Source organism: Pristis pectinata, chromosome 11 (genome assembly GCF_009764475.1).
Source record: "Pristis pectinata isolate sPriPec2 chromosome 11, sPriPec2.1.pri, whole genome shotgun sequence".
NCBI lineage: Eukaryota > Metazoa > Chordata > Chondrichthyes > Rhinopristiformes > Pristidae > Pristis > Pristis pectinata.
Window position 1 is genome coordinate 49,701,176 of NC_067415.1, and position 61,300 is coordinate 49,762,475.

At 41.7% G+C, this 61,300-nt stretch overlaps 1 protein-coding gene across 1 annotated transcript; it reads right to left on the reverse strand.

Annotated features, from left to right (window-relative positions):
* Nucleotides 1-894: 894 nt before the first annotated feature.
* ccdc82 (coiled-coil domain containing 82) lies at nt 895-59,424 on the reverse strand. The gene is made up of 8 exons (XM_052026752.1): nt 58,133-59,424; nt 54,050-54,720; nt 51,478-51,655; nt 48,316-48,408; nt 44,865-44,989; nt 38,049-38,219; nt 24,838-25,023; nt 895-4,234 (listed from the first exon to the last, which is right to left on the reverse strand). Exons 2-8 carry the CDS (start codon nt 54,713-54,715, stop codon nt 4,166-4,168), a joined length of 1,488 nt encoding a protein of 495 aa, XP_051882712.1. The 5' UTR covers nt 54,716-54,720; nt 58,133-59,424; the 3' UTR covers nt 895-4,165.
* Nucleotides 59,425-61,300: the final 1,876 nt, after the last annotated feature.

Consider the following 61,300-nt stretch of genomic DNA (forward strand, 5'->3'; position numbering starts at 1 on the left):
TGGGACGTGGGAATAAACCTACCAGCACTTTTTTTTTGTCGGACAGGGATAACGAGTGAAATGGCCTTTCCCTCTGCCATGAGATTCTACTCGTCACTGTTTCTTCCCCAGTTTAATAAACGTTAGTACGAGTAGAGACATTTGGATAGCCCCAGTCTGCAATAGAAACTTAGTAACAGCCATTGCAGAAACCTAGTACTGTGCAAACTGGGCCCACTTCAGAATCTTCCTCCAAAGACATTGATGTGTTCCTTTTAAGGCACGAAATTAGCACAAATAGTGAGTAAATTTGTGGCTGTAATATCTAAGAATGTACTTTCACTGCATGTAACACACAGCCTTTATTTGGGTAATGTTCTTAAAATCCTTGGACTGAAACAACTATTTTCTTCATGCTCTTCTGGTGGTTTCCACCTGTTGCATAAACAGTAAAAGTTGGCTAGCCTGATTTGGACGGACTGGTGCCAATGTCATGCTGTCAAACACTTTTCACTGATGTTTTTGACAACTTTATCACTCAGCAAGTCTTGTCACCTTAAAGGTATGAAACAAATCATGGAGTGAAAAACAAAAAAATAGACTTCATTTAAAAAAAACAAAGCCTACGCCAGATGTCAATAATTCAATTTTGCAACTTTGTTCATTTTCAGGCTTTGCTTTCAGACTGTTGTTATCAGAAATGTTAAGCTACAATCAGAAAAGTCACTGCCAGTTATCTTGCATTCCATGCAAGTCATACATTACATAACTTCAGTGGCTTTTCATTTATTTCTGATGGAGAAATTTCTTCTTTCAAATTACTAATTTCTGGGAGAATGAAATCAATGCTACAGGTAATAATTATAAATCTGATTCACTTCTTTATTTACTTAGGAATGCAGAGATGCCCTCAGATTTAGAATGTAGAAGTATTATTCCATCTTCTCTTGCACAAAAAGGCCATTTGCTTAACGGAATTGAGGTGTTGAGGCCAAAGACCTGATAAGCCACAGTCTTAGTGAATGCAGGAGCAGGCTTATGGGACCAAGTGGCTAGTTCCTGTTCCTATTTATTGTATACTTATTTTCTTATCTTCTAATTGTAGGTATAGTATCTGAATACATCTTTTAATAATATTAATAAGACGTTATAACAAAAATCCCCTACAATTTCTCAGAACTTATTCTTAAAATGGAGCCAATAATTAAATCATACAGAAAATGACTGGAAAACCAAAGCTAATTAAAATTATGAATGTTTTTAAGATCAATGTGTACAAACATAACATTCCTTACTCATCATAAAAAGCTTGATTTGGGACTCAGACAGTCAGAAATAAATATATCATGCATTATTGGTCATTAGTAAGTTCCTTTGTTCAACAAAAGACTGAACATTCTAGAAGGATAAACCGTACAGTTATGCACATCATTCAGTTTGTTTAATTAAATAGGACAGGAATGTTTTTTGAGATAGAGGTAAATGAGCAGGTGCTAGGCAGACATCAGAAAATGCACTTTGTTTAGGGAGAAGATTTACCTTGTTCTGTGAGATTTATATATACTTACTCCTCTGCAATAATCCTTACCCTGCCAGTGTAAAACACTGCTTCCACATAGTGGAGATGGCACGGTAGCATAGAGGTTAGCACAATGCTTTACAGCGCCAGCGACCCGGGTTCAAATCTGGCCACTGTCTGTAAGGAGTTTGTATGTTCTCCCCGTGTCTGTGTGGGTTTCCTCCGGGTGCTCAGGTTTCCTCCCACATTCCAAAGACGTACAGATTGGCAAGTTGTGGGAATGCTATGTTGGCGCCGGAAGCGTGGCGACACTTGCGGGCTGCCCCCCAAAATCACCACGCAAAAGATGTATTTCACTGTGTGTTTCGATGTGCATGTGACTAATAAAGATCTTATCTTACAAGTACATGGTTTATCCCAAGCAGTGAGGAAGAGGTTATGGAAGTCAAATTCTATGGCTAGGGAATCCAGTAAGAGAGATAAGTGTGTTGCTTTGTTATACATGTTGTTTGAGATCAGAGAAGGTAAGCGTTAAGCCAACTAGCTCAGAAATGATCACTTGTGTGTAAAGTAAACTAAACGAGAGCAGAGAATCCAAGTGGAACAGGTGCATGGAGGGCTTGCCACCTCAATGTTCCAGAAGCTCATAAAGACAAAATTGTACAAGTTTTGGAAACAAATAGCAAATGTACTTTAATCTATCCAATGGACTGGCTATCAAATGTTGCTAACGTGTCAGTGAACTGGGAAGTTCATGTTGGATTAATCTCACTAATTTATATCAAGGTGAGGCATCTAAATTGTAATGTGAAATAAATTTAATTAATGATATTTTTCAGTGCCCAGAGCTATTAAAATTCAAGGTAGTAGAGGTAAGAAAGAGTTGTTAGTTTAGAAAGAAGTCAATAAATGGAGTAATGTACCCTTAATAGGTATAATGTGACACATACTTCAAAATGCACATTTAGATATTGTAAATTATTTCAGCAAGATAAAAATTTACAAAATACAATAAGAATTTAAAATATTATTTTGATATTTTAACACAAAATGAACAATTTCTTATAATAGAGTTCCATATACTAAATCATTCCTTGAACAGTTTTTTTTATATAGTATAAGCATTCAAACAGTTCAACTCAATAACGAGTTTCTCCACCTCTACACAAATAGTCCTGACTACAGATTTCAGGAGGATACAGCCAGACTGCTGAAATGTACAGACACATAGCAAATGAAATTAATGCAGAGATACTTGAAGGGATGCATTTTGCATTGTAATGCCTGTTAGGTCAGGCTTGGGTCCATTTAACAATGATTTAACATATATATATATATATATCCATTCATAATTTCCCCTGTAGCAAAGCTGGCCACACCAGCCAAAGCATGATCTCGAAAACATTTGTGACTAATAATTGTCAAGCAGTGACTAGCTTGAATAAGAGAATGTCCCATAATGTCACTTGATTAAAGTTTTACCATCGTCAAATCTCCATGCCGACTGCAATCTTGGCGAGTATGAAAGACTACATACTACACACTGATCTAGGTACTACTGCAACAACACTTAGAAAGCTTGATATCATTCAGGGCAGAGCAGACCAACTGTTTGGCATCTCAACCACTGACATTAATATTCACTTCCTCCATCAACGGTGTATTATGGATCACTGCATGCACTGCAGCAACACACAAGGATTACCTCAACAAAGCCTACCCCCCCCAGCAACCTCAACCATTGGAAGCACAATCCTCCGCTCGCCTTTGCGTCACACACACCAGCTTGAATTGGACATGCAGTCATCATTCTTTCACTGCCACAAAATCCTTGAGTTCCTCACCTTAAGTGCATTATGGGAGGACCATCACCACAAGGACCACAGCTGCTCAAAGAGAGATCACCATTTTCTCAGTGCAACTAGTTATAGACAACAAATATAATCGTCAGGCCATCCATATTCTGTGTACAGATAAAAAAAATACTGATAATTGTCATTTACCTCATCCCTTTTCAGAATATTTGCACCATTTTCTAAGAAGACAAAAAATAACATTTCCAAGTGCCTGTACAAGCTCTAGAAATTATGGGGAAGAAGATGATCCTCAGCATGTTTCCCTTTGTAGTGGGGAATTACCCAACATTGACCCTGCAGCTCTTTCCATTAACACAGCTACTGGTTATGATCCACACACCTAACAGAAGATCTGTGCTTAATGCAAACAATTTTTGATTGTTCACTAGAAAGGTCTTTATTTTAACCTTTGATGTATACCTCAATAACTTCAAACTATTGACACAAACTATATTCTATAATTGAAGCGTATACCACACACTATTTATTTCAACCATATCTTTTGAATACTCTGATTAAACTAGTTAAAGGTCCATATTTTCACATTAGAAAGTAGACATAAATCTGCATTACATTACATTACATTACAAAAATAGGCAGGTTAGAAACAGTGTTGAGAGGATTCCTGCTTCATAACAAAGCAGTGGTGAAGTTGTGTCCCACAGATGACCTTTAAATTGGCCAATTGCTTTTAGCGCAGTGATGAAGCAGCATGTGGCATGGATTGTTCCAAAATCCAAGACAGAGAGGGAAGGTGTGTGCTAGAAAGTATAAAACAAAATAACATCCTTCTTGTTTTCTTCCTTCTGTCTTATTCAAGAAGCTTCTCTTCACAGAAATAATCAGCATCATCAAGAATCATTTCAAGATCGCGATATCGCTGTAGAGCAAGAAAAAAAACAAAGCTATGTTAAAACAGACTTTACATTCAAAGTAGGGGAAAAACATGACTAATAAGGCAAATCACTGCACACTTGCCCTAGATAGCTTCAAACAACTAAGCAAATAATTCGGCTGAGAACCAACTGTGCAATCACCGTATTAGGTTACCACCTGCGAGCACAGCCACAGTTGCTAGTCAAAAAAGACATGTTAGTAACTTATACAAATGGAACCAATTACATAGCCTTGGATAAAAATGTCTGTGTCTATTTAATATTATCATAGGGGTTGGGTGTAGGCCAGAACATTTCAATCATTGCCCAAGTTCAGCAAAATAATTAATTGGCAAGGTCACAAAAGTGACTGCTTACTGCAAAGTTCCTCAACACTACAAAAGCCAGGAGAACTCAAATAGCACAGAATGGGATAGGGAGTGGACAAAGCAGGTTGAAAGCAGTACAAATGAATTACAATATTGCAGAACAACATATTACTCTGTCAACACCAAATTAACCAGCTGAGAAAGGTTTTTGAAGGACAAGCTTCTATACTTTCATCCAGCTGAGTGGCCAAGCAAGCAACAAGTTGAAAATCTCCCATTCTTATAAAGTTATTGAGGAAATATTCAAAGTGGCCTTGGGTGATTGGTCACGGATTTCCCCTCCTTCCCTGATATCTGGTCCCAACCTGACATAGTTCCTGATGGCAACATTGAAATTAGAAACTCACCACATGATCAACGATAAGTCAAACTCTTGTCTAATCAGTAAGTAGCATAAGGTAGGTAGAATATTAAAATAATAAATACTTTCCTGGCATTAAAGCTCACTGTAAAGATCAAGTGTCGGTGTGAATTAGCACATTCTTTTAAATTTTAAATTTTAAAATTTTTATTTACAGCGTGGTAACAGGCCCTTCCGGCCCAACGAGTCCGTGCTGCCCACTTTAAACCCAAATTAACCTCCACTTACGTCTTTTTGCAATGTGGGAGGAAACCGGAGCACCCAGAGAAAACCCACGCAGACATGGGAGAACGTACAAACTCCTTACAGACAGCGACGGGAATTGAACACTGATCGCTGGCGCTGTAATAGCGTCGCGTTAACCGCTATGCTACCGTGCCGCCCTGTTTGACTAAGAGCTCTTAGCTCTAAAGTTTACCTGATAACCTAGTGGCTAAAGCCCAAACTATACTGTGCAGAAGGTGTCATATTTGAATTCCAATAGACAGTTCTACAATTTCCTTCAGCACTTGAGGTAGTAAGAGGGAAAAAATTCATCTCAGGTTCCAGCTCCTCATTATTGACGTGCATGTTGGCATTGAATGAGAACTGAATTCTGCTCAGTTGGAATACTTATACAGATACATTAATCTCACACACTCAATGTCTCAGAATTGGTACTTGGGCAGGTTATCAGAGGTGGTTGGTATCCAGTACTCCAGATCTAGTGTCCACTGGGAGACAAAATATTGATGCTGGCTTTCCAGTTTTCTAAAGAAATTAGATAAGGCAGCCCTAGTACTACTAGATGCTTCTCATAAAAATACACAGAATTCAGCACAACTTGAAACCAAATGGCTCTGTGAGGTCGATAAGGCAAAAGGAAAACTTGCACTGGGACGGGGGTACAACTGTTGATTCCAGACTAACTGGAAACCGCAGGATCCTGGGAAACTATGTTACCAGTTGCTGCCAAATCTGCATTCCCAACCCACAGCATGGTTTTCCGGGTCATTCAACTCAGGCCACCTGGGAGTCATGGTATAAGTGATTCAGTGACCCATGCAATGAGGCTGATTGCACAGAACATAACAAAAGGAAATGTCTATTTATTTACAAAGGAAATTTATCAGTCACAAGGCAGAATCAAATAATGGTTCATTAAATCAGTTTATAATAAATAGACCCATTCCTGCTCCTAATTAAGTAATGAACTGTCTGATTTCATCTAACCTAAAAGCAAAACACTGGGTATACTGGATGGCACCATCTGTGAAGAGAGGAGTGGCATTAATGTTTCATCAGAGCTTAGAAAAGTGAGAGACAAATATATTTTAAGATGCAGAAGAAGAGGTTGGGGTGGTCGGTGACTTTGTGGAAGATAGCAGTGGTTAAATGATACAAGAGGTGAAAATGCAAGTTGGCCAACGAGTGGAGGGGGTGTAAATGCAGACTGCATGAACCAAAACAACAAGGAACAAATGCTGGAAATCTGAATTACAAATCTGAAATGCTGATTATCTGTAATTGTTAACCTTCACATTGAATCTGGAAGGCTCTGATGTACCTTGTTGGAAAATGTTGATACACGAATTGATTGACCTTCATTGGAACAGTACAGGAGGTCAAGGACTGTGAGATCAAAGTGAGATTGAAATATAGTGTTAAAGTACAGGCAACTGGGATCTCAGGATCATGCCTGCAGACTGAACAGAGGTATTCTGCTAAAAGGTCATATAATTTACATTTGGTCTTCCCAATGTAGGGACCACCATACTGTGAGTAGTGAATAGAATGTGCTAAATTGAAAGATGTACAAGAGAATTGCTATTTCACATGAAGTTCTGTAGCTCTGAAAATGGGAAGAGAAGTTAAAAAAGACAGATGCTACATCACCTGCAGTTACGTGGGAAGATGCCATGAAAAGAGGAGTGTGTGTTTAATGCAGATGGAAGAGTGAACCAGAGTATTCCAGAGGAAACAAATCCCTTCAGAAAGCTGAAAGGGTGGGAAACTGTAAGACATTTTTGGTGCTGGTATCTTGTTGGAGGCGCTGGAGAGTGTTAAGTATTATCCTTTAAATATGAAGACTGGTGGTGTGGAAGGTGAGGATAAGATGAATCCTATCTTGGTTTTGGGAATGGAAAGAAGGGGAGAGAACCCTGTAAGCTAAAGTAGAGGGTAATGAGGAAAAAGGGAGTTATTTTGAAAGTGATGGTAAGAACATAAGAAATAGAAGCACAAGCAAGCTATTTGGCCCTTGTGCCTGCTCCTCTGTTCAATGTTACATTGATTGCTTGCAGCAACCTCTTTTCCTTTGCTCCTCTTTTGCCTTGAATATACTCTGCCACTAAGCCTCCACAGCCCTCTTGGGTATAGAATTACAAAAATTCACAACCCTCTGAGGAAAGAAATTGCTTCTCAATTCTTCTCTGAATGGCTGACCCCTTATCTTGAGACTGTGACCCCTGATTGTAGACATCTCAGCCAATATTCCAATATTTACCCTGCCATGCCCAATACAAAAAGCTTGGTATGGTATAGAAAGTGGCATTGTCAGCAGCAATGTGACAGAAACAGTGAAACTGCAGGAATGAAAGCAGAGTGAGTATGAGTATTAAAGACTGCTTTGAGAGTTAGTGGGCTTATGGTGAATATTGACTGCTACCCCCTGTCCTGCAACAGAGCTACAAAAACTGAGGCAGGGAAGAGTGGAGCTAAGAACAGAAGAAATGGGAGTAGGAATAGGCTTATCTGGTCCTTCGAGCCTGCTCTGCTACTCATTAAGATCATGGCTGACCTGCAGCCTTAGGGAGACAAAAGAGACTGCAGATGCTAGAATCCAGAGCAACACACAAGGCGCTGAAGGAGCTCAGAGGTTCAGGCAGCATCTACGGAGGGAATTGGACAGTCGATGTTCCAGGGCCAGATAAAGGATCTCAACCCAAAATGTCGATTGTCCAATTCCCTCCATAGGTGTTGCCTGACCCACTGAATTCCTCCAGCACTTCATGTGTTGCTGCAGCCTTAGCTCCATTTTCCTGCACCATCCCCATATCTCAATTCTCTTAATATCCAGAAACCTATTGATTTTTGTTTTGAAAAATGACTAAGCCTGAAAACCTTCCATGGGACAGAGTTCTAAAAATGTATCACCTTCTGAATGAATATATTTCTCCTCAGCTCAGTCATTATACCTTTTAAGATAGTTTCCCAATCAACCAGTTGTCCCTAATAACTTTGTAGTTTCCTTTGCTTGGATTTAAGACTTCAGTTTTGAATTGAACTACATCACTTTCAAACTCAATGCAAAATTCTATGATATTATGGTCACTCTTCCCTAAAGGCTCATTTAACACAGGATCATTAATAAAATCTTTTTCATTGCGAAATACTATATCTAAAACAGATATGGTATTTTCCCTCTTTGGTTTCTCAAGATATTGACTAGAAAACCAACTTCAAACATTCCATGAATTCATCCATCTTATTACCACTAATTTGATTTTTTTAGTGTAAATGTAGACTAAAGTCCTTCATACCATGACATTGTATTACTATTGTTACAGGCACTGCTAATTTCCTGATTTATCCCGTGACCAATAATGACACCCTACAAATTGGTAGGCTATAAATAACTCCCACCACTTCTGCCCTTTTCTGTTTCTTAACGTGGCCCAGACTGATTCTAATTCTAGATCATGATCTATTAAGCCAAGATCGTTTCTCATTATTATACTGATGCCACCCCTTATTAACAGCGCTACGCCACTTCCGGATGGTGTCCGACAAGTTCGTCTGGCATGGCCTGCGTAAACAGGTTTCCGAATGGGCCCGGTCCTGCACACACTGCCAGACCTCAAAAGTACAGCAGCATGTCAAGGCCCCCCTGCAGGATTTTTAACCTACCCGCCGGAGGTTCGACCATATCCATGTTGACCTATTCGGCCCCCTCCCAGTCTCCCGAGGAGCACGGTACCTCCTCACGATTGTTGACCGTTTTACCCGCTGGCCTGAAGCCATTCCCCTCGTAGACACCTACACCCAGTCCTGCACACGGGCCCTTTTGTCAACTTGGGTGGCCCGTTTCGGTGTCCCGGCACATATCACCGCAGACAGGGGAGCTCAATTCACCTCCGGCCTGTGGTCTGCCGTCGCCGACTTGTGGGGTTCCCGGATCCACCTCACCGCTGCCTATCACCCACAATCCAATGGGCTGGTGGAGAGGTTCCAACAACACCTGAAGTTGGCACTCATGACCCGCCTTCAGGGGCCCAACTGGGTAGGCGAAATCCCCTGGGTCCTGCTGGGGATATGCACTGCGCCAAAAGAGGACCTGCATGCCTCGACCGTGGAGATGGTCTATGGAATGCCCATAGTCGTCCCGGGCAAGTTCCTACCAGCCCCTCGGGGGCCAGAGGATGAACCTGCCGTGGCGCTTGACCGGCTGCGTGAACGGCTTGGGAACCTGGCCCTGATACCCACCTCACGACACAGACAGGCCCCGACCCATATGCCGACTTCTCTCCAAGACTAAGTTTGTCTTTGTCAGGAGGGGCGTGCACCAAACACTGCTGCAGTGGCCGTACGAAGGGCCATTCCGGGTCGTCAGGAACAATGGGTCTACACTTGTGCTAGACATTGGGGAGCACGAGGAGGTTTTTACAATTGACTGGCTGAAGCCGGCTCATTTAGACTTGGACCAACCCGTGGTGGTCCAGTGAGCGCGACGCAGGGGCAGGCCACCCAAGTCATAGTTTATTTAATTCTGGTTTTTGCAACGGTATTGCCGGTTCTGGGGGGGTTATGTAGTGACTCACCGCACCGGCATCGAACCGGCTCCCGACATCGCGAATGTTGTCGGAGGCCCCGATCCAAGATTGCTCGGGGCCCTCCTTCTTCCCCATCATCGGTCTAGGAAAGCCTGCGCGCAGGAAGGTCAGGTGACCCGCGCGTGACGTCAGCGTGGGAACTGTAGCACAGGAAGTTTTCGGATATTAAAGGCGCACTGCGCCCCTGTCGTTCATTTGACTTCTGATTTCGAACTAGCGACTGTCTTCATTTCGTAGTGTGTAGCTGGCCGCTACAATACAATTTAAAGATATACTACTCCAAATATATTAGATGCTGATTGTTATATGCAAACAGATTGTGAATGTAATGTCAAATATTTGTAGATTATTGATTATCATATTTAGTTTCAACCAAAAAAAAGAACATTTGGGTTTTAGCAGACAGGCATATTTAAAATACCTTACACCATGATCTGAAGAATTTTGAACCTTCACCAAACTTCTGATTCCCCCATCGTGAATCCCCCTGCCCATCCCCCAAGTGCAGTTCACCCACCAACCCTATTGATGCAAACCTAAAGTTGCTTGCTCCTGATCCAGCAAGACCTCCATATTAAAAGGCTCAAATTCCTCCACTACCTCACTTCTCTACCTCAGTAACCACCTTTTCCCTGTTAATCCTCAGCAATCTCTTGCTCTTCCAGTTCTGAACTCCTGTGCATTGGTTTAATCATCCACTGCTGATGTGCTTTCAACAAACTAGGCCCTGAGCCTCTCAGTTCTCCCACCTCCCCAAAAGACTCTCCATTCCTCTACCTCTTTCTTTCTTCTTCAAGTTACTTTTCTTTGACCAAGACTTAGGTCACCTCTCCCAAGGTCCCTTCACGTGGCTCAGTGTCAAATTTTGTTTGATAACGCTTTGGAATATTGTTGTTATATAAATGCAACAAAGGTTATTAATACTGTTATTTTAAATTCACCTGAATGCCTCTGATCAGTCGTGGCCTGGAGAACTGACCTCCAGCTTTTCGTTTACATTCTATGACCTCCATGTATTTTTGTGGATACTTTATATTCTTGCAAATGTTCACTGCTGAGCATAACATTCCAGAATTGTCAACACTTCTTTATTACAACAGAGACACATAAATTGGCTTTCAACCAATTGACATGTCTGCCAATCTGTCAACAAAACGGACTAATAAAAACTGTTAATTTATTGATTTCCTGATCAGGAATTATTGAACAGTATCCTAACTTGGCATTAAACATAGATAAGGACCTTAATTCAAAAAGCTAATGTTAATCATTAACATTTGTACTGTTCTATCAGAACTGGTGCATTTTAAATCCCTGGGAATGCTCCATATCCAATTCTGATTAAATATTTATTAATCACTACTTCTTTCATTGCAATCATGTTCTCCATATGCGCATAACTTCCTTCATTTTACCAACCAACATTAAGAATTACCTTCACGTTGATTAGACTGCTACAGGAATTTCTATTTTATAACCTCATTTTATAACAATCCATCAGGCAGCCACTGCTATAAGGCATATTATGTCTTCATTTGTTCTTGGTGAAGCATTGATATTTTGACCTGCTGCAATATTTCTTGTGACCAGAGCCTTTTTCTACACAAACTTCCGTATCAAGAATTGATTCAATCCTATTGTTTACTGCAGGGAATTTCAACACATTCTTTCCCTCTATGACAGGCAGTCAGTTTTTCTTTTGTCCACTTAGTCATACTTTGCTTCTACTGAATGATTCCACTTTAACTGATTTGTATTGCTATGTAACCTTGTAGTTCAGCTGCAGTAGTGGCATGACTCTTTTGTTAAACTGAATTGTGCACTGCGTCCCAGTTTAAAGTTAATTTTAATATTGACTGATCATATTATCTTCAGTTCAATGGCTGTGGGTATGGGAATGTGGGACTAAATTGGAGATCCATGAAAATAAGCAGGGGGATTGCAATGCTTGATTAATCTGTGCAGTTGGTTGCAATGCAGGCAGCATGGCAACTTCATGCTGCCTGCTCATTATAAAGAGTTCACTGTCTGCAAGTGCTAACCACTATTGATTGTCTAAATACATTACCGGGGTGGGGGGGGGGCGGGGTTCAATGTTGTTAAAGGGGCAGTTATAATCATCTCCAGAACTTACAGTCAACTGCAGCTCTTAGAGTGGCTATTCTACAAGTGAAACTGACCTGGGAAAAAATGACAAGAATGGCACTGTCCAGGCAAGAGCCAGTCCCAGGTTTTCCTAACATGGAACTGGAAGCTTGAAGAAGGGCAGGTGAAAAGTAGGAGAAACATCCTCTATCCTCAGAGGGCCACAAGGTCTTCAGAACAGTCCTCAGAAGGTGGTGGGAGAAGTTATCCGCAGAACTTGCGGAGTCAACACCCAGGATGTGCTTGCAATGGTGCAAGAAGTTTAATGGCCTCATACCATGAGATTGGTAGGGACATCTTCAAGTGTCATGTCTTACTGACAGCACCAGTAGCCTTGACACTGCTCAGTTCACACCAGCTGATCTTCAAAAATCTCCAGCTATCAGGACTTGTATGTTTTAAGGCACTCTCACAGCTTGACAATTAGGTGAGTCTCACACCCACAGTTCACACTTATAGACAGTGCCAGCTATTCAAACTTGACAAGCACATCACCCAAAATGATTGAACAACACTGCCACACTTCTTTACTTCTTGAAATACAAGGTGGTGCTCAACTAGAAGCAGTGGGAGCTAACCAGAGGCAAAGAGACACAACGACATGTCCTAAGCCCCCTGGAGAAGTTGGTGCTGGCTATTTTTGTGAATGTTCTGGCCAGTGATGGGGCAGGAACCATCGGAGAAGAATATCCTCATAACAAATCCTTCTCTTCACATCCCACCCTCCTCTCAACCAATCCTCTCTTCTGATTTACTGTATATGCTCCAAAATGTGTGATTATGTACCTCTTACTCCCCCACTACCTCAGCACAAACATACTCTTGTGAAATTTTTCATGTCTGACACCCAGGGACTGTAATCTAGTCAGGCAGTTGAGGAACACAAGAAGAGTGTGATGAGTAAATAGCACTCTTATTTGATACCACTCCCAGTCACTGGTTCTGATAGTGAGGCCGTGCTTAATCTAAGGAAGAGCATGGAGGTGGTGAGACCCTACAGCCTGGGCACTGGACAAAGAATGTGCAACTCGCAACTTATCAGAAGGTGAGCTCACACATGTTCTGCTGCAGAGGGTTTGGATGAGTGTTCAATGAGCAGGCAATGGAAGGCACTTCCATCTTCTCCTCCTCGTGCACTTGGTCCTCAGTTGCTCACCCCACAGCTGGTGAATGTCTCCCGCTGATGGCAAGGTTGTACTCCATGCAGCTCCGTTGAATAGTGATCCAAACTATGGATACAATTTTCAGCACGCCAATGGTATGTGTTGTGGCAGTGTGGCCTTCACTGTATGCACGCTGTGCACATGTACATGCATCATGCACCAGAACCAAGAGCTATATCATCAATGGACAGCCCTTGTTGCTCAGCAGCTACTCTGCACAAATGTGAATGGCACTGTGCAGTACCATGGAATGAAGACACTACAGCTACAGCTAGGATACTGGGAATTGACCTGCATGATTCAATACCAACCATTGCACACCAGTGGGATGCACAAGGAATGAAGTTCCTATTGCTTCTGGTATAGGGCAGAGTTGACATACTACACATAAAGCAATAAATTTGCAGCCAATGGCAACTTGCACCATTGGGAAGATGGCAATCCCAGTGAAATCTGTGTGCCCACATTCCCTGCTGGTCATTGGAAAGAGAATACAAAATCTTGCCAGCTCTCTTTCAACAGACGACTTCCTGTCTTATTGTACTTGTTATTGTCTTATGTACAAACTTGTTACCCTGTCTTATTCTACCCTTATACAAACACTGGATAGTGTATAATGAGACATTGCAAACATAGCTAGCTCCAGCCTGAAGGAAGCAGACACTTTGACAGTCATTACCATTTCAGACCTTGAACAGGTCTAAGGTTACAGATGCGGCAGATTTCAGTGGGATGCATCCCATGGAATTCAGGGATGAGAATTGTACTCACACAGAGTTATTCTTGCATCAGGTAATCCAAGGAGCTTCACAGACAACAAATTAGTTTGTAGCTTTACTGACCAGAACCGTAGCCAATTTCCACAAAGGTTATTGCTTTGATGTTATTGGTTGCAATATGAATCTTAGTCATTCTGCTGTAAATTTGCAATGGAAAGATATTCAAAACAAGCACTTGAAGTGATCTCAATTGACAATACAGAACTAGAATTGTTGGGGGGTGGGATCCGAACTGGAGAGACTAGGGAAGAGGTGTTTGGCTCTCAAATAGAGAAAGCTTGTAGACAGTACGAGAGCGAGGATAGGCAGGTGATGGAGAAGGGACCTGCTTAGACCAATGGTTTGAGATGTATCTATTTTAACGCAAAGAGTATTGAGAACAGGGTGGATGAGCTTAGAGCTTGGATAAATACTTGGAGCTACGATGTGGTGGACATTAGAGACTTGGATAGCTCAGGGACAGGAATGGTGACTTCAAGTGCCGGGTTTTAGATGTTTCAGAAAGGACAGGGAGGGAGGCAAAAGAGGTGGGGAAGTGGCACTGTTGATCAGAGATAGTGTCACGGCTGCAGAAAAGGTGGACGTCATGGAGGGATTGTCTACGGAGTCTCTGTGGGTGGAGGTTAGGAAGAGTAAGGGGTCAATAACTTTACTGGGTGTTTTTTTATAGGCCGCCCAATAGTAACAGGGATATCAAGGAGCAGATAAGGAAACAGATCCTAGAAAGGTGTGATAATAACAGAGTTGTTGTGATGGGAGATTTTAACTTCCCAAATATCGACTGGCATCTCCGTACAGCAAGGGGTTTAGATGGGGTGGAGTTTGTTAAGTGTGTTCAGGAAGGATTCTTGACACAATATGTAGGTAAGTCTACAAGAGGAGAGGCTGTGCTTGACTTAGTATTGGGAAATGAACCTGGTCAGGTGTCAGATCTGTCAGTGGGAGAGCATTTTGGAGATAGTGATCATAATTCTATCTCCTTTACAATAGCATCGGAGGGAGATAGGAATAGACAGAATAGAAAGGCGTTTAGATGGAGTAAAGGGAATTATGAGGCTCTCAGGCAGGAAATTGGAAGCTTAAATTGGGAACAGATGTTCTCAGGGAAAAGTACAGAAGAAATATGGCAAATATTCAGGATATATTTGTGTGGAGTTCTGCATAGGCATGTTCCAATGAGACAGGGAAATTACGATAGGATAAAGGAACTGTGTACAAAGGCTGTAATAAATCTAGTCAAAATGAAAAGAAAAGCTTACAAGAGGTTCAGAGAGCTAGGTAACGTTAGAGATCTGGAAGAATATAAGGCTAACAGGAAGGAGCTTAAGAAGGAAATTAGGAGAGCCAGAAGGGGACATGAGAAGGCCTTGGCGGACAGGATTAAGGAAAACCCCAAGGCATTCTACAAGTATGTGAACAGCAAGAGGATAAGACGCGAAAGAATAGGACCTATCAAGTGCAACAGTGGGAAAATGTGTATGGATCAGGAAGAAATAGCAGAGGTACTTAATAGCAGAGTATTCATGATGGAAAAAGATCTTGGTGATTGTAGAGAGGACTCGCAGCAGGATGAAAAGCTTGAGCATGTAGATATTAAGAAAGAAGAGGTGCTGGAACTTTTGGAAAGCATCAAGTTGGATAAGTCGCCGGGACCGGATGAGATGTACCCCAGGCTACTGAGGGAGGCAAGGGAGGAGATTGCAGAGCCTCTGACGATGATCTTTGCATCATCAATGGAGACGGGAGAGGTTCCAGAGGATTGGACGGTTGTGGATATTGTTCTTTTATTCAAGAAAGGGAGTAGAGATAGCCCAGGAAATTATAGACCAGTGAGTCTTGCTTCAGTGGTTGGTAAGTTGATGGCGAAGATCCTGAGAGGCAGGATTTATGAAAATTTGGAGAGGTATAATATGATTGGGAACAGTCAGCATGGCTTTGCCAAGGGCAGGTCCTGTCTTACAAGCCTGATTGAATTGTTTGAGGATGTGACTAAACACATCGATGAAGGGAGAGCAGTAGATGTAGTGTATATGGATTTCAGCAAGGCATTTGATAAGGTACCCCATGCAAGGCTTATTGAGAAAGTAAGGAGGCATGGGATCCAAGGGGACATTGCTTTGTGGATCCAGAACTGGCTGGCTCGCAGAATGCAAAGAGTGGTTGTTGACAGGTCATATTCTGCATGGAGGTCAGTGACCAGTGGTGTACCTCAGGGATCTGTTCTGGGATCCTTACTCTTTGTGATTTTTATAAACGACCTGGATGAGGAAGTGGAGGGATTGGTTAGTAAGTCTGCGGATGACACAAAGGTTGGAGGTGTTGTGGATAGTATGGAGGGCTGTCAGAGGTTACAGCGGGACATAGATAGGATGCAAAACTGGGCCGAGAAGTGGCAGATGGAGTTCAAACCAGAAAATGTGAAGTGGTTCATTTTGGTAGGTCAAATAATGATGGCAGAGTATAGTATTAATGGTAGGACTCTTGGCAGCATGGAGTATCAGAGGGATCTTGGGGTCCGAGTCCATAGGATGCTCAAAGCAGCTGCACAGGTTGACTCTGTGGTTAAGAAGGCATATGGTGTATTGTCCTTCATCAATCGCGGAATTGAACTTAGGAGCCGAGAGGTAATGCTGCAGCTATATAGGACCCTGGTCAGACCCCACTTGGAGTACTGTGCTCAGTTCTGGTCGCCTCACTATAGGAAGGATGTGGAAGCCATAGAAAGGGTGCAGAGGAGATTTACAAGGATGTTGCCTGGATTGGGGAGCATGCCATATGAAAACAGGCTGAGGGAACTCGGCCTTTTCTCCTTGGAGCGACAGAGGAGGAGGAGGGACCTGATAGAGGTGTATAAAATGATGAGAGCCATTGATCGTGTGGATAGTCAGAGACTTTTTCCCAGGGATGAAATGGTTGCCACAAGAGGACATAGGTTTAAGGTGCTGGGGAGTAGGTATAGAGGAGATGTGAGGGGTAAGTTTTTTACTCAAAGAGTGGTGAGTGGGTGGAATGGGCTGCCGGCAACGGTGGTGGAGGCGGATACGATAGGGTCTTTTAAGAGACTTTTGGATAGGTACATGGAGCTGAGAAAAATAGAGGGCTATGGGTAAGCCTAGTAATTTCTAAGGTAGGGACATGTTCAGCATAGCTTTGTGGGCCGATGGGCATGAATCGTGCTGTAGGTTATGTTCTATGTTCTAACTTATCACTAGAAATTCAATCCTTATTTTTATCAACACTGTGCAACTGAAAACTGATATAACCTGAAATATATTGAGTTTGTGACCACTTCATTGTGAAATTTCACCAGGCTCTTCTCGTTGTGGGCTGCCCTTGCAATCCCCTCAGTGCTGCATGTGATGACATCATTCCTCGTGCATTGCTCTAAATGGAGTGTTGCAGAGGTTTGTCCAACAAAGAACTCTCCTGGGAGAACATAGTCTTGAACTAATCACACAGACCTGGGAGATAAGCAGGCAAATTTACTCTCTTTTTCAGGTACCACCCCCCACCCAGCACTGAATGCCCCCACTAATACACCAGATGTCCACTATGCATCCAAATCTGTGGCTTTCCTGCATCCCTCACCAAAGGCTGGGGCTTCAAAGTTCCAGCAACCTCACCATCCTGATTCCAGTACTCCCTGTTCTTGATCTTCCTGATCTCTCCCCTCTCAACTGTGAAGGCAGCTTTCCTGATCCAATCCCTACCCTCTTGCTGCAGGACAACTTCTCTCTCCTGATCTGAAGAACGTTCCAATCCCAACTCACCTATTCATAAATTGTGATCCATCCACACCCCTCCTTCCCCTGACCAAAGCACTGGGCCAAAAACATGCAAAACCCTTGGGCCTTCAATGCAAATTAATTTTGATGTACAGGGACAGTGGTCACTGTCTCAACACTTTAATGCCATTCCAGCGGACCCATAAGGGCTCATTGCAATTTCTAGGCAATTGTGTTTACTGCTTTTACCTAAATACGTCAGCCTTGGCTCCGTGGCAGCACTCTGACTCATAAAATTGTGGGTTCAAGCCCCACTCCACGGAATTGGCTATATAGACTCGCCAGTTTATTGGGTCATGCACTGTGAAATAGGTACACTGTTATAGATATTTTTCTGCTGGGAAGTTTTAGTTGTTCTCTAGGTGAATGTAAGAAGTCCCCAGGGGGTCATTCAAGAAGAGCGTGTGATTCTTCCAGCATCCTGGATCAATGTCACTAAAAACTAGAGCTGTGGATTTAACATGTTATCTTGAGATTAGCACAATGGCAAATTAACATGTTAATTTAAGAGGTTAATTGAAAAAAAGTGCACAATAATTTTCAACGCCTTTGCAAAAAGTACACAGTGGGCATCAGATCTCTCACAGATCTTGATACCCAACTGGTATATAGTTAGAGAGATTGTGGCATTATTCACTCTTCCATAAAAGAAGTTCTTCAGATTTCTTTGAAAATTAATTAATAACATTCCTCACAAGAGTTAATTTTGTTAGCTTAAGTTCCAGCTCATAAAATAACTGATGCCTTGAAGGAATACAGACTTGTTTCTCAGGAAAGCTACAGGACGCATATTAATTGTCAGTGCAGCATCTTCTTTGAAAGTACACAGCCTTTATTCACTCCCTTTGTAAGCCATTAAGAATATGAAACTTCCAGTGGGACTTTGCTGATTCAGAAATATACCAACTATCAATTAAAGCGTTGGGGAACCCAACTTCAATTTAGTTTTTGAGGTCTTGCTATAATATTAATTGTGTATCTTTGTCCAGTGCCTGGCAAATCCCTTCAGGCAGAAGATACAGGAGCCTGAGGGCACATACCACCAGGCTCAAGGACAGCTTCTATCCCATTGTGATAAGACTATTGAATGGTTCCCTTACACGATAAGATGGATTCTTGACCTCACAACCTACCTTGTTATGACCTTGCACCTTATTGTCTACCTGCAATGCACTTCCCTGTAGCTGTGACACTTTACTCTGTATTCTGTTATTGTTTTTACCCTGTACTATCTCAATGCACTGTGTAATGAATTGATCTGTATGAACAGCATGCAAGACAAGTTTTTTACTGTACCTCGCTACAAGTGACAATAGTAAACCAATACCAGTACCATCCAATTACCAGAAGACGTTTTTGTTCCATTATTTATTTATTTTCCAAAATGTACGTGTTGCTGGCAAGGCCAACATTTATTGTGATTATTGAGAAGATAGTGATGATTCACCTTCTTGAACTACTGCAATCCTTCTGGTAAAGAAGACAAGTTTTGGCATTGGAGGTTGGTCAGCTGAATAGTACATCAATTAATATTCAAGACTGAGATTGATTAATGTTTGTACACTGTCTTGGCTTACAGTTATGGCACTCCAATGAAAGTGCTGCTTATGAACCTGCGTCTGAGGTTTTATGCTGAGTCTGAGGTTTTCTACTTCTGTACTTGCTAGTCAATGGCTTTCTGCTTATTATAGTGAACGAATCACAGGGTGACCAGCACAGAAATGCAAAACACAGCAAATGCATTCAAAGGCAAATTAGAGAAAGATCCAGACCCTACCAAGCCTTACTGGAAAAACCTTAAAATTCCTACTGTGCTTAAGTAAAATACACTTTGCTATTCAAGAAATGATGCTCAACTTACACAGCATTTGTGCATTGCTGTATAGAATAAAATCAAAGGAAAATAGTCAGATAAGCTTGCTGTCAGAATGAAGCACCTTAAACAGTAAAACAGAATGTGCTTATTACCAGACCTCTCTTCATAATCTGATTAACCCTTTGACCCTCAGGTAAAGATCTTCAAAACCTTTGGACTAACACCTGTGAATAATCATTTCATTGCTGACAGGATTAGTATTTTTGTACGGCAATTTTTCATTGTTTCAGTGGAACTGAACCATTTGGACACCCATCAGTTGCTTCAGTTTACTGTCCTTTCGATAGTCAATTGTACCTTGGCAGTGGAAACAACTGGCATTTTAAACTTTTTTGAAGATTGTGTTAATTGCATACAGCATCTGGCAAACATTGCAGTTCGGGAACAAGAAACAAGAATATCTAGAAAATTTAGTAGTGTAGATTATCCTTTAAAATGTTTTGCCTTAGTTCCTGCTTGATTTATGTTTAGAATATTCTAAGTTCTAACTCCTGAACAAATACAAATCCTTAAATTATATTTTGGTGTACCAAAGAGGTAAATCCCTAATTAGACTTAAGCTTTTAAACTGTCTTCAGGCCTGTACTTCTGTAAATATTACTTAAGTCTCATTCTCACCTACACCCATGAATCATTACCAAGTGTAGAACCTTTCTTCTCCTGGAAGCTCAATATTTTATTTCTGTACTTTTTCTTAACAAAAAGAAACCAAGGCTGATAACCTTAACTATGTTCATCAGGTGTTAACGATCTCCCTAATACTGTTTGAAAAAGATTTTAAAAATCCCACAAAATTCATTAGTGCCAGTTCCAAAACAGCATTGATGGGATCTCTTCTATAATGGTACTCTGATTCAGGATAAGGTGTAAGAAGTCTAATTTCCTGCACGAGGAGCATTTTCATCACAGCTCTGCCTTCAGGAAGGGTCACACCACAATACAACCAGTACTCCTTCAGTTACTCTAGAGTGTTGACAAGGAATGAATATCTGCTACAATGTTGTGAGCTGGGCTCTTCCCAAGAGGCAGAGAAGCCTGCAGAGGCTTCTGAACAACAGCGCATGAGGAGGCAGATTGTAAGGAGGATGTGTGAAAAGGATTGCTCACTGATGTAATGCAGAAGTAAAAATGGTCACATGTGGCAAATGTCACCAGAGACCACCAGCAAGGATCCTGAGGCAAGGTATCTGTCAGTGAGGGTAACTCTGAGTTTGGCCTTCAGTGCAAGGACTTGTATGAATTTGTATGCTGTGGTTTTCAGAGGCCACAAAAGCAAGACAAGTTCAAGAGCCTGTACTGTTCTCAGCCAAACTCAGGATCACCTCACTCTCAGAAACCTTGCAGGCTGACTCTTTGCTGCTCAGTCGTCCACTGTGGAAGTCAAGAAAAAGGGTGAAATGGTGGCGCAGTGGGTAGAGCCATTGACTCACAGTGCCAGAGAACCCGGTTCAATCCTGGCCTTGGGTGCTATTTGCCTGGAGTTTGCCCTTTGACTGCATTGGTTTTCTCCCACATCCCAAAGACGTGTGGGTTGGTAGGTTAATTGGCCACTGTAAAATTGCCCCTTTTGTGTAGCTGAATGGTAGAATCTGAGGGTGGGGAGAGTTGATGAGAATGTAGAGTGAATAAAAAATGGAATCAGTGAGGATTGCTGTAAATGTATAGATGTGGACGGTGGGCCGAAGGGCCTGTTTCTGTGCTATATATAAGATCTTTATTAGTCACATGTACATTGAAAGACACAGTGAAATGCATCTTTTGCATAGTTTTCTGGGGGCAGCCCACAAGTGTCGCCACGCTTCCGGCACCATCATAGTATGCCCACAACTTCCTAACCCGTACATCTTTGGAATGTGGGAGAAAACCGGAGCACCCGGAGGAAACCCACGCAGATACAGGGAGAACGTACAGACTCCTTACAGATAGTGGCTGGATTTGAATGACTCTGTGACTCTAAAAACTCAACTGACAAAGTGTAGAACCTTAAATTTTTGGTGAATGTTATTTACGCAATAAAGCCCAGAGGGCATTTTGCTGAACTGCCTGCAATCTGAGCATTCATAAAGGGCACTCATGCCCTCACAGACAACTTCTGTCATAAGTGCCCTTTGCACATGGATTGTGGCTCCTGCGCAGAGTTTTTCAGAAGCCTGAACCCTCTGGAGGACTCACAAATTGCAGCACGCACTTATTCCGAGTGAACACTCTCCAGTAGCTGACAGAATGCTGATTGCATAGTGGCGTGACTTTTTAATAGGTACTTACTGAGATCACAGCTGAGAGGAAAAGTGGAGAAGGTTTTTGGTGTTTCTGATGTGATGAACTTCTCTTTTTGCAGGACTTTTTCCTGGCATTTCTGCACACTTAATTTTGTGGTAGATTTTGCTGAAACCACCCAGGATGTGGTGACCGGGAACCCAGCCTGGGTCAGTCTACTCAAGGTTTGTTTGGCAGAGTTCTACAGCACTCTGCCTGTGAATACAGGAGAGATGTGGTTGGCCATTGATCAGTTTGAGCCTTCGGTAATAAGGCTGGTTCTTCTGGGAGTGAGTAGTACCATTCCTAACTCAGACAAAATCATTCAAAATCTTGCTGGAGGCAAAGTTTGGGCATTACATTACTGCTCGATATCCTTCGGTGAGCTAGACATAAAAAAACACTGAGTGTATTCAAGCTTGAGATCAATTGTTTTTTTGGACACTATGGGAATCAAAGGTTATGGGGACAGGTGAGAAAATAAATTAATGTGCAGTATCAGCCACAATATTATTGCACAGCGGAGCAGGCTCGAGGGCTGCTTGGCCTCCTCTCGCTTCTAATTCCGTTGCTCTTGCTTTCTTAAATGTAACCTTGCTTCTTGTGGTTGTTTCAACCTATCAGAATGATGATGAGTAACAGGCACAGTGATGCCTGTCTTTAGATCTGTGCTGGTCAATGAAAAGAGGCCAAGGGGCAGAAACAGCACTCTCTTTCAAACCAGTAGACCTGGTTCAGGGTTCCTTCTTTGAAAAATGGGCAATTAAAAATATAGGATTCAAAGCAAATCTTAACAATTGTTAGCAACACAATGGGATATGGCTCCTTTCCTCTGATAAAGCCTTATCAAGGTAAATAATTTATTTTTCTAATTACTGGCATGTATGCAATGCAATAAATTTATTGCTGGAATCATTTCTACATACTACACGCTTGTGCAGTGGCACCAATTAACAAAGCAGCCGCAACAGGAGTCAACAAACCACAGGTTTGACAATGTTATTTATGGGAACTTTGAGTAGTTCAACCCCTTTAACAGTCACTTCACAACATCCACCACTGGCACACTTCCCCCATCCCCCGATCCTCACTCCTATTACAAAAGTTGCTGCATCATTCATTAAAACCACAACATAAAAGCACTTACAATACAGAAACTACATTTCCGCCTTCGATGTTAAATTATTAAACTGGTATTCCTAAATGCAATGTAGTTATCATTTCACCCACTATAATTGTAAAGCTGCCTTTTAAACCGACTTGCGAGGCTCCTGCACTGCTAATTCTGCCTCTTAAAACAAAATGAGAAGAGAAAACCCTGAAACTCAAGAGAAATTCAAATACATGGCACAGTTCCAACAAATGACAATACTGTGGTCTGACTACAGGAAGAAGGAAGCCAAACAGATGGTGTAACAGTGGAAGTTACGTCTTTTAAGATAACCATGAGTGATAATGGCTACATGTTATAACACTTGCATGGCCTGGGAGATGTGGAACAAAACCTGCTGAATAATAAATGTTGCCAGTGTTTTAACTAATAAATTTGTCACTTTTTGGAACAATGCATGTATTTATTGCATTGGTTGGTTGTTTGCACAGTATATACTGCAACGTATGCTGATGTAAAAAAATGGCCAAATGTACCTGCTAGTGAATTTCTAAAACAAATGCTTTTGCAGTTTTTGTTCCCTCTCTTTCAGTACACTTTGCCGTGCTGCTTCTCATTGGTGGTGCAAAAATGGTACAGGCATACCATTAAATCCATATTTACACTGCACAATTCCTCAATTAATGTTGGAGCAAGTCTGCCCTATCTGCTTGAATTAACAGATTCTATGACACTATTCCTAAGAGCAGTGGATTTCTCTAAAGTGCCTTGACCAATATTACTATAAAACACATTGTTAGTAAAGCACAATACAGACCAATGACACACTTTTGGGGAACGTTACTATTATACCATGAAACTGACAGCAGCTCTGTGATTTCTGTGCCTCCATGATTTAATGTGGAAATCTTGTTTTGTCAACAATTCAGCACACCTTTTCAACAAAAGCAGTCAAGAGGACTCACTTGTACTGAGAAGAATTTAAGTTATTTATGAACTAATCTCAATACAATACACTCTGAAATTTTTAGGCTTCGTTGCATTAGATCTAAGTGAGTTTTTATTGATGTACTAAGTCAGATCTATCACCTAACAAACTATGGCTTGGAAATTCTAGTACACCTGAAGTATGATGTGAATGCAGCAGGTGCCCTCTGGGCTGGCACATATGACTGGGTGTGGAGGGAAGGGGAGAAGTTGCACTGGGGACTTAGCAGCACGCTATAGAGATACTCTGGTACTCTTGCGTGTGGGGGTGGTGGTGGAGGGAAAGATTGGGGTTTTATGCAAAAAGTCTGCCATACTTCCTTCATCACGACTGGAAATACTCTCAGAAATATAAGGCACTTTGGAGATGTCTGAAGGTCATGAAAGGTGCGAGAGAAATGTAGCTTCTTTCTTTGATGCTGTTAGCTCCTGATGCTTTAATACTGTAGCTCTAGCCTTGTGCAAATGGTGTATATCTTACTGGATTTTCTAAGGCTGCCCACCAAGATAACTTGGTAGAATCAAAACAGCATGTGGTGGAAATACTCTTTCTGTCAGGCAGCATCTGTGGAGAGAGGAACTGTGGAGGCTTCTTCCTTCGCAAATGTTACCTGTCTTGCTGAATATTTCCAGCACTTTCTGTTTTTATTTCAGGTTTCCAGCTGCTGCAATTTTTTGCTTTTTGACTTGATAGGAAAATGAGTCTAGAGCCAATGCCTTCAGTAACCCAGTGTGAAAGCAGCTGTAGATGTGTTTGGGTATGCACCAAGTGTTGCTCATACTATGGTAACAGTCTGACTGGAGCCATTGATTCAGTACAAAGGTGCCACAGTCTCTCTGACTTCTGCCAGCACTTGATTTCAAATAAAATGCTATTGATAATAGAGCACATCTCAGATATGTACAAGAACATACTAACAGGCTATATTTCTGGAAAAGGTTTACCTCTTTTATCCACTTTTGTTCTTCCAAGCGCCTGTAGATCAGATCAACAGCATCTTTCACACTTTCATCCCGAGTACCTTCATTCTGTACCATGGAACAGCACTGCTGATACAACCCATACTTAAAGTGCTTTAAACCATGGTACACTTTTGTCCTCTCCGAACACACTCGGCCAACTAACATCACCTACAATAATTCAAAAGAAGAAGACTTGACAAATTGAACAGATCCAGAGCACTGTACTTCAATGAATTCATATATTGTAAATCAATTACAGTTACATCAGCAGCCCTTTCAAGCTCAAACTACAGCAAGAAATCTAATTAATTTGATTTTTTTAAACTTCCTATTGTGTTTTTAAATGATACTGTTTAAACAAGAAAGACAAGGTCTTCCTGAGGTGACTGGAGTAAAGGTGAGGATAAATGATCCATACAGGTAAGAGGGTGCAGGGTTGATAATTAATCTATGAAGAATTAGATGACCACGGTACCCCTGGGCTGGGGAGTAAAACATCAGCCTGCTACTTCTCACCCTTAATCAAGTGCTGAACAGTGCTTCCAAGTGAATGTTGTGCAAAGACAGCAGTGGGTTCTGTGGTAACAGACCTTTAGCTAAATACTCATTGTAAGGGTTTCGAATAATAAGTGGCCTTTCGATGAGGTAAATAAAGCGTGCTTGGTGCCTGTAACATTGTTACACTGGATAAACCAGCATCTTTGGTTGGATGGTTGGGGGAGGCAGCGCTGAGGGGTTTGGGCAATGTAACGGAAAGGGAAACAATTGATTAAACTGACATCTTGGTGTTAGCCTGAAGGACTTCCCAAGGCAACTGACACAGCACCTGCACAGGATGATTTAGGGCTAGCTGCATTTTTGTTAATTCTACTTTCATAGACTGCTTTGAGTCTCTGTCCATTTCAATGGAGGCTACGTAGACCTCAGGAGTGGCCATAAGTGCCATTCATGGACACTAGACAAAATGAAACCTTATTGAACTGCACTTTCTCTGTAGCTGTGACACCTTTACTCTGTACTGTTATTGTTTTTACCTGTACTTAACCTCAATGTTTTCTGTACTAACTCAATGTAATTGCACTGTGTAATGAATTGACCTGTACGATCAGTATGCAAGGCAGGTTTTTCCACTGTACCTCGGGACAAGTGACAATAATAAATCAATACCAATACCAAGTCTGTTTCCCGATGCCAGATTTTTTATTTATTATCTTTTCAGGATGGTGATGTCATGGCAAGGCCAGCATTTATTGAGCATCCAAAACTGCTCTATGGGAGCTGGAGGTGAATAGCCAATTTGAATTGCTGCAGTCCTTCTGGTGAAGGTGGGTAGAAAATCCCAGGTATGAGGCCGAGTGGTGACAAAGAAATGGCCATTTATTTCAGGACATCGTGCTACTTGAAGGGGAACTGCAGGGTGTGGTATTCCTTTTTGTCTGTTGCCCATGTCCCTGGTGGTAGAGCTCACAGGTTTGGGAGCTGCTGTTACAGTAGTGATGCATTTTGCAAATGGTACACACTGTGCCCACGGTGTGATAGTGGTGAAGAGAATATATATGCAGGGTGATAGTCAAGGTGTGTCCTGAATAATTTTGACCGCTTTGATGTCGTTAGTGTTGCACTCATCCAGGTATGTAGAGAGCATCTTTTTATGCTTTGGACGTGTGTCTTGTAGATGGTGGAAAGGCTTTTGGGTGTCAGGAGCTGAGTCATTCATTGCAGAACATCCAGCCTCTGCCATGCTGTTTTAGACACAGTATTTATGTGGCTGGTGCAGTTGAGTTTCTGGGCAATGGTGACCCCCCCCCCCCCCCCCCCCCCGAGATGTTGATGTTACCATTGACCAGAAATTCGACTGGATCAGCCACATAACTATTGAGTCTACAAGAGCAGGTCAGAGGCAAAATTTAGGTTGATTTAAAAGCAGAGCAATGTACTTACAATACAACCCATTCAACCATGTCTGAAGTATCTCCTGGCTATAACACGACTTTCATTTTGCACTACATCACATGCTGGTTTCTGATATTTTCACATCATTTATGAAATGGCTACTGATTTAGACCAAAGATGTTCACCATTTTATTGGTTTCAGTTCCTTCTCCAAGGTACTCCTGGTTAAATCAGGGCTCAATGCTCAACAGAAAGTAAAAAGTAGGAATTGTAAGGACCAAAAGGTGGACAAATTTGATCCTAATTATCTTTCACCAGTTGAATTTTAAACTGATTCTAATGGTGAAATGACTGAGTAAAAAATGCACCAAGGTACAATATTGCCATCTGATGGAGCTAAAGAGACACAACGACATGGAGCTAAACCTCCATGCTTCAGAATATTGTAATAGTCTATCGACCATTACAGGTAATAATAATATTTGTAAAATCAAAAACTGTTATATATGTAAATGTTTAATTAGCAAGTAGCATTAAGTAAGATTCAAATAATTTTATTGTCTGTTGGGTAGTTCCTATGGCTGACAGTCGACTTTGGATCATTTCACTTCTCCACTTTCCTCACACAAATAAACAAGTCATATTCTAAATGAGGCTTGACATAACAGCTTTAATATTCCCAGTTAATTATCTCCAATTTGCATACAATGAACATTAGGTAAATCTTGCAGCATGAATTCTTTTTTTCGGTCCACTTTTCATTTTTTTGGACAAAACAGCAAACTTGCAAGATTTGTGGATATTTAATTATATTGTCCTATTGTACTAATTGCTCTGAGGCATAAGGCCAATCTCAACAGGGCAGGGAATTAAAATGGATGTAAAATAATTACTGGTCTGTCCCAGTTACACTCCTACTGTTTGCTATTTTAACCACAGTTTTCAAAGTTGACAATCACCTTCTAGAAGCTAGCAGGGGACACATGAACAGTAAAATTGATCTGCTGTGATGCAATAAGAACTCTAAGGATATTTTAACTAAAAAAAATCAAAGGACATGTTCAAGGACCAACCTGCCAGTGGCTTCATGGAAGTAAGTCAGATAACATGTGTCAGAGGATTAGCGGGATGATTGTAGATCAAAGGTAATAAATAAATATTTGCATTTAAATAGAGTTTTTTTACATATAACCTAAAAATATCCCAAGGCACTTTCTAACCAATTAAATTTATTTGTGGTAAAACGTGGCAACCTATTAAGTTCCCATGACATAATAAATGGTTCAAATACCTACTCCGATCTGGACAACCAAAGAAAAGGTTAGGAAGTGTATAATAAAGCCACAAGAGACACAAGGGATGAGTTTACTGCTAAGGACTTGCTTACTTCCCTTCTGTGAAAATTTACCCCCTCTGTGCCAATATTCTATTCTCATCCAATACTCCCATAATCATGCCTTAAGGATCTGTGAAGCCAGCAAATCTTATACACCTGTGACACACTGATGATGCAGAGTCAGAAACTGTTGCCATACCACAATGTTGCCCAAATTACCAAATGTGTTAACACTGAAGAATTTCCACCATGATTTCAATTTACCTATCGCCCAAATGTCAAAACACTGTGCCTTTCCTATGGGTACACCTAGACTGTGATCTGTCTTGAGCTCAGCAGTGCTAAAGGAGGCTATTGTTGCTTACTTCAAGATGCTTGTGAAGTTTGTGCACAGTAACTTCTGGGTTTTGGAGTCTATTTTGCCATCTACAAGGCAAAAGTTTGACTTTTGCTGCTACTGTGATTCCATTTACCCAGGTGCATTGCCTACTACGGTGCTCCTGCAGACCATACCCAATGCCACACCCAACACATCCTTTCAATATGGGGCCTTAATGTTAGTGGATAAAACTCATAGCTATATTATTTTAAAAGATTTACCTTATAAAGTTAACTGTGTTGTAAATTTAATATTTTTGTACCCAAGTACAGTTCTGAAAATCTGCCATTTTGAAGTATGGCAACGCTCTGATTATCAATTTTAATAAAACCAATTTGTAGGTTCAAGCCTAAGTTTCATGTCCACTGGTGTTTATTCTTCTGCTATTCAAAGGCTAGAATAACATTGGCAGGGTTCATTTGCATTCTTTGAGATAACTACAGTAACAAGATTTTGAGCAACAATCATTATCAGATAACATCATATTGGGGTTGGTATGATGCAAGGGAACCCCTCTGGGCCAGCTCTTTAGTGCATAATACAGGAGAAATATATGAGAAAGCCCAAGTCTCATCTGCTTTTCCATTCATTGGGACAGACATCTGAGTTCCCATGGCACTAGCTGGAATTTCCTGCAGTTCCTACCAACATTGATCCCTCAGCCAACATTAAATCCCACAGCAATAAAAAACTGAAAATACTCTGCAGATCGGTCAGCATCTGTGGACAGAGAAGTCTTTCAAAATAATTCAGAAAAAAGTTGTAAAGAAAAATAAGAACAATGGAACAAGAGGAATGTCTGTGATAGGATGGAGATTCAGAAGTGACAATGACACAAGAGGTTAGGGTGCTGGCTAACAATGGCTGAGAAAGGTTTGTTCACAGACATTTGATTTGAGAAGATGCAAATAAAAGTAGATTCATGTGTTCTGAGGGGAGAGAGACAGACAGACAGACAGACAGACAGAGCGACAGAGGCAGAAAGTGAGAGAAACAATGCCAGCACTGAGATAAAATCGAGTTATAGAGTCATACAGCATGGAAACAGGCCCTTCTGCCCAACTCGTCCACGCCAACTATGTTGCCCAGCGAGCTAGTCCCATCTGCCTGCATTTGGCCCATAGCGTTCTAAACCTCTCCTATCCATGTACTTATCTAAATGGCTTTTAAATGTTGCTAATGTGCCCACCTCAACCACTATTTTTGGCAGCTCATTCCAAATACGCACCACCCTCTGTGTGAAGAAGCTGCCCCTGTTGTCCCTTTTAAATCACTCACCTCTAATTTTAAACCTATGTCCTCTTGTTTTTAGCAGCCTCTATCTGGGAAAAAAAAGACTATGTGCTTTCATGCAGTCTATGCCCCTCATGATCTGACATACCTCTTTCCAGGGAATAAAGTCCCGGTCTATGCAACCTCTCCTTTTAACTCAGGCCCTCAGGCAACATTCTGGTAGATCTTTTCTGCACTCTTTCTTGTTTAATAACATCCTTCCTACAACAGGGTGACCAAAACTGTACACAATACTCCTAAGTGTGAGCTCACCAACATCTTATATAACTGCAACATAACTTCCCAATTCCTATACTCAATGCCCTGACTGATGAAGGCCAGCATATCACAACACCTTCTTCACCATCCTATCTACCTTGACGCCACTTTCAGTAAACTATGTACTTGCAGTCCGAGGTCCCTCTGTTCCATAACTCTACCCAGGGCCCTACCATTCACTGTACAAGTCCTACCCAATACGCAACATTTATCTGGATTGAAAGCCATTTACCAATCCTCAGCTAATGTATCTAGCTGGTCAAGATCCCCCTGTAATTTTTCATAATCTTCTACACTGTCTACAACACCATCTATTTTAGAATCATCCGCAAACTTACTAACCATGCCTTGACCATTCACATCCAAATCATTTATATCAATTACAAACAACAAAGGTCCCAGCACCAACCACTATGGCACACCACTAGACACAGGCCTCCAATCCAAGAAACAACCCTCGACCATCACTCTTTGCTTCCTACCACTGAGCCAATTATGAATCCAATCCGTTATCTCCCCCTAGATCCCATGCAATCTAACCTTCCAGACTAGCCTGCCATGAGGTACCTTGTCAAAGACCTTGCTAAAGTCCATATAGGCAACATCCTCTGCTCTGCCTTCATCTACCCTCTTGGTTACCTCCTCAAAGAACTCCATGAGGTTTGTCAGACACGACTTCCCATGCACAAAGCTGCACTGACTGTCTCGAATCAGACCATGTCTCTCCAAATATTGGTCAATCCTGTCCCTCAGAACCCCCTCCAGCAATTTACCCACCGCCAATGTCAGACTCACTGGTTTGTAGTTTCCTGGCTTGTTTTTGCTACCCTTTTTAAACAAATGGTACCACACCAGCCACTATCCAGTCCTCTGGAACCTCACCTGTGGCCAGAGATGAAGCAAAAATCTCTGCAAGGCCCTCCACAATTTCTTCTCTAGCTTCCCACAAGGTCCAAGAATGTACCAGTCCAGGCCCTGGGGATTTATTCACCTTAATGCACTTTAAGGCCTCCAAACCTCCTCCCTGTTAATTCGTATGTGGTCCAAGACAAGACCACTCATTTCCCCCCTTTCCTTAGTTTTCTCCACAGTAAATACTGAAGAGAAATATTCATTAAAAATCTCACCCATTTCCTTCGGTTCCACACACAGAGGGCCATGCTAATCTTTAAGGGGACCTATTCTCTCTCTAGCCACCCTTTTACTCTTAATATACCTGGGATTTTGCCTCACCTTGCCTGCCAGATCCTTCTCATATCCTCTTTTTGCCTTCCTAACTTTTCTCTTATGCACTCCTATATTTCTTGTAGTATACATCCCTCTTTTTCTTAACCATAGCCTCAATATCTCTCGTTACTCAAGTTCCCGAAACCTGCCATCCTTGCCCTTCACCCTCACAGGAACATGCAGGCCCTGAACTCTTGACATCGCACTTTTAAAGGCGTCCCACTTGGCAGACGCTGCCTCCCCCTTGGCAGACGCTGTCTCCCCAGCAAACAATCTCGCCCAATCAACCACTGCAAAATCTCGCCTAATGGCTCCAAAATTTGCTCTGCCCCAGTTTAGGATCTTAACCTGTGAACAGGTCATATCCTTGTCCACTACTATTTTAAAACTTATAGAATTATGGTCACTGGACCCAACGTGCTCACCGACAGACATTTTCGCCACTTGTCCTACCTCATTTCCCAGGAGGAGGTCCAGTGTTGCACCCTCTCTGGAAGTCCTCTCTATATATTGATGAAGGAAGCTATCATGGACACATTTCACAAATTCCACTCCATCCAAACCTTTTACACTATGGTTGGCCCAGTCAATATTAGGGAATTTAAAATCTCCCACTAACATTACGTTTACAACTAGCTGCACGGTAGCGTAGTGGTTAGCGTAACGCTTTACAGCGCCAGTGACCTGGGTTCAATTCCGGCCGCTGTCTGTAAGGAGTTTGTACGTTCTCTCTGTGTCTGCATGGGTTTCCTCCGGGTGCTCCGGTTTCCTCCCACATTTCAAAGACATACGGGTTAGGAAGTTGTGGGCATGCTATGTTGGTGCCGGAAACGTGGCGACACTCTACACAAAAGATGCATTTCACTGTGTGTTTTGATGTACATGTGACTAATAAGGATATCTTATCTTATCTGCTCCTCCAATTCCCACTGACTACTGGGGGGCCTATAATACAATCCCATCAGAGTGACCATTCCCTTCTTGTTTCTAAGTTCTACCCATATGGCCTCATTGGATGATTTCCCCCAAGAATATCCTCTCTAATGACTGTTCTTATGTCCTCTTTCATCAAGAAGGCAACTCCCCTCCTCTCTTACCTGCACTCTGTCACCTTTAATGCTAGAGAACTGAAAGAAAAGAAAATGCTAGAAATATACTGCAGACTAGGCAGCATCTGTGGAGTGAGGAACAGAGAGTTAACGTTACAAGTTTATGATCTCTCACTGGACCTAGCTAGTTGTGATACAAACGAGAACACCTGGTTATCTGAGAAATTAATTCAGTGTTGAATCCTGAGGGCTGTAATCTGTTGAGTTGGAGGAGGAGATGCTGGCTCATTTTCACCACAAATGTCCAATCCCTTTACATCTCCATCCTGTAACAGGATGGCCCAAAAAACAGTAGTCCCCCTTCACTGCCAACATCTTTCTCCTGACTGAATTTATGTTCATATTGAAGAACTTCTTCCTTAACTCTGCTTACTTCCTCCAAAGCAAATCTGATGTACTAAACTGTAATATTAACTCAGGTTTTCTCTCTCTGCTAATGATGCCTTTGTACCTCACAGTTCAGGCACAAAATTTTTAATCTCTCTGCTCTCTTCCATCAACATTTATTTATATCCCCTCCAGTCAGATCAACTACAATAAGCAAGCCTTCACCACCCACTCTCAGCCCACAGTATAACTTCCATTATTGTCTCTCTTGATTTTCACCTAATGCCTTTGATTATTCCACCCTTTGTTCTTTCCACCTCTAGCCCTCCTCTGTAACTTATAACATGTTTGAATTCCAACTCTTTCGAGTTCTGATGAAGGGACATGGAGCAGAAGCATTAACCTCCTTTCTCTCTTCACAAATGCTGTCCTATCTGCTGAGTATTTCTTGCATTATCTGTTTTTATTTCAGATTTCCAGCATCTGCAGTCTATTTTGCCTCACGGCCAAAGTTCTCAGACTAATTTGTCATTTATCTCATTTTGTTTTGGGCCCTTGTGTGCAATATGACCAACACATCAGCAGCATAACAATTCTCTGCATTTCAAGGTAATTCATTGCTTGTCAAATGTTTTGAGACATTCCAGAGAGGTTTGATAACGCATTATAAATGGAGGTCTTGTTTTCTTTCTATTGAACCAGACACTGTCTTGAAGCTGAAGAGGAGTGCAGAATCGTCTCCAGGGAAAGGAAAATTTATAATCCTGTCAGGGAGATAAAAATGAAAGTAACAGGCCCCCAACTGAATGTCAGAGTGAACTAACTATGCTGAATGTACTTTTCTTATTCTCCTTCCCTTTACACAGTGAAGTATTTTTACCTCTTGCTCTTCTTGTGACATCTTTCGTCTCTGACAGTGGGATGGTGGGGGTGCCTGCCTGGATACAAAGACAAGTAGACGGATTTTCCTCACATGGGAGTCCTTTTCAGTGGAGCCTTCTGGAGACCAGCTCTCCCCCACCCCCCTCCCAAGATATCAATGATACTCTGTAGACATGAAGTTGTGTGAGACACCAAAGAAAGCTGCTCACTGTTGTTTTCTGTGAACCAGCAAACCAGCTCAACACAGTTACAGATAGAGAATTACATCACTGAAACTGCAAATGCCCTCTTGGTGCAACTGCTTCAATTCTGCAGTACAATATCAACTTCACACACCCTCTCCTTTCTTATATTTAAAGTGGAACTTAAAAGTTGAAATGTCATTATTAAGGTCACTTGTTATTTATTGTATGGCAATCTCATTTAGAAAACTGTTAACCCAGGCCTGGGGTTTAACTTCCTTCTACTTGTGTTAGCTTACATAATGGACCATGTTACACTATTTTTTCAGTGCAGTGGGAACCAACAGTGATTAAAAATCTAAACAAAGAAGCAGATGCTGGAAATTTGAATTGAAAAGAGAAAATGCTGGAAGCACTTAGCAGATCAGGCAGCATCTGCAAAAAAATGGAACAGCATTAATGTTTCAGGAACATCGTCAGAACAACCCGATCCAACTTGGATTGGGAAATCGCCAAATGGCAGCAGGAGTGTTTTAATCACATTTAACATTGTGCCAGAAATTAGACCAAGCCCTTTCAGCTGTGCTGCACCCTTCCTACAATTGGATGATTGGTAGAACATTGCTCAGGAGATTGAATCCCATTGTTTGTGGAGCAACTATACATTGACAGTTGGTGGCCACTGATGGAACAACCATGTTTTGCTTAGGTTCCACTGGAAAGGACATCCATATCCTTTGCACGGGTTAATAGGATGGCAAAGATGGTGTATGCCATGCTTGCCTTTATTGGTTGAGTCAGGAAGTTGTGTTGCAGATTTATAAAACTCGTTAGGCCGCATTTGGAGAATCGCATTCCATTCTCCCCATTACAGGAAGGATGTGGAGGCTTTGGAGAGGGTGCAGAAGAGGTTTACCAGGATACTGCCTGGATTAGAGGGCATGTGCTATAAGGAGAGGTTGGACAAACTTGGATTGTTTTCTTTGGAGCAGCAAGGCTGAGGTGAGACCTGATAGAAGTTTATAAGACTATGAGAGGCATAGGTAGAGTAGACAGCTGGCATCTTTCTCCCAGGGTCAAAATGTATAATACTAGAGGGCATGCATTTAAAGTGAGAGGGAGTAAGTTCAAAGGGGATGTGCGGGGCAATTTTTTTGTACACAGAGAGCTGTGGGTACCTGGAATACACTGCCGGGGTGGTGGTGGAGGCAGATATGATGGAGGCATTTAAAAGATAGGCACATGAATATGCAGAGAATGGAGGGGTATGGACATTGTGTAGGCAGAAGGGATTAGTTTAGTTCGGCATTTAATTAGTTCAGCACAACATCATGAGCTGAAGGGACGGTTCCTGTGCTGTACTGTTCTATGTTCCAGATAAAGAAAATCTGTGTCTTTGTATCCAGACAGGCACTCCCACCACCCTGACTTCCAATCATGCCCTAATCCCTCCACTCTATCCCCCAACTCTCAGTCAAACTCCCCACCCTGACACCTGATCAGCCCCCACCCTCCCGAACTCCTGACCAACTCCGAACTCCCCAGTCACCCTCTAACTTCTATGACTCCCAATCAGCCCCCACGCTTATGACTCCTGATCACACCCTGTTTTTTGGTCATGAACACCCAACTCCTGGTGACCCACAACCCCATGACTCCTGATTAAATCCCATCCCACAACTCAAGACCACCACAACCTCTGACTTCCCACCACACCCAAGCCCCATGACACCTGACCACATCCTCACCCTCTGGTCATGAGCATCCAATTCACAATCACCCACCATCCCACAACTCCCGATTACTCCCACCTCTGACTGCTGATCCACCTCTGACTCCCTATCACACCCATCTCCTGACTCCCAATTGCCCATCGATTCCCGATCACCCCAACGTCTGATCATGAACTATCCTTATCACCCCCACTGACTACCAATTGACCAACTCCTCACCTCCCAATCAGCCCACCTCCTCCCTTCTCAACAGCCCCCAATCCCTGACTCTCAACCTCTCTTTAATCTCAGGACATCCAATCAACCCCAATCCCCACAACTTCTGATAACCCTCCATCCCCAAACCCTCATCATCCACCAATCACCCCACAACCGTCGACCATCCTTCTCCCCTGACTTCCAATAAAACCGACTCCCAACCACAGCCCACTCCACAAATTGAGACCAACCCCCACTCCCCCAATCATCCATGACCCCACCCAACTTCAAATCACCACCACTCCCCCCACCCGACTCCCAATCAAACCTTGGCTCTCCATTCATGATCACTCCTTGCACTCCTGATCACAAACTACTGGCAATGCTCATGGACCCTGAGCACCAACCCACATTCTGTCCCCAAGATGCTGATCCCACTTGTGGCCACAATCAATGTCCTACCTCCAGTCCACAATTCCCAGCCCCAGGTCGTGATTTCTCAACCTGACACTGTTCCCCATCCCTTGGGCCTGTAAACACAACAAACCCCCCATCCCACCTAACTTTCTCTTTATATAACAGTAGGCAGTGCGCTGGAAAAGCATGATCCTACCCCTTACCCTCGAAACTGCCTCTTTACACAAGATAGTTCCCTGGATTGGGTTCTGGGAACATAAGCTTGCTGGCCCCACAAAAGGAAGAAACAAGTGTACCCCCTTCAACCTCTTTTTAACTGGGATAATTTGGACTACTGGTAAAATTGTGGTTGAGTCCCAGTGCTGCTACTAAAACCCAGGTAGCAGATGTGAGAAAGGATGCTGCCGGCCCTTGGCAGGTGTCCGTGCCTCCTCCTCAGAACTGTAGAACGGAACTGGGGAGATTCTGCTGGTTTTTGTGTCAAGGAGGTAGCTGGTTTTACTTATCCACCCACTCAGCAGTATTGCATCTCCCAACTTACTGTGAACAATTCCATGAAAGGTTCACCTGCATTTATAAATGTTTCAGAATAATTATTTTGTTTAGCAAGAGATATTTTAGCTTTGGGAACAGGATCTATAATTCCAGTCAATTACAAGCTTGCTTTCATTTGTCTAATGGCCTCCTGCTCAGGGAGGATTCAGAATGTAGATTACTATAATGACATGTTGGCCTGAATGATTCTTCTCGTTAATGTAAATACTATGTTATTCCTTTAACACCTTGCTTTTTCTCTTTGCACTTAATATTTCACCAATAACTCCTAAATGAGAACATTTTAATGGAATTATTTTCTTTTCATCCATGACACTATCACTACCCAATACAGGAACTTAAATAGGTCAAATGATCATTTTTTTCCCACTTCCAATGCTGAGAAGCTCAGTGGGTGAACTGACAGAGGTTACAGAGCCCAGTGAGAAAGTAAATAATGCGACAGCTACAGAAAGATTTATATTCAAATCAATCACCAAAACAATTAATAGGGCAGTTACAAAAAAATCCTGTGCATAGAAAATGCCTAAATGTGGAATTTATTGTCACAATGAGAAATAAAAGAGAATAAAATTATTTTTAAAGGAGAATTAGATTGTTACCACCAGTCAAAGTACATTGAAGTGAATGTCATTAGACAAGTGATTATGTAAAATGTACTATGATTGTACGGATACCAATTGGTTAAAGTTTAAGATAAGATTAAGATGTCTTAAGATATCTTTATTAGTCACATGGACATCAAAACACAGAGTGAAATGCATCCTTTTGCGTAGAGTGTTCTGGGGCCAACCCATAAGTGTCACCACGCTTCTGGCACCAACATAGCATGCCCACAACTTCCTAACCCATATGTCTTTGGAATGTGGGAGGAAACCGGAGCACCCGGAGGAAACCCAAGCAGACACGGGGAGAACATACAAACTCCTTACAGACAGTGGCCGGAATTGAACCCAGGTCACTGGTGCTGTAATAGCATTAGCTAACCTCTAAACTACTGTGCCTCCCCTTTATATAAATAAGTTTCATATAACTTTAACTTATTCATATAAATCAATTATTTTAATGAAAATAAAAGTCATGAAGGCTGCAAAATACAGTGCTGATTTGTTATTGTCGGCTCTGCTCTATTGCATGAAGCCAAATTACCCAGAACACTTTTTCCATGTGAGCTAGCATATACAGTATAAAGCACTTCCTTCAGTCGAGAGCACTTAGTTTGCTGCTGATGAAGGTGATAAAACGTAGATTTATTCAACACCTCTGTTCTATTCAGACATGTGTTCCTAATCTCTGTATGGTTCATCAAATCCACCCGACGACTCCTCTCACTCCAACCTGATTTCCAACATCCCCGAGCATTGTGAATCTTATGTTACCTTATTCTGTGTTGCTTTGCTTTACCTGCTTGTCATTTGACATGAAGCTGTCCTGTTCCAAACTCTTGGAATCGTATAGCTGCCCTGACAGGATAACTGTGAACCTACAAGTGCGTTTCAGTTCACAGGCTTGACAAGATGTTTTGATTCCTGGGTGCTCTTTTACATGAAGATTAGGATAACAATCTACACGCTCCTGTAAAAGTAGCAAAAAGAAACAAAACATTTGAACAGGAAAGATCTGGGTCCATTTCAACAATACTTTACCGAAAAAGAAATCAGGCTCAGAGAAATCAAAGAAACATGCATCAGTTCAGTGTCTATTGGAATGTTTCATGTGCTGGCTTGTGATCCTCTTTACAGATTCCCTTATCAAATTGAGACTTAAACTCTGAACGAAGAGATGTTTTTTGTATATGCAAGACAAATGAATGAGAAGCAAGAGCCAGGGTTTGCAGTCATGGAACCATAGAGTCATACAGCATGGAAACATGCCCTTTGGCCCACCAATTCCACTCCAACCATAAAGCACCCACTTACTCTAATTCTAGCCTGCTCATATTTTTGTTATTCTTCTCACATACTTTCATACTGGGCTCAATTCACAGTGGCCAATTAACCTAATAACCCACATGTCTTTCAGAGGTGGGAGGAAACTGTTACACCCAGAGGAAAATCTGATGGAGTAGGACATTTTAGTGCACGTCTGGTCAGACTTGCTCCTGCTACGTCAGCTTAAATACTTTTGCTCTTTAAGTTAAAAGTTGCAAATCGTTAAGTGCACAGAGAAGACAATGGAGCCTTCAAAACCTTAGTGAATGGTCAGCCTGACTGCATGGCTTCTGAAGCAAAGGGCTGGATTCAGATGAATAAATAAATAGTATTCACCATTACTTAGGTATAAATTGGACAGCAAATTCCAATGATTGCATATGTACAGCAAAATATGGAAATTCAGACATCACTGCCTGAGACCCCTGCTCCTCCAACACTTACGTAAAATTGCATCTTGGCATCTTGTTTACCTTTCAAATACAAGGTGACATTGCAGCACTTACTTTAAAGATAAGAAATAAGTCTTCAAAAATGTTTGCAAATGTACGTTCCAGTCTACCTACCCTATTAATAGCATGACAAAATTCAATTACTGCCAAACAACCTGTCTGGTGCTGAAAATCAGCTTATATAAATGTGGAGGTTCCTTCCTTCTTCCTTAATTGTTGAAAATTTTAACAAAATATTTTCTTCTACTGTTTTATTCAATCTCATTTATTTTTCTCTTTCTTTAAAAATACAACCTCTATTTATTCTCTTTATTTTGTTTTCTATTTCTGATTTGACATTGAATTCAGTACTCTGGTGGACACTTCCTGGTTCAGACTGGACCACTCATTAAAACAACCCAGATCCTTGTAGAAAATGCTGTTGAATGTTCGACAGAAACTTGTGCAAAAGCCCACAGAAAGTCCCAAGGGCAGTGAAATAAGAGAGAAGGGAAACAAGAGATCAGTTGTAACAAAGAGAAAAAGTTTTAATATTTAAAAATTCACCAGCACCAATTCACAATTTGAAAAAATGAATATTTAAGCTGTTTTCACTGTTCACTTTCTAGGCTACAGAGCTTGTTGATCAATAGTTATCAACAATTATCATGTGGTATAAAGGTACGCATGTAATTAATAACTAAATAACTAAATAACTTTTTGGTGTGAACTCAAATGAAATTAACTTGCCAATGTAACAAATTCATGAAATTTATAGGTGGAGTTAAGAGTACAGATGCGCTCTCAGACTAATAGAGGAGCAGCAGATTGTCCAGCAATTTGGAGCGATTCACAATTTTCATGGTATCACTTCTTTCCACAAATCACTGGTGGACTTACACACTAATAGTTTGTGCTGTTCACAAGCTGCTACTTTTACAGCAAACTCTACCCGATGTGGTAAAACTCGTTTAATAGGGCACATCTGCGATTTTGGTGGGGCTGGACTAGCAGATTTTATGGACTATCAAATATTTAATTCTTTTTTTTCTTTAGATATAACATAGAATAATAAGTCTTTCAGTGAGTCCGAAGGTTAAAAGATTCGTGGGAAACAGAACCAGTAAGTTTCAAGTGAGTGCAGCCAACAGAACCAGGTGATCTTAAAGAGAGTGTAGGGACTGGTACCCCATTGCATGGATGGAGAATATGGAAACAGGGACCCTGGCAAGTGGATGGGGAGTGTGGGAATCAGAGCCTGGATGAGTAGAACTAGGCCTGAGCAAGTGGACTGAGAGTGTGGGAACCAGGGCCCTTATGAGTAGGAAAGGAGCACTAGATCCAGGGCCTAGTGAGTCGACAGGCACCACAGGAACCAGGGCCCCAGCAATTGCAGTAAATATCACCAGGGGATCATAAGTAATCAATGCTACCTTTAAAGGTGCATCAGTTTGGGCAGCTGCACCTGTATATTTACCTCATTCCTTTCTTTTACAAGAGCCAGATGTGAACCATTGGGATTTCACATTGTGAGGGAGGTGCCGAACCAAATGGTCGAATAGCGATTATGGAGTTTTACTCTAAATCTCATATTTCACTACCTTCTTTGATACAAAATTATAAATAAGCCATCTTTTCAGGACTTTCAACTGGTCTCCAAAGCTTAAAACAGCTCTGTAGCCCTTTGCAAAACTGGACTGACTGCATTTGAATACAAATGACCTAACATAATCCATAAACAGACTTCCAGCCACAGAACTGTCCTTTGGTACAAACTACATTCAATAAATTGGAATTGGAATTCGTTTATTATTGTCACATGTACTGAGGTTCAGTGAAAAACTTGTCTTGCATACCATTCATACGGATCAATTCATTACATAGTGCTTTGAGGTAGTATAAGGTAAAACAATAACAGAATGCAGAATAAAGTATAACAGCTTCAGAGAATATAAATCGGCTGCCTTTCGCTGATTCCAATGCAGATATCAATCAAACACTTACTTATTAGTACTGTCTAATTCTTTATTTATCAAAGTGCCAAGGGACCGTAGATGCAGTTTTATTGAACAAAGGACAATCTAAAATTGACTTAAATAAGCATCTATGCTTATTGAATGGCTAGTCCGTACTCAACAAATGTGAAGATGTTTTTGAGTAAGCAGCTTATTTATAGAAAAGTGAACCAAACTACTCAGAAACACAACTGCCCAGGTAGTCCTCTTTAAGGCAGATTTCAAAATGTGTTTTTGGAAGAGAATGGAATGCACATTTTATGTATTCTTGGCTGTATATTACCATGGTTGGTTTTCCTGTGTGTCCCTCCTATTTACTTTTAGTGAAGGGGCAGTTTTTCTCACATAAGAACATAAGCAGAAGCAGGAGCAGGCCTCCTGGCCCCTCACTCCTGATCTACCATTCAATAAGATCATGGCTGATTCAGTCATACTTCAACACCACTTTCCCATTCTCCCCCCATATCCTGTGACTCTTTTGTAGTTGAAATATATGTCAATCTCTGCCTTGAATGTATACAATGATTCTGCAACCACAGCTCTCTACATAGATAATTCCAGATTCATAACCCTCAGAGAGAAATTCCTCCACATATCTGAGTTAAATGGATGGCCTCTTATTCCGAAACTATGCCCCCAGTTCTGGATACCCTCACTAGGGTAAATATCCTGTCAGCATTCATCATATCAATTCCCCTCAAAGACCTATGTTTCAATAAGATCACCTCTCATTCTTCTAAACTCCATTGTGTCTAAGCCCAAACTGCTTAACCTTCCTTCATCCATCAACCTCTTCAACCCAGGAATCAACCTTGTCAATCTTTTCTGCACTGCCTCCAATGCAGATATGGTCTTCCTTAAATATGGAGACCAAAACTACACAGTGCAGTGTCACCAGCGCATTGTAAACTTCACAAAACCTCTACTTTCATAATCCATGGTCCTTGTATAAAAAGATCAACATTCCCTTAGCCCTCCTAATTACTCATTTTACCACATGCCAACCCTTGTATTTCATGCATATCTTGTAGTCTCATTCCATTTAAATAATAATTTGCTTTTTCACTCTTCCTTCCAAAGTGTATAACCTCACATTTTCCCACATTCCTTCCAAGTTACTACAGCAGGCATCCATTACCAGGCAGCCTGCTATGCATTTATATCAAGGAATAAGCAACAGTAACTTATACAATGGACAACACGGCCAACGTTTTTCCTGTGAAAAGAGGAATCAGGTAATTGTGATGATCATCTTTCAATGAAAGCAGGGTTTCTATCAGTGCAAAGAGCCACACACATTATCCATATGAGCATCAAAGTTATTAATATCAAGGCCAAAGCCATTATTAAATGAAAGGGTTTATACTTAGTTAATGTTCAAGTGTCACATCACCACAAAAATATGCACATTACTGGCTGTTATCCAGACAACAGCAATGACATGTTCAGTACATGGCTCACATTTTTCTGAAGGAGAGGGAACTCTGGTTGGATGGCTCTGAGAAGACAATAACAAATTAATATTTATATGGGGCCTTTAATGTAGAAATAGCTGTAAATTCTAAAATAATGGGGCCAAGCCAGACATAAAACTTGGCCAAAAATTTAGGTTTTACGCAAGATATAAAAGGAAAAGTCTGAAATGGTGCAGGATATAAGGCAGGAAACTCCAAAGTGTAGACAGAAGTGACTGAGGGCTTGGCCCTCAATGTCCATCCATAGATGGATGCCCGGGAGGCAAGAAGTTACAAAGAATAAGGTCTCAGATAAGGTGATGGACCTATATGGTAATAGATTAAAACAGATTATAGCAACAAGGAAAGGAAGATAAGGGTTTGGAGGTGTGTGTGGGGGGGGGTGGGGGGTGCGATGTTAAGGGAGTGATATTGGGATGTAAAGTAAAAGATGGGTCCTGGGAGGTGTAAATAGCTACAGCAGAATAGCAGAGCACTGAATTATGGTCAATGGGAAAAGTTAGCTGAGGAAAAATGAAGATGCTTTGGAGGCAATGGTCCAAATGGACATGACAGAAATGAAAGAAAATGGGAGAATGAACTACAGTCCTGGCAGAAAATGCATGGAAGAAAGTGTAATTAAGGTTGGCATCAGAGTTGGTGGGTTTATAGCCAATGGTGGATAGCCTATCAAAGAAATGGAGAGAGTTAGGCTGAGGAAGGGAAACATCAGAGGTGAAGGTGAGGGAGGGGTTGAAATTAGGAATAAATTGATTGAAATTTTCCAGTTTGGAGCAAAAGCACCAAGTGGCACCCACAGTCATCAATGTACTGAAGAAAGAGGATGGGGAGGGAGATGAGTAGACTGGAAGGTATAAAGTCAATGAAACATACTAAATGGCACCATTACCTTAAGTGTAGTCTTGAGGCGTATGAGTTTCCAGAGCAATGCCCATTATTTGGACCCACTAGATAGAATTACAGGAGCATTGTTCTTTACTTTTTCTCCATTATAAAATCATGTTATTTTTGTTGATTACTATATTTCATAATGTAACTATACTTATATGTCTCAGGACCTCAAGAGAATCGAAGGTTAATTAACCTTGGCACCATCAATGAGTCTAGATAGAACTGCTACCTGTTTGTAAGTCAGTGTGGGCGAGTCTGTGTTTATAAAGGCAATGTTCCACTGGCAACCTCCTAACTGGCATGTGATTTCCAACTTGTTGTACAATTTGCTCCTTGTTTCACAGTGAATGAAATCTAAGGTCATATGGTGTAACCTTTTGATCCAATTTCTTTTAGTAAATTAGAAGCGTACCCCGCTTATTATGTGCATGAAATACGATAGAAGGACACCAGTGCTTGGGGGAATCACAACAGGTTTCTGCCAGAAATAGGAGAAAGTACTTCAAAAGCACATGCAAAATTCTTATAACGCATAATTCACATACCTAAAAAGCACAATTATTTCTTTTCTAATTCAACTTCCAGATTTATTTCTCATACTAAACCATTATAAAAAGACAGATTAATTTGAAAAAGTTCTAAAATTAAAATTTAAGAAAAATATAATCAATTGTTTCGACTTGAATCCAAAAATTAAGTAGTAGTTTTCAAACTTATCTCTAAGAGGAACCCCTGTAAGAACCAACACCAAGCCAGTGCTCATTTTCAATCTTCTGGAAGATCATGTCAGCTATTCAAAGCAAAATAATGCTCCATTGCAGATTACAGCTTGAAGTCATATTCAGCAACAGAAATGATACAAAAGTAGGTCAATAATTATAGAAAAATACAGTATACAGAATTCTTGATCCTCCATCAGGTTCACTGTAACTTGATGATGTTCTCCCTGATCCTCAGGAACCATGCATTTAGACTGAAAATCTTTGAATGAAGACTTCAGTATTATCTGTGGGTTGCTAAGCAACAAGATATCTAGATAATGCTATTGATGATATTTGTTCTTTCCTTTGACAGCATTATCTGTAAGCAACTGTTAAGCTGTCTCTTAGTCCTAATGCTTCCATCAAATAGCCAGGATCACTTCATTCTGTCATTTTGGTAACTACAGGGTGAGCCAGTACTTGCAAATTGGGAGTACAACAAACTCTGTTGATTAAACCTATATTTGGAATGGGGGAAATGCATTCACTTCGTGTCTCTTTATCTTTGCTTTCTATAAGGCAACAATAGTTCAAGTCACATGCTCATTAGGACAACTTTCCATGGTTAGTTATTTTGTGACAGCCTCATCAAATTGTTTCAGTATGCAGTTTGAACAGGAAGACAGCCTGGGGTGCACAATTTGACAGCACATTCAGGGTGAATCCTGTCCTCACTTCCCAGAAATAAGTAAAAGAATCACATTCTTAAAACTCACCTTGTAGCGATCTTTCCACCGGCTTGTTGACGTTAAGTTTATAAGACGCATCTGAACACAGCGCTCATCCAAATAATTCAGTGAGTTCAGGATTTCTTTTGCATATTTCTTCTTCCTGCTTCCTTCTGTTGGAAACCATAGTAAAGAGAACAAAAAGGTGATATGATATGAAATATTGGAGCAAGGCAATTCCCTAGTCCCCCAACTTATTGTTGACCAACTAGCAATGTTATGTTACCACAGAGGTTAAGTTACTGGGCTAGAAATCCAGAGGCATTGCTTCTTGATACAGAGACATTAACTCTGACTGGTTCATTATTGAACAAGATTATGCATGACCTGCCTGTTTTGCCCCCCATTTTTCCCACGGCAACACTTGGCTTTTGTAGTTTCAGAAGATCAAATCAACCTGGAGGCCTGGATACTGTGCCCTCCTACAAAGTGGAACTTGCAATGAGGAACAACTAGACCTCAGGCAGTACATCTAGAACATCTGATGGCCTTTGACTGCTTCTTGATGCCAAAGGCCTTTTTAACTATTTCTAAAGGTCTGTCCATCGGACATATCTAAAATGTGCAAATAAATTTTAAAAAATAATCATAAATTTATCTAAAAATACCATAATCTGGTAGAAATTAATTGAAAACAAAGTAAAATAAAGAAAGGTAAATAAACCGCATACTTCATTGACTTCTTTGTTCAAAGTCAATAATCCAGCCTCCTTGGCTCAGCAGCTTGTGTTTCACTGTTGCAGCAGAGTGAGACATTGCATATGCCTGTTCCTGGCCTCCAGCTCATTGCCAAATTCCATACTGCAACGTGCAGGCATGGTTGTCTAAGAAAACATACCCATGAGGCCAGCCACTTCAATTCCACATCCCACTCCCATACTGACATATCTATCCACATTGAGGCCAGACGCAGGTTGGAAGAGCACCACCTCATATTCCGCCTTGGTAGTCTCCAACTTGACGGCCTCAACGTTGATTTCTATAATTCCCAGTAATCCCTCCCCTCTTCCCCAGCTATCTTTTTTTTCCCTTCCCTTTGTTTCCCCTCATTCCTGTGGCCCTTTATTCCATGGTCTATTGCCCTCTCCTACCAGATTCCTCCTTCTTCAGCCCTTTGCCTCTTCTACTTATCACCTCTCAGCTTCTCACATCACTCCCTTTCATTCCCCCCTCCAACACCTACCTTACCCCTCTCACCTGGACTCACCTATCACCTGCCAGCCTGTGCTCCTCCCCCTCCCCCGACATTCTGGCTTCTGCCCTCTTCCTTTCCAGTCCTGATAAAGGGTCTTGACCCTAGACATCGACTGTTTATTTCCCTCCATAGATGCTGCCTGATCTGCCGAGTTCCTCCACCTCTGTGTATTGTACCGATTCCAGCATCTGCAGAATCTCTTGTGTATATCCATGAGGGTAACATCTCTGGCAGTTCTCTACAGAATTGCCAACTAAAGATAAGTATGATTTGGCCTGATGCCTTAAGGGAAAAAAATCTGCTTCTTTATCTAAACTGTCCTATGTGTGATCCACATAAATTGTTCACATCTAACTACCCTCTGAAATAGCTCAGCAAGCTGAGGGTACTTGGGAATGGACAATAATTTTTTTTTGTCTCGACAGCAATTGCCACATCCCATATTGAATCAAAAAGTCTGATCTTCACACATTTCATAGGTAATTTGGCCTGGGGTTGTAAAAGGGAGGCACAGATCATTGGTAAACATGTCATTAGGAATTTGGATTCTTCTCTTTCATCTCCCGATAACTTAGTAACCCAATGCCCCAATGGGATGGGACTGTTCAGTAAGAACTTTACCAAAGCTGCATATTGGCAAGGCAGATATTTTTTAAAGAATGATTCTTGGGATGTGGATGATAATAAAACCACATTTACCACCCTTCCCTTGTTCCTCTGATAAGATAATTTTGGGAGCCATTCCTCAAACTCTTTGTAGTTCTCGTGCTGACAGCTCCCTGACAATAGTTCAGGGAAAGAATGTCAGGCTTTGACTCAGTGATGGTAAAAAGATGGCAGCACATGTCAAGTTAGATCAAAGTCCTGGAAATAAGTACATTCAGCTATTAGTGACTTGCAACATTAACTCTTACTTCTCTCTTGATCCCCTAAGTATTCTAAGCATATTCCATTTTTGTTTTAGAATTCTTTGTAACTGTTTGTCTGAAGGAATTGTTTGGATTGAATTATTAGCAGGACATGCAAGATCAATCAAGCAATGTAATTTATGTTGCCAACAATTAACATAAGACACTGTTAAATCTTTAATAATTTATTCATCACATCTTCTATTTAATTAAATCACCAACGGGTTGCAAGGATACATTTGTTGAGTCAGCTATGCCTTGCACATGCCTCCCTTCTACCCAGTTATATACAGGACTACACAGAATTCAAATTTCTTAGAATGCAACTTGTTAGTAAAATATACAACTTTAATTCCATATATTTGTTGGCTCTTTTTGTCCGAAGCATTGCATTAAAAGAGCAAACAAATACACTCCATGTCAATTGAGCCGTCAACTTCAGTGCAATAGTAGATGTGAGCAAAATGAATAAGAAAGATTACACATCCTTCAAAAAAAAGGATGAGTACAATTTGGCCCAATGCTTTAAAGGAAGGAAATCTGTCATCTTTCCCTAAACTGGATGAAAGACCTGCTTATTTTTGAAAGACAAGAAATGTTATGCTGTCAAGATCAAGGTGATTGTCATGTTTATGGAGATAGAGATCTTTAATAGTGAGAAAAATCAATGTTTTATCACTTTAAATTGATGTAATATATAAAACAGTCCAACTAAAAATTACACATGGCCCAGTAAAGAAACAGCAGAATAAAATCCTTAATGAGGAAATAACAGCTTTGGTCCTCAACTACAAGTTGATGAAATGTATTGGGAGTTTAATAAACAATAAAAAATGTTTATTTTTAAATGGTAAGAATAGAATATTAAAAAAAACACTTCACATAATCCAAACAATAGACTTACTCATCAACTCTCTTTCCAATCTTTTCTCCAATTTTCCTTTTGGCCTCTTACATTAGATGACTAATTCTGGGTTACAGTAAACAGGCACTGGCATTATCTGATGGTCATTCTTTCAGCATGAACACAGAGATATTGTTAATTGCCCTGACCTGTTTGACCATTTCTGGTGACGGCCAGGAGTTATCTGGTTTGGAATCACATAAAGGCCAGGATCGGTAATGGCAGCATATTAACTCCTCTGATTAATAGTAATTCTTAAAAGCAGTGTCCAAATTATTAGTCCATCTGCTAAAGCTATGATCAGCTCATTTAATGCATAACTGAAATTAAAAGGATTGAGTATGTTCCTTGTTTGTATAGTTCCATATGAAGCAACTCTTTTATCCATTGAACCATTGAGGAGCTCCCTCTTCTCATTACAGTTATACTCACCATACAAGGATTTAAGGAAATTGGCATCAAATGCATTGATCAGCAAAGCTTTAACAACTCTTTGGAAGTGTGAGTAGAGATCACGGATGAGGACTGTAAATAGAAGTAGAAAGATACATTTATATAGTTCCCTATTTCTTAATCTTCACTTCAATGCTAACAGATTTCATGTAGACTAGGAGGAACAGTACTATGCCAAGAAGTGTATCAGATTCATTAGCGTATCAACACTGGAGAAGTCTCTGACTTTTGGAATCCCTGTGAACAGGCTCGAGTGGTATTGCAAAATGCCATTGAATTTAGCTAAGAGCTTAAAGTTTAGAGTTTGATTAAAGGTGTGGCATGTGTGGGTTCCTGTGGGTAATGATGGTGGCAGACATTCAAATATTGCAAAGAGATACTCTAGGCACAGTATGGAAGACCATGAATCTGGATTTGGAGACAAGAGTAAAGCAGCACTGGGGTAGATCCGGAACTGAGGAGAATGTTGTGTAGGAATCTGTACACACTATAAAGTTTCCAGAGTCCAGGAAATGCAGCAAAAGCATGGAAGAAGAGCTCGGTGGAGGGGGGAGGTGCTGGGTCCTTGCTTCAGTTAGAGTGGGCAGGGTATTTGGTGCATTAGTGGTGTGGTTACAAAGACTAGGGAACTAATTAAAAGTGGTGAGTCACATTATAAGATTTGTGATGGAGCTGCCCAGGAGAATGGAACACTAACTGGCAACATTCAAACCCTGGGCTTCATCTTGATGCAAATGCCAGCATCTCTAAATGGAATTTCTCTGTAAAGCTGGAAACACAAAAGCTCCACACTTGCTGGCTGCTCCTTGCTAGTGAATTACCCACTGTGCTCTGAGGTTGGATTCCTCACAGAACTTGAGACAATTCCTCAGGACTTGTGCTGGAAAATTGTCATACTGAAAGTGCACCAGGCTGAACCTGATTCTCATCTGTGCGTCCCAGAATTGTGCAAATGTAGTTACTCAGTACCCAGGATTAGGACGAATTTAGGCCCAGATGCATGTATAACAGAAAATCCCCAGTGGCCAGCAACATTCCATTTGGAACATTTCTTCATATCCAAGAAAAGATTGAGTTCAATCAGATTTTTCTTAACTAACCTGATTACTGTACACTGCTTCCACTTGAATTATGTTTATATTTAAATAGAAAAATTAAAAATACATAAAACACATCAGCACCCATTTTTTCCGACATTACCAATTTTTGATTCCAATTCTGATGATACCAATTTTTTTCCTCACAATACCAATATTCCTTTTGTCATCAAGTCCTGAAGACTTATAGATATTTAGATATTTATTTATTAGTCACATGTGCATCAAAACACACAATGGAATGCATCCTTTTGCGTTACTGAGAATGTGCTGGGGGCAGCCCGCAAGTGTCGCCACTCTTCCAGCGCCAACATAGCAAGCCCACAACTCCTAACCTGTATATCTTTGGAATGTGGGAGGAAACTGGAGCACGTGGAGAAAACCCACGCAGACACAGTGAGAACATACAAACTCCTTACAGACAGCGGCTGGAATTGAACATGGGTCGCTGGCTCTGTAATAGTGTTACACTAACCGCTACACCACCATGTCGCCTCCTTGGTCAACAGTCATTGTTATCATTTGTGAGCTTTAACAGCAAGAGCTAACAGTGTAGCTAAAGGGGGCAATCCGTAGTTTGTACATATTGAGCTCATGCATGCCCCATTCTCCGGTCTAAAGGGGAGGCATGCTCCCCTTTAATTTATTAATTGGCAACCTTAAAGTCAAGATAAAATAGAACGAAAAATAAAGACTGAATGAACAGAAGAAATATAATTTAGCAAGACAGAATTACATATGTACATAATGGAGATGTGAATTTCAATGAATAGTTTGGGTGCTATGAAATGTCTTCAGTGGATGAGAATAATTTGTCAGCTGAGGCTGTATTCTGCACAAGAAAACAACTTGGTGAAGGAGTTGAAACCAGCGTCATTGATAGGAATGGCTGCCTAGAGCTGATTCCAACTAAAAATACTTGTTTGCACTAATTACGGAGGCTACACAGAAGTCTGGTATTTTATACTTCAACTAACACCAACTTGTATTGAAGTGCACAAAGCACTCATGTCAATAGCATGCTATTTCATGTTCATTGCTGCCAGTTAATGAATGTCAGGAGACCATTTGGGACATTTTTTCAAAACTTCGCTAACACTCAAACTAAAAAAAAAGTAGGTGATGTGTTGTTTAACCTGATCAGAGTCATCTGGAAAAACGGCAGCTTCAGCAACTTGTTAAGGATAACCATTAACTTGAAAAGGGAATGCAAGGCGATTATGACACTGAGAACAACAGCTGTTATAGCAGACAGGAAAGCGAGAAGGACTCAATCCCCTTATGGTAGAGGGTACCCCTGCTCTCGTGGACCTTTCACAAAAATCTCCAGTGGCCCTGAGAACATTTTCACCTTTGGTCCAAACCATTGCTTACATGTAACAGTGTATCCTCCAGCCTCAGTGAAAGCTACGAGATGCTGACAAATACACCTGATGTCATGCCTCTCACACAGGCTTCTCCAAAAGGAGTAGACCATAGGAGATGTTAACATCCTCAGAGTCAAGCCACTTCTTTCCTGGCATGTCAGCTGATGACCTTGCTGCAGACATTTGGGAACTACACGATATCAGTATCCCAAGACATATTTAATGCCTCAAACCCTTTTCACCGCAAAATTATAATAAGTCAGGCACAATTGCCAACTTGTCATGAGATGTATAGTGTATAGGATTTAAAGCAGTCATTAGTTACAGAAGGAGACCATTCCAGCTCACCAAGTCAATGCTGGCTCACAGAGCAATCCCATTCCGCACTTATTTTCCCTGTAACCTATTCTCCCCATATTTCGATCAACCCCACCCCCACCCCCCCAATTTTTTTTACCACTCATCTACACACTGGGAGCAATTTACAGTGGTCAGTTAACTTATAAGCCTGCACATCTCTGGGAAGTGGAAGGAAACCAGACCACTGGGGGAAACCCATGTGGTCACAGGGAAAACATACAAAGTCTGCACAGTGGTTATTTTTAGTATAATAATTGCTTCCCAATTATACTAGATTAGGAAGTGCAATTTCAATATAAAAGCCTATTACTACTTACAGTTTGGAAGATGTTTTGCCAGGAGAGATTTTGATAATTCAATATGGTCTGATGTTGTTATTTGCAGATCTTTTTCATCAGATACAATGAAGTCTTTTAAACTGTCATCTTCCCACTCTGTTCCTGAACTATTTTGCACTTGGGAGAGAGATGATGTCTCAGACTCTTCATCTGATTTCTGGTAAGCAGATACAGATTAATGTCACATCTTGAAAGCCAAAAGCTTGACAAGATAATGTAACATATTATATTCCTATACAAGGAATGCTGCTTCGTCATTCTACCTAATTAATTTGGCATTATACAAAATGGGACTAAGAGCAGGTCATACCATGTTGTAAAAGTATGCAATAATACCCATCTGATGCCAAAGGAAGCAGAACACAACCTGTTAGTCGATGTTACATCCAGCTCAGTGATAATCCCTCGTCAGGACTGAAGAGTAGTCTTGATCTCTGAGAACCCACTACAGTTACCTTTCTGGATGAAGGTGAATTGGATAGTATTGTTGTGGCTCACAGTAAATTGAATACTGACTTGAATTATGGTATCTTGCTGGTCACTAACAAGCTGCAGACAGACAGAGAGGACATGTAGTGGGGAAATGTACCCCAGCCCGAAGTAGTGTGAGGCCTTCTTTTCCAGAAAGAACATGATAAGAAAAAATGCCATTACAACTCTACACCGGGAACTTATAATAACACTGAGTCCAGGGGAGGAGCACAGATGTAATGGATGGAGGTGCTGGGTCCATCCTTCATCTGGCTCCTCAGCTTTATGCCAGGGATGGCTGATTTAAGAACTGCAACCTGCAACTGCAACAAAGGAGCCATGTAACCCAAGTAGAAAGGTTAGTTATTTTAGTTTAAGTTAATGTTTTAAATTAATTTTTAGATTTTAAAGTGTTTTAATTAAATATGCTTCTTTGTTAATCATCTTAAATATTTTTTTATTTTTATTTAATACTATTGGTAATGACTATCAGATACATTTAAAAACAGTTTGAAGGAATGCTGTCAAAAGGCCATCTGGATTCTGGGTCAGGGCTTCAGTTTACACCACCTGAGGCCCTGTCACCACTCGCAGCCCACTTTAGATTTGACCTGTCAGGGCAATGTGACCAACTGTCCATATCTGGAACACTTCAGTGTGGGCAGGTGGGCACCACGGGAGGCAAGTACCCCCAGCGGGCTGAATCCAGAACAATCCAACCCTCATGTATTTAGTAGAGCCAAGATGGCAATCTCTTTCTGTAGAAAATCAAGGACAATATATCTGAACCCTAACTGCACTCTGGACAAAATAGCTAATAAAATCCATCGTCCAATTTATTTACATTTATTTATTATATTAAATACTTGTGAACTTGTACTTACAAGTGCAAAGTATCTCAGGGATTTTTTCTGAAGTGTTATAAAATACATTACATCTTTAATACATTTCTTTATGGCTGGCTGATAACCTTTTCTCATAAAGCACAAGTTAAAAATCATGGAAATTTCACTATAGTGGAAATGCTATATATTGGATTAGTTTGGGAAAACTGTATACAATTACTTTGGATTCAGTGAGGTGAAATGAAGAAAAATGCAACACTTGAACTATTTGATCTTGTTTTTCCTGTAACACCACAAACCAGCCTTTACATAACACCTTTAATGTGATGTATATTCCAAAGACTATCTCTGGCAAGTCGAGACTGAGCCAAAGGAGAAGTAATTAAGAGAGATGATCAAGAACTTGGCTGAAGAAATGTGCTTTTAGAGAAGAAGACATACAAGGATTAAAGGAGGGAATTCTAAAGAGTAGAAATCAGAATGAAGAAGGTTCCATTCCTACTGGTTAAGGAAAGGCTGGACCAAAGCAAGATTGATCAGAGAACCAAATTAAGTTACAGTAGATTGTCTGGATAGAATGGAGAGGATAAAATGGAGAGATTAGCAATGAGAATATGTATTTTATACTCGGGCACTGGAAGTCAAAATAGGGCAGCAAGGTTGATGTGCGAGTGCAAGGTATTTCACAATAAGATACATACAACAGAATATGGTGAAGGGCAACAAGAAATATTTTGTAGCAGTTATATCTAAAGGTGAGAGGAATGAGGTATGGCTGAGATGACAAAGCTATGGAGGTGAAAGCGTTTGGTTTTATGTAGAGAAGATATTATAAGATATCTTTATTAGTCACATGTACATCGAAACACACAGTGAAATGCATCTTTTTTGCATGGAATATTCTGGGGGCAGCCCGCAAGTGTTGCCATGCTTCCAGCACCAACATAGCATGCCCACAACTTCCTAATCTGTATGTCTTTGGAATGTGGGAGGAAACCAGAGCACCCGGAGGAAACCCATGCAGTCACGGGGAGAACGTACAATCTCCTTACAGACAGTGGCCAGAATTGAATCCGGGTCACTAGGTCTGAAGGAAAGCCTGAGGTTGAACAGAACTTCGATGTTGTGAACAATCCGGCTTGGCCTGAAATTGGTGTGGAAGAATGAAATATTTGGCAATGAGGAGGAATAAAAAAAGTGATTAATTGAATAACTAATTATTGAAGGAAACTAACCTCAATTAACTCAAAGCTACTACTAGTGGTGCTTTGGGACTTTTTCTTCTGTGATAAACGTTTAAGCTGCAAATGCCGTTTCCTCTTTCGAGCAATTGTTAGTTCTTTCTCTAGCTGAGGGGTCGCTTCAATTTTTACACAATTAATGTCCGATGATCTTTCCTCATCATTGCTTTCTTCATCCTGTACAAAAATACAGTGCGAATTGCCTTTTATCTTCCTCATTGGCTTGCTACAAATCTCACTATCTGAACTGTCCTCACTTTCAGTGAATAGATTACTCAAACGGAAACGCTTCTTCTGAATAACCTGTTCTTCATCTGAACTATCTGTGGTTTTCTTGGCTGGGTTTTGATCATCATCACCCTTTGCAGTACCACTCTTCGACTCTTCATCTTCATTCTCTTCACATGAAGACTCCTCTTTCTCATCTGAACTATCTGTTGTTTTGCTTGCTGGGTTCGGCTCATCTTCAGAGGTACTACTCCTTGACTCTTCATCCTCACTCTCTTCACAGGAAGACTCCGCTTCCTCATCTGTGTCGCACATCTGAGAAACTGAATCCATCCGTGTGCGCCTTCGGTCAATACGTGACTTAGACAAACATTGAAGTGTGCTTGTTCTTGCTCTTGCTCTTGTTCTGTATTTACTGATTGTAGTGGCCATTGCATCTGATTAAACATGACAGAGGAAAGGCATGGAATTATAAATCGATTAGCAGCAATACTATAAAGTTTATACCTATTATTATGAATTTAGCTCTTGGTTCAGTAGGAAATAAAGGAAAGCACCCTGCATTTGTGTTATCACACTTGGTCAATAAGTTTAAAACAAAAAGCTTCCAAATCAGAATTATCTGTTGTTTGTATGGATCAAGGGTGGGGAAATTGATTAGAAGATAACCAATGAGAAAATCATGAAGATTTCCACAAACAGCAATAGAAATTAATCCAAACAACATTTTATTTTGCCTCTGTAATTACCTCCTTTAAATATTTTACATGCTACCTTGATACAAAAGCACAGATGTGAACTTGCTAGGTTGATTTTCCTGCTTTTTCTGATTCGGGAAGAATGCATCTGTAGTATGTTTCTCCAATCCAGGAACAGAGGAACGCAAATCTCCTGTACTGTGCATTCACATGACCTGGGAGCAACTCAGGTACAGACCTACCCCCTGCCAAGATTTAGAGGAACAATGACAGACCTTCCATTAAAGTCAGAAATCCCTAACTGCCTCAAATAATTCTAGAACAGGATGCATAAAAGGGGTCACTTACTAACAGCAATCCATTCTCTGGTTTGAATAAAGGCAAAAATCCCAGTGCACTTCACAACAGGTTAATCAGCCAAAAGCAGTCAATGAGCTAAGAGGGGTAACCAAAAGCTTAGTGAAAGAGTTTGTCCTGGGGGTGAGGGATGGTCAAAGAAGGAGAGGTGCCAAGGCAGAATGCTTGGCAGTTGCAGTTTGGGAGGAAGTTGCAAAGAAGGGGAGGGACAAGACCACAGAGCTACATGGATATGAGTATAAGAATTTAAATAAAAATATCAAATTTGGAAGTGACAGAGTGGGTTGAGAGAAAGGCACTGGAGTTTTCCCAAGGTAGGGAAGTCTGAGACTAGAGTGCATGGGTTTAGGGTGGGAGGGGAAAAATTTAGAGAGGGACTTTGGGGGGGGGGGGGAAGTAGCAACTTTTTTGCAGGGACGGTGGTGGTGGGTGTGTGGAACGGGCTGCCAGAGGAGGTGGTGGTTTTGGGTACAATTGCAGCACCTAGAAGACATTTGAATAGGTACATGGATGGAGTGGGTTTGGAGGGATATGGGCCAAACACTTTGTGATTTAATTCTTCCTAATCTAGAAGGTTATAAATATTGTAGCATTGGAATAAAAATAACATGCAGTTGTAGTGGACTAGCAAACTCCAAGAAATGACCACAGTTGTCTGGCACCACCCTGTCTGATTAATCCTTTTTGTTCTGGTCAATCAAATATAAAATATTCTGGCAAAAACTGATAAATGGGGGTCGTTTCATTAACACAAAGGATAGTTAAGATCTAGGATGGCAATGGGTGAAAGGACAGTGGATCAAAATCCCACAGGAACATTCAAAATTTTGTTTTCTTATTTTGTTACAATGCAAGATGGGAGAGGACAGACTTGATGGGAAATTGAGAAGCAACTTTATTTTTACAAGGAGGAGGGTGCTGTGTTTGGGGGGGGAGGGGGAAAGAGGTTGGGCTCCTGGGGTAGGTGGCTGAGCATTACCACAGTGACTTTTAAAGGACAGTAGGACAGGTACATGAATTGGGAGAGGGGGGAAGAGGGGGGGGAGTGGAGGGGGGAAGTGGGGAGGAAAGGAGGAGGATGAGGAGGAGGAGGGAGGGAAGGAAGGGGAGGAGGAAGGAGGGAGGGAGAGGAGGAAGGAGGGAGGGAGAGGAGGAAGGAGGGAGGGAGGGGAGGAGGAGGGAGGGAGGGAAGAGGGAGGACGAGGAGGGAGGGAGGGAAGAGGGAGGACGAGGAGGGAGGGATGGAAGGGGAGGGGGAGGAGGGACGGAAGGGGAAGAGGTGGAGGAGGGAGGAGGGAAGGGGAAGAGGTGGAGGAGGGAGGAGGGAAGGGGAAGAGGTGGAGGAGGGAGGAGGGAAGGGGAAGGAGGAGGAGGGAGGGAAGGGGTGCAGGAGGAGGAGGAAGGAGGGAAGGGGGAGGAGGAGGGAAGGGGGCCGAGAAGTGGGAGGAGGGGGGAGGGAAAGGGAGGAGGAGGAGGAGGAGGAGGAAGAGAGAAGGGGGAGGAGGAGGAGGGAGGGAGGGAAGGGGAGGAGGGGGAGGAGGAGGAGGGAGGGAGGGAAGGGAGGAGGAGGAGGGAGGGAGGGAAGGGAGGAGGAGGAGGGAGGGAGGGAGGAGGGGAGGAGGAGGGAGGGAGGAGGGGAGGAGGAGGGAGGGGTAAGGGGAGGAGGGTGGGAGGGGTAAGGGGAGGAGGAGGGAGGGAGGGAAGGGGAAGGAGGAGGAGGGAGGGAAGGGAGGAGGCGGAGGGGAGGAGGATGGAGGGCAGGGGAGGAGGAGGAGGAGGAGGGAGGGAAGGAGAGGAGGAGGGAGGGAAGGGGGAGGAGGGAGGGAAGGGGGGAGGAGGGAGGGAAGGGGGAGGAGGGAGGGAAGGGGGAGGAGGGAGGGAGGGAAGGGGGAGGAGGGAGGGAGGGAAGGGGAGCAGGAGGGAGGGAGGGAGGGAAGGGGAAGAGGAGGGAGGGAGGGAGGGAGGGAGGGAGGGAGGGAAGGGGAAGAGGAGGGAGGGAGGGAGGGAGGGAGGGAGGGAAGGGGAAGAGGAGGGAGAGGGAGAGGGGAGGAGGGAGGGCTGTGGGCCAAGTGTGGGCAAATGGGACTAGCTTGGACCAGCATGGACCAGAGGGGCTGACAGTCCTTTTTCTGTGCTGTATGACTCTAATGTAATCAGGAAGTTATACCTTCCAGAGATTGGTGCTACTTCAACAACATCAGTTGAGCCTCCAAGGATCAGAACAAGCAACAAGTTACAGTTGAATTTAACCCAAATTTGAAAAAAGCAGTTAATTTGCGAAATTTATAGATCATTAAACTGGGTTTTACTCTGTTGAAGGGGGAAAGCAGAGTCATACATTACAAATCTTATGTCACTGCATGACATACTTTGGACGTGCATGTGTTATTGCACACATAAGCACAGTCTGAAAATAAACCTTTATTGATAATTAAGAATAAGCGTTGAATAGACGAGGCACCCCTCCTGGAGCTCTCCATGGTTGCTGCCTGTCACTGTGCAAGTTGTTGCAGGCGAGGGGCCCTCAGGTCAGACTGCATTTGCTTGTCAACGCCTCCGCCTGCGTGACGTCATGCGCGCGGCGCAGCCGGGGCTGAGCGCGGGGGCGCGGACAGTCCCGGGCACGAGCCTTCCCCCCTGTCGGCAGCAGCCGGCGAGCGGGAGCGGCGGTCGTTTCCCGATCTAGGCCTTCCCACAGGTCTGAAGTGAACGGCCGCAGCCCCTTGACTCAATGCGTAGCTAGGGGGAGGCCTGGGCGGGTTCCTTCCCATCGCCCTCACCAGCTCGAACTCACCGGGCTGACGGCCGCTCCCCGGCTTCAGTGGGGCGCCGCTCCGCACCGTGGCCGCCGCCGAACGGCAGCCACCCCGCCGCCGTTTCCACCTGCGAATTGCGCGCCGTTTGTTTCTGTCAACTTTCAGCCGCCTCCCGTCACCCACAAACACGCCCACTTGGATGTTGAAGTCGGGGCGGGCTCTTTGAGGACGCCGGCGGCGAGGAAGTGAGGACACGAGAGAGGTGCCAGTGTGGAGCAACGCACGGAAAATGCCGGAGGAGCCCAACGGGTCCGGCAGCGCCTGCGGCGGGAAAGGAACAGCCGACGCTTCGGGCCGAGACTCTTCCTTTGGACCCTGAGGCAAGGTCTCAGCCCGATACGTCGACTGTTCCTTTCCCTCCACAGGCGCTGCCTGCCTGACCCGCTGGCTTCCTCCGGCATTTTGTGGGCGAAGAAGTGAAGCCTCCCCGAGGCGGGGCGGCGAGAGGCGTCCGGCCCTGTGCAGCCCCCGGGCGCCGCATAAACCTGCGGCTCACTGTCGCAGGGGTGCACTGCGAGGGAATTATTTTCAAGGAGATTCCACTGGCATCTTTGCGGTTTATTTTATGTGTGTGCACAATATTGGAAGGAAGAATTTTAAAATGTTTGTGACTTTGGAAGCAATACTATACGCCCAAATCTTATTGTATGTTTTAAATATGTCCTGCAATCCTAAATTGAAAGTACTTTAAATTATTGTTTTTAAGTTATTTAAATGTTTGCAAAGCATGTTAAATGTTTCCGAGTATTAAAGACATTTAGAAATCATAATACACGCTGTAAAAAGGCCATCAGGCTAGTTTATAGTAAGAAGGTGGGAGGGCACTAAGGACTGATAGCTCTGGACAAAAACATTGCAGTTGGGGCCTTGTATTCGAGTCTGCAGTTTTCTTGAAAACTCATTTATCTAGGGTTTTAATAAAAATATCCTGATATATACTGTATATGCACTGTATCTTCAGCATTCATATCCAGTATATACTGTGAACAAATACAGAACTTTAACAGCTGTCACAGGTTTAGTCCATAAAAGTTAATCATCGTGCATTTGTTCAAATACTGTGTTTTTATAAATTAAAAATTCTTTAATATGTCTTTTTCCCATGAGAACTTGGATGCAAAAACTTGAAATAATTCTCTTCATTTGTACAAATCCTTCTACATTTCTGGAGGGCTTGCCAGACAAGGTGGTAAAGAAAGTTCAGGAAGACATAAATAGATTAATCTTATGGGTAGAGTATACAATTTACTCTAGGCGTGTGTGGAGTAAAGCTTTTTGAGAACTATGTCACTTTTGTATCAACAGTAAATATTAATGCCATGTTCCCCATTTCAAAGGTTAAACCACTCACCTATACCAAGAACAAAAGTGAATCCAAATGTGAAGCAAGGGGTACACTAATTCTGACTCAAGCTACCCCAACCCCTGAATTCATGTTCATCAATATGTTCATGTTCATCCTACCCAGGAGGCCAGTATGTAGTAGACAACAAAAGGTTGTTGTTGCCATGTCGCTGATTTCAAGTTCTTAACTATTATTTTCACAAGACTTATGTCAATTACTATTATGTGTATTTCAGAAGATTTATAATTTTGGTTAACGCTCAATGTTTTGAATATATGTTCATATTTATTGCCTCTTTAACAATATGTTTGAATATTAAAGCAAGCAGATCAACTAATAAATGTTTTTCTCGGTTAATGGACCTTATTCAGTTTTTTTTACCAGAAGAGTCTCTTTATTATTTTAATATGTAAACTATTATGGCATCTATTTAATAGTAGTATGCTTTTTCCCCTATATTTCTACAGATCTGCTAGTGAGCTGGGATTTATTTTTTAAAAAGTCAGTTTTTTAACATTATTTCAAAACCAGTTTCTGTAATTTTTTTCTAAAAATATACATTAAAACTTATAAATATTTTATACAGTACATTCATACATTGACATTCATAGTACTGGACAAATAATTCCATTTGTTTATAAGATTCGCATTATATCAGCATGATGTCAAATATTCTTTCACACCCATGACCACTATTTCTTCTTCAATATACCTCAGGATAAAGGATGCCTTGCTTTCACTGCCTTTTGGAGGTAACTGATATCAGAGACTGATGTGGGAAATGTGGACTTTTCCACTGAGGGGACAAGAGATGCCTAATGGAGCAGGCAAATGGATAGGTTGTAAGGTGACGCATTCCCTTCACCTTTTATGCTGAGCTTCTGTGCACCCAATGCAAGGACTGGAGATTCTCAGTGTCATCCCAAATGCTGCTTCTCCACTTTGATCACTATATGGGACTCCATGCCATAGCAGCTGATTCGGTCTAACTTTGCTGTTACCCCTGACCGACAAGGTGAAAGGCTATATGCCAACTAAAAAGCAAGGCATTAGCTTCAGATTTTAGCCTTGATGAGGTTCTTAAACTCAACAGTGAGCAGCTTCAGTCGTAAATCCACAACAGAGATGAGGTAATTGTGACTATCTTCAAGAAAGGAGACAGATCCAACTGTGGTAACTACAGAGGTGTCTCTGTGCTCTTTGCCATGGGGTCTTCCTCAATCGCCTCCTCTCAGTGGCCAAACAGTTGTTCCTGGAATTGCAGTGTAGATTCTAAGCATCTAGAAATGATCTTCACTTCATAAAACCTTTCAAGAGAAATGCAGGGAGCTGCACCAACCACTATGCCTGGATTTTTCCTGAGATTTCGGACTGAAATTAGAAATTTCTCCACTCAGAGGATGGTGAATCTTTGCAATTCTGTACCCCAGAAACATGTAGAGGTTGAGCCATTTACTGCATTCATTACAGCGATTAATTTCTGGATATTATAAGAATGAACGGATATGGGGATAGGCCAAGAAAATGGTGTTACGGTAGAAAATTGGCCTTGATTTTGTTCAGTGTTAGAGGGGTCAAATGACCCATTCCTTCTGTTTGTCATGTTCTAATGAATGGATCTCGGTTAGATGTGCTTTCTCAATGCAGTTTATGCCACCTTTCTGTAATTATTAAAAACAAATTGCTCCTGTTTAGTCTCAACTGCATCAGAGTTGTCTTCAAGCAGTCTTCATATTTCTTTTGCTGTCCATTGTGAGATTGACATGTGGATATAATGTACCTTAAAGGATTTTCTTTGGGA

Excerpts from the sequence above, each read along its gene's own strand:
- ccdc82 (XM_052026752.1), bottom strand. The coding sequence starts at position 54,715 with ATGGCCACTACAATCAGTAAATACAGAACAAGAGCAAGAGCAAGAACA. Across the intron at positions 51,656-54,049 it reads GTAGCTTTGAGTTAATTGAG|AAATCAGATGAAGAGTCTGA; the intron begins GTTAGTTTCCTT and ends TCTGCTTACCAG. Across the intron at positions 48,409-51,477 it reads GGCAAAACATCTTCCAAACT|TCCTCATCCGTGATCTCTAC; the intron begins GTAAGTAGTAAT and ends TTCTATTTACAG.